The 72,089-nt window shown below is 37.8% G+C and overlaps 3 protein-coding genes and 1 non-coding gene across 12 annotated transcripts in view; all 4 read left to right on the top strand.

Moving 5' to 3' along the window:
* ZBTB26 (zinc finger and BTB domain containing 26) overlaps positions 1–3,739 on the top strand; it is a 13,489-nt gene extending 9,750 nt beyond the window's left edge. For all 3 annotated transcript variants that reach the window (XM_040482253.1, XM_040482254.1, XM_040482255.1), the window contains exon 2: positions 1–3,739. This exon is cut by the window's left edge and continues 607 nt beyond it. In XM_040482253.1, coding sequence (XP_040338187.1) covers positions 1–729 — 729 coding nt within the window. In that variant the 3' untranslated portion in view covers positions 730–3,739.
* Positions 1–8,141, top strand: part of ZBTB6 (zinc finger and BTB domain containing 6) — a 17,902-nt gene extending 9,761 nt beyond the window's left edge. For 2 of the 4 annotated variants that reach the window (XM_040482257.1, XM_040482258.1), the window contains exons 2-3: positions 4,664–4,837; positions 5,987–8,141. In XM_040482257.1, the coding sequence (XP_040338191.1) occupies positions 5,996–7,267 (1,272 nt within the window). In that variant the 5' untranslated portion in view covers positions 4,664–4,837; positions 5,987–5,995 and the 3' untranslated portion in view covers positions 7,268–8,141. Of the gene's footprint in view, positions 1–4,663; positions 4,838–4,926; positions 5,364–5,986 lie in introns of those variants that run through there. The other 2 variants (XM_040482256.1, XM_040482259.1) reach the window with 2 other exon arrangements.
* Positions 8,142–12,127: 3,986 nt separating this feature from the next.
* Positions 12,128–64,704, top strand: RC3H2 (ring finger and CCCH-type domains 2). Of its 4 annotated transcripts, none has more exons than XM_040482236.1 (21): positions 12,128–12,335; positions 18,969–19,266; positions 23,042–23,159; positions 25,974–26,207; positions 30,711–30,886; positions 34,068–34,268; positions 34,976–35,108; positions 35,219–35,337; positions 37,151–37,263; positions 47,113–47,421; positions 51,909–52,123; positions 52,765–53,198; positions 53,771–53,941; positions 55,989–56,105; positions 56,470–56,683; positions 56,925–57,009; positions 57,271–57,352; positions 57,452–57,586; positions 57,836–57,943; positions 58,036–58,184; positions 59,402–64,704. In XM_040482236.1, exons 2-21 carry the CDS (start codon positions 19,036–19,038, stop codon positions 59,595–59,597), a joined length of 3,540 nt encoding a protein of 1,179 aa, XP_040338170.1. In that variant the 5' UTR covers positions 12,128–12,335; positions 18,969–19,035; the 3' UTR covers positions 59,598–64,704. The 4 variants fall into 4 exon arrangements, with proteins under 4 accessions (XP_040338170.1, XP_040338169.1, XP_040338172.1 ...); XM_040482235.1 differs by having other exon boundaries at positions 12,129–12,335; positions 55,989–56,135; XM_040482238.1 differs by having other exon boundaries at positions 12,129–12,335; positions 55,989–56,135; positions 58,036–58,165; positions 59,402–59,556.
* On the top strand, positions 34,779–34,889 carry LOC121035226 (small nucleolar RNA SNORD90). The gene has a single exon (XR_005792811.1). It is a non-coding gene; the product is annotated as a small nucleolar RNA SNORD90 (small nucleolar RNA).
* Positions 64,705–72,089: the final 7,385 nt, after the last annotated feature.

Genomic DNA, 72,089 nt, shown 5'->3' with positions numbered 1-72,089 from the left:
CAGAACCAGTTTATTTCTTCTGAACCCACTGCTTTACATTCATCAGAGCCCCAGCATTCCCTGATAAATTCAACTGTGGAAAACAGAGTAAGTGAAATAGAACAAAACCATCTCCACAATTATGCCCTCTCTTACGCAGGCAGTGATAATATCATCATGGCCTCAAAAGATGTCTTTGGGCCTAATATTCGAGGTGTAGACAAAGGCCTACAGTGGCATCACCAGTGCCCAAAGTGTACCAGGGTGTTTCGTCACCTGGAGAACTACGCCAACCATTTAAAAATGCACAAACTCTTTATGTGTCTACTCTGCGGCAAGACTTTTACTCAGAAAGGCAACCTTCATCGACACATGCGTGTGCATGCCGGCATTAAACCTTTCCAGTGTAAGATCTGTGGGAAAACCTTTTCTCAGAAGTGTTCCTTACAGGATCATCTTAACCTTCACAGTGGAGATAAGCCCCATAAGTGTAACTATTGTGACATGGTTTTTGCACATAAGCCAGTTTTGAGGAAACATCTTAAACAGCTGCATGGCAAAAACAGTTTTGATAATGCCAATGAAAGAAATGTGCAAGACCTCACAGTGGATTTTGATTCTTTTGCATGTACAACAGTCTCAGACTCTAAAGGGTGTCAGCCACAGCCTGATGCAACACAGGTCCTGGATGCAGGTAAACTGGCCCAAGCTGTCTTGAACTTAAGAAACGATAGTACTTGTGTGAATTGAGTAGGGGCTTTATGCTCACAACTTAGAACTGACTGAAAACGTGGCAATAGTCTTGAATCTTTTTAGGAGTGATTTTGCTAGTTTGACTTCTCCAAAGCCTCTGTGCAGGTTGTAGGGGTGAGTCAAAGCACTAACAGACCAGGCAACTTACCACTTGGAGTGGTCTTGCCTTCCTTTTGCCCTCTCCCATTTCGTGTTTTGAATTATTTATCCTGTGATGTCTGTTTTACTTTTCCAAGGAGTATTCCGTTTGTCTACCTAACATTGACCTTTGTTTTAGACCGACACTATTTTAGGCTTTTCACTGGGCACATCCTGAGGGTACCAGTGAGTTAATAACATCACCTATGGTCCACTAATAGATGCTGTGCTAAGAGAAGTGAATAGTATTTTTCTTTGGCAGAAAACAGGCTGAGATATAAGAGGATATTGCTCTTGGCCTGAATATGTGATAAAACTTCTGGCTGCCTATTGTTAATTGCCTATTGATAATGAATCTGCCTCCTACCATTTGTACTTGTCTTGGAGCTGGCTATGAAGTATTTTGGGTTGTTCTGTACTCTTTTCAACAGTATTATAGCCCAACTTCATGTCACTGTGTTGTTCACATAGATCAGAGTACAATGTTTTCGGCAACACCTACAGACAAATAGTTAGCATGAGAAGCATAATTAACAAAGGATAGAAGTACAATTTACAATAGCACTTACATGGGAGGTCTTCCCGAAAAGAAGCCAAATGCTTATAATTAATGTGTATCGTACTTGTTGATGCTTTGCAAATCAGGATTGCCCCAGGCACACTGAAAATGTGCTAAAGTATAATGGTCTCTCTCAAAAGAGGCTATTTGGGAGTCAGTCTCTGGATTGTTTTAGAGGTTAGCCTTCCGAAAGGTGAGTTTGGCCTTCAGAGTTTTGTCTGTTGTACTGTAATAATCTCTGTATCCTCATTTCTTCATGTACACTAGTTTCTAAGATGGATGAAAAAAGTGGATCACAGAAGGAGCAATTGGGTTTTTGCATTCAGATAGTCCTAAAAAGGTACATAGTCCCACCTTGCCATGTTTGATAGATCACTAATGCAGAATTGATCTTCCAATATGGAAAGACACAATTGTTTTTCCTAAAGCACAGGTTATAGTTCAGAAAGAAAATTTTGAGTCTTAGTAGTTTTTGACTCATGAATTAGATTTAGGTAATAGGAGTCTTAGGGTCCCTTAGAGAATCTTTAAGCGATCATATACTCCACCTCTTTTATTTAAGCTGGGGTATCCAAAGCCCAAAGAGGTGACCTGGCCAAGGTTGGCCAAAGTAGAGAAGTGACTAAAAATATGAGCTAATCTCTCCTTATTTCTCACTATCTCTTAGCTTAAAAAGATTTAGTACATGATCAAGGGTATTATTATCAGCAAAAAGCTCCTAGTTTGTGCTTCACTTTTTGGAATCCCTGTTGGCTTTTTGAGACAGCCCAGGTTTTACAAAACAAAACATCACAGGAAGGATGTATTTTTGTTCATTATTTTTTTGGTTAGGATGAATATTACATTCTGCTCAAGCAAGTGATTGATTTGCTAGATGGTGGTCAGGGAGAAAAAAGACAAGAATAATGTGAGAAGGAAACAAATGTGAATCTGATTTTGTCTGGAAGCAGTGTTTATTTAGTTTCCATTGGGCTTTTGTTTTTACTTTTGAGCTATGAGAATGCATGTACAGATAAACCAAAACTTGAGTTTAACTTGAATAGTCACAGGGAATTCTTCGAGCTGTTATAATTTGATGCATTTACGTGTGAATCTGATTTGAGGTATAATTTCTACCTTTTGTTAAAATCCTTAAAATGAGAATAAAATTGAGTGATAAGACTAATAGGTATCTTATGCCCAAAGTCACTCATTTTATGGTTTAATGATGCTACCTAGCATTCTGATTTTTATATGATCCAGCCAAAGAGTACCAGTTCTATGCAACAGTGAGACATTAATGTTAACCAGTGTTTCTCTGAACATCATTTCATCATAGGGAAATAGGAAGTTGGAGTGCTTCCTTCACTTACATTCATGTCCTGTTTTTGTTACTGGTTTGAAGACTAAAAGACATGAGTTCAATATGATTGGTCTCTTTGGTTGGAGACTATTTCTGGGTTCATTGAGTCATTTGAGAAACGTTTATTGGGTACCTTTGTTGCCAGGCACTATGCTAGATACTGAGGATATTGAAGGTAAGATTGCTAAGGTCCCTGCCCTCACAGAGCTTATGGTCTCGTGGTCTCATATGGTCTCATGTGGTCTTAGAGAAGGTGATTTTATACTGGGAATAATAAAGAAAATGCCTTGCGTTCTTTGATCACTTAAAATCAGCATCTTGATGGGGTTTTTTAATCAGTAAAACTGGTTCTCACCTTTTGCAACTGCAAACCACTGAAGTGATTTACAGTCTCCTCCATTTCTTGGCTGGAGAGGTGTTTTGTTTCTGTGAGACATTTTCTTAATTTTGGTGGGACTAGACTTTTCTCCTTCTTTATACATGTTTCTTAGATTGTATTTCAAAGTGGTCAAGTTACTGATATCAAATACATTTTATAAGGGAAGATGACTTTCAAAACTAGTCATATTCTTATAGAGAAGAAAGGTTTTCTAAAACCTTAGTCATTCTGCATTTGTATTTTATGGATCCCCAAGATAACTAAAAAGGACTGTCTTTACCATAACTTGGTTTTTAAAAAATTACCGTGTCACCATTATTTATTTATTTAATTTTAAAGACAAACTCCAAACTGAAGTGGCTCTGAAGTAAATCAGATGATCAGATGTGGTTTTGTTTTAGTTTATTAGAAGATCTATAAATGGTGACCAGAGTCACCACTTCTAAAAGATTGTCCTAAACAAACAAACCAGAATATTTTATTTCAGCTGGTGAATAGCTGTTCTAAGTCTGTTGTATGTTAGACATACTATGAACTACCTCTTCACTTATTATGGGGAAGTTTCCTTAATAAAAGTGTGACAATTAAATCTGTGGTGTCAGTGGTTTCTTTTTTCTCACCCTCCTGCTTTCCTTTTCAATTGCCTGAATTTGAAAAAGAAATACTTTCTTCACTCCTATTGTTTATTAATCAAGCACGCTGAGCTTGGCCTCCGAAGCAAATCTGGTTAACCAGAAATTGTTAGTTGGGTCAGTTACTTCCAGGAGAACCTGTTGACTGAAGGGTAGAGCTGCTGCTTTTCAGAATTGGTTCAGACATAACTTCATTTGGCAAATACCTGATGCCTACTCAGTGCCAGATTTAGGGAATGCGGAGATCATAAATCACTGTCCTAAATACCTCCGATCAGATGGGTCACAGATTTCATTACAGGTATGATAATTGCAATAATGAAGGTGGCCAAAGGGTTTTACAGGCTCCCAACGGGGAGCCAACTAATTCAAGGGCAGTTCAGGATGGCTTCAGGGATGACGTGATTTATGAACAAGATTTTGAAGGATGATAGGGAGGAGAATGGATAGGGCACGTGAGAGGAAGCAGCCCCAAGAGTTAAGATACAAGGCCTGGGTTCGACCAGAACTGGTGGGTGGGGAACGGGGACACGCGAAGGATTGGTAAAGTGAGATCCAGAGGTGGGAGTCAGATCCTGATGGTCATTAGCTAGGCAATCTCGAATGTTGATCCCCATGGCAGTCTCCTCTCCTCTCCTCTGCCACCTTTGAAATTGTAGAAGGCCGAGTGAGGAAAACCCGGCCCGGCCCGTAACAGCCCATGAGGGCCTCCCAGCGGTTCCGGCGCAGGGTATTCCGAATAGGTGCGCTGCACCCCAGTTCACAAACCGTCTGCGATACGGACGTTGGGGAGAACTCACGAAGGGGAACGGCTCGTGTGCCGAAACTGGGGCAGGAGAGATGGGATTTGCCGGAATTCGGGTGCCTCTCTGTCATTCCAGGAGCGGGGGGAGTGAGGAAGGGAGACTGTCTCAGGATGTCCTTCCGGGACGCCAGCCCACCCCCAGTGAGGAGCGGAGCTAGTTGACACCGGATGTGTTTCCTCCCAGGCTAAGTCCACCTTCCGGCCTAGGCCGCCGCTGCTGCGGAAAGCTGCTTTCTGGCTCTCTGAGTCGGTGAGTTAGCGCGATCGGGACGGGCAGGTGGGGAAGCCTGAAGAGGGCGAGGTGGAGGAGGAAGGCCCCTAAGCGCGGGCGTGGGAAGGTTGGACTGGTGCTACAACCCTTTGGGCGACAGGGCCTACGGTCTTGGCGGGCTTAGCTCGGGAAGAACCCGTGTGTGGCGAGCTGCAGGATCTTCCAGGCCAACTGGGGTCCGGGTCGGTTCAACAGATGTTCCCTCAGCAGCGCCTGTTCTGTGCCGGCCCCTGCGTTCGCTGCGGGAACTCAGGTGAACCAGGCACCTTTTCGTGGTGTTTTCGGAGGAACTGACTGTTGGGGAGACCGAAGGAGGAGTCAACAGCGGTCTTAAGTGATTTGGGGGCTTAAAGGAGCCACATCACTAGCTGAAAAGAGGACCTGGAAGCGCAAACATAACATGTGCAAAAGTGTATTCGGGTCTTCTTGTCTGGGCAGTGGTGAAAATCTCAATATGGAAGGAGCTCAGATGAAAAATCGAGAAAAGATAACGCCTTAAAAGATGGTTAGGACCAAATCGTGAATGATCTTCTATCTGCTAAAAAGAGTAGGCTGTTCTGGAGGTAGAGGAGAACAACGGAGAATTTAAAGTAGAAGAGAGTAAAAAAAAAAAAATTAAAAGATGTTAGTTCTGGTGGCACTGAGGAGGCTGGGAATATGGGAGAGTGTGGTATCAAGGAGACCTGTTGAAAGACCTTGCAGTGGTTCCCCGGGGGAACAGAATGAGGACCTGCAGTACTGATGGGGAATAGGAAGCTTGGAGATTACATTAAGGTTTCTAATGTGGGAGACTATGTTAAGTCCTCTTACTCGTAGGTATTAACAGTGTCCTGGACCACAATATAGATAAAATTTAGCCAAGACGAAAAACAGAAACTGTTAAGTACAACTCCGTATAGTAAGTACTGTAACAAAAATATGAAAAGTGTGTTAAGAGATCATAGAGAAATGCGTTCTAATTTTCTGGGTTGTGAGACGGTGGCATAGGGTTTCGCTCTTCGTACTCAGATTAGAATTTGAGTCTTCTTTTACCCAATTCAGGTTTGGGATTTGTGTTTGTTTTTACCATCACAGTGTAGGAAAGCATTTCCTATCTTTACATCAATGTTTGTGTTTTATTTTGCTTAGATTGTGACCATGGCTGCTGAATCCGATGTCCTGCATTTCCAGTTTGAACAGCAAGGAGATGTAGTCTTGCAGAAAATGAATCTCTTGAGACAGCAGAATTTATTTTGTGATGTGTCAATTTATATTAATGACACCGAGTTCCAGGGGCACAAGGTGATTTTAGCTGCTTGCTCCACTTTCATGAGAGATCAGTTTTTACTTACGCAGTCAAAACATGTCAGAATCACCATCTTGCAGAGTGCAGAAGTTGGCAGAAAACTGTTGCTGTCTTGCTATACAGGAGCACTTGAAGTTAAAAGGAAAGAGCTTTTGAAATATTTGACTGCTGCTAGTTACCTGCAGATGGTTCACATTGTGGAAAAGTGCACAGAAGCTTTGTCAAAGTATCTGGAAATTGATCTTTCTATGAAAAATAACAATCAGCATACCGACCTGTGTCAGTCCTCTGATCCAGATGTTAAAAATGAAGAAGAAAATTCAGATAAAGACTGTGAGATAATTGAAATTTCAGAAGACAGTCCCATAAACGTAGATTTTCATGTAAAAGAAGAAGAAAGCAATGTTTTACAGTCTACAGCAGAGTTGACATCAGAGAGGAAGGAAATGAAGTCACCAGAGCTGTCTTCAGTAGATATTGGTTTTAAAGATAACGAAATTTGTATCCTCCATGTGGAATCTATCAGTACTGCCGGTGTAGAAAATGAGCAGTTTTCACAGCCTTGTACCTCTTCAAAAGCAACCATGTATTTCTCTGAAACACAGCATTCACTGATCAATTCTACAGTTGAGAGCAGAGTGGCAGAAGTTCCTGGGAATCAAGATCAGAGCTTATTCTGTGAGAATACTGAAGGAAGTCATGGTACAGTGAATGAGATTCAGAACCTGGAGGATGCTTATTCACTGAGGCACCAGTGCCCCAGGTGTCCCCGAGGATTTCTTCACGTTGAAAACTATCTGCGCCACCTTAAGATGCATAAACTGTTCTTGTGCTTACAGTGCGGGAAAACATTTACACAGAAGAAAAATCTCAACCGGCACATTCGAGGGCACATGGGCATACGGCCCTTTCAGTGCACTGTGTGCTTGAAGACCTTTACTGCCAAAAGCACACTTCAGGACCACTTGAACATACACAGTGGAGATCGCCCATACAAATGCCACTGTTGTGACATGGATTTCAAACACAAATCTGCCCTCAAAAAGCACTTAACCTCTGTCCATGGCAGAAGTAGTAGTGAAAAACTACCCAGGCATGATCTCAAAAGGCAAAATCTACTATAATTAGAACCACACCTTGCTATGTAAGCCTTGTATCGTTCTGTTAGGCAAGTTTTTCTATAGAAATGCAGCAGTATAGTTATACTGCATTCCCTTCCTCCCCCCATCTTTGGGTCTTAATTTTGGTCTGCCTACACGTGTTATTCTTTCTAAACTTCTACGAACAGTTCCAAAGTGTGGGAGACATGATAAAGCTAATGGGATGCTGTCTTATCTCATGTATTATATGTAAGTCCCAGTGGTATAACTAGAGAAATAATGTTCCTGTCTTAAATATTCTTGATTCCAGTGACAGAGGATCCAGCAGTATTTCTAGGTTCTGATTTTGAGTCTCTAGATAAATGATATAAGTGTAAAATCCCAACCATATAATAATTTTTAGGAATTAGGATAACAGGAAGAGAAAATAACTTAAAAAAACCCGCTATGATCCATTATTAGTTCTTTGTAGAGCTAGTGAAATATATATATATATATATACACACATATACATATATGTGTGTGTGTATCTATATATATATTTACAAACTACTGTTGGATTCTTAACTAAGTACCAAGGTACTTGTTTTAAACTGTAAGGGAACACACTTCAAATTCACTTGGAAGTAGCGGAATTTCCTTGTATGTGGGCTAATCTTAAAATGATGTTTCCATGACTTGTTAGTATACATAATTTAGAAGTGACTAATTGGGCCCAGGTTTCTCAATTTTATTTAACAGAGTTGTATTTAGTAATTTTATGACCAGTGAAATTATACCATTGGCATGAAACTCTGAAAAATTTCTTTTAGAAATTCCAATTTTGGGGCACCTCGGTGGCTTAGTCAGTTAAACATCTGACTTCAACCCAGGCCATGATCTCATAGTTTGTGAGTTCAAGCCCCACTTTGGGCTCTGTGCTGACAGCTTGGGGCCTGGCCCCTGCTTCAGATTCTGTGTCTCCCTCTCTCTGTTCCTCCCCCAGCTGTGCTCAGTCTCTCTCTAAAAAATAAACATTAAGGAAAAAAATCCCAACTTACCAAAGATATTCTTTCTTCTTTCTTTCCTTTTTAAAATTTATTTTATTTTCTAGTTAACATGTAGTAAAACTGACCTTTGTTTTTGGTCTACATGTCCATGAATTTTAATTCATGTAAATTTGTGCAACCACCACTGCAATCAGGATACAGAACATTCCATCATCCCTAAAAACTCCCTTATGATGCCCCTTTGTAGTCAACTCCTCCACCTGTCTCTAAATCCTGGCAATAGTTCTCCATTGTGTAATTTTGCTTTTTGTGGATTGTCAGAATGGAATCTTCTGGTGTTCCCTTGTGAGACGATTTTTTCACCAAACAGAATGACTTTGAGAGTCATCCACTTTGTATTTTAATAATTTATTCCTTTTTTACTTTATTTTTTTTTTGAAAACTTATTTTTCATGTTTATTTATTTTGAGAGAGAGAACACGAGCAGGGGAGGGGCAGAGAGAGAGAGAGAGAGAGAGAGAGAGAGAGAGAATATCCCAAGAAGGCTCCTCACTGTCAGTGCAGAGCCTGACACGGGGCTCAATCCCACAAACTGCGAGATCGTGACCTGAGCCGAAATCAAGAGCCGGGCAGTCAACCAACTGAGCCACCCAGGCGCCCTTCCCTTTTTCACTTTAAGTTGGCCATATATATTATGTTGTTGTCACTAGATGAATAGTTTAAATATGACTAGCTATTAGTGTTCTCTTAATTATTAATAACTTCATGTATATTAATGCATTTTTCATTTACCACAAGTTGACAAAAATCCTAACCATCCCTAGAGTTTCTGTATTTCCAGAAATGAGCCAAAAGCAAAACCATGACTGTATGATTATTTTAGTGAAAGTAATACTTTTTATTGTGTTATGAGCCATTGCTCTCTACTCTCCCTGTGTACAAATAACACGAGACTTTTAATTGTCATAACAAAGATTAAAATCTATTGCAGGGAAAATCATACTCTCTAAAATGCAGGAACTACTTTTAGTAAAGAAGCCTGACTGGATACATCTTACTTTCAAAATGTTCTGTTCCTCCTGTACTCACCTCAACTTTATGTAGAATTTCTGCTATCTCTAGGTTCTGTTGAAGCCCTTCCACATTTGAAAATGTAATATACTTTGTACCATTTATAAGAATTTTGTGATTGATCACATGTTGATTGTTACAAATGTTAAATATCCTTTTTTGTGATATTTTTGGGAAAAATATATTCTCCATAGAATTTAACTCTGGGAGAGACTTTAAAGAGTCCAGCTCTCATCTTTGATAAGAAAACCAACTTCATATCCCTTCCCCCATGTCCTTCTTAGTGACATTGGACAGGTCACTTCTCTATCAGTTTTTCTTAAACTTATATATAAAACAATAAATTTCAACTTGGTAATTTCTAAAATCATTTCCAGGTCTAAAGTTCTCATGATTTTATATTTAAATCTTCCTGAGTTCCTAAGAACAGAGAAGAGGGGAAAGCAAGAGAGGAGAGTTTTGTGTCTTTATGAATGTTGCTATTTTAGTACTACTTTGGAGACAGAATTTTTCTAAACTAAGTAGTGTTTTTCTTCCACTGGAGAACATGATAGTACAACATTTAATTTTCTTTCCCATTTGACCTATAATTGACCATTTGTAGGTATGAAAACATTTTTCTTTCAGAAATAGTTTGTGATTGAAGTACTTTTCTTATGTTGCTTCCTAGGATGAAATTTTGTGGGGGAGGGATGGAGATGGGAGGGAAGGGTAAAAGAATAGTAATAAACTGTTTTTTTAGGAATTGGTATCTACTATCTTTGCTGTTTGAAAAAAAAAATTATGGTTGAACTATGTTTAAGTTTTATGTGTGCCTTGTAAGATTCTTGTGACATTTTTGGTAAGCACTTTGAGATATTTGCTTGGGGGGAAGGGTTGTTTTGTGAAAGTGATGGTTGTTATTTATTTTTATTTATTCCTGTCCAGTAGCACACAGTGATCTCAGAACATTCCTAGAGAGTGTCTGTTTGCATGATGTATATAAACAATTCCAGGAAAATAGAATCTTTTGAAAAATGCAGGTATGGCAAAGTAAAGTGTTGAATTTATTCATTTAAAACATTCACTTTTAGTTGTTTGTGTTTCTGATATGATGGGGAAAGATAAAACATGTTTGAGTTCCGCCTCTTCATTTACTGCATTAATGTATAAAGGATCTTGGAAAGGTAGGTTGTTACTTTGGTATAAGAGAAAATCCTTGCTGTTTTTCCTTGGATGTAACTATTCTATATGTTTACATAAGAAAAAATAAACTGGAGATAGGAATGGAGAACTTTGTGTTTTGTCTACATCTGTGAATTTTATGGAATGAAACTATTTCTTCTGCCTGTTCATTCGCTCAACAAATATTTATGGAATCCTTACAGTAGTACTAGAAGTTAGATATACAGACAAAAATCCCTGGTCTCATGAAGCTTGTATTTTAGTGGAGGGAGAAAGACAGTAAACAAGTAAAATCAATGTATATCAGATTTTGAAAACAGACTTGGAGGAAATAAAGCAGGGATAGGGAGTGCCAGGGAACAGAAATTGGGATTGTAATATTAAATATAATAGGTCACCCGTGAAAATATTAGCAAAGTGTCATATACACTGGCCAGTAAAATGAAAAGCATACATATATATGCTTCCATTACTATCTAGTTAAATGGAAAATAGTGGAACAAATGAACCATTATTGAGAACCTTACTCTTGGATTAGCATTTATGTCATAGGAGAGAATGAAAGGATACAAATGCATGGGAGAAAAGTCTTTGGCCAACAAATATTTTTTGAAAAACACTTTTGTTTCCCTGACATTATGGCAGTATAATAGTAATAACCATATATATATACACATACATATTAAGTTTATTACAGCTTGTAAACTACATGTCCATATGTCTAAATTTGTACTGGATTTACTTTCATGCATGCCTTTGTTGGACATATGTTTTCACATTGGAAAATGACTTCAGTTTAATCACAGTTTGTGGCCAATTTTTTAATCTGTGTTTTTCAGTTTCTCAGTAACAGAGTACATAGTATCAGTTTTTTAGGATTATTTTGATGAATAAACTATAAAAAAGAAAATAAATGGTAAAAATGAAATATTTATTACCTAACACAGGACCTGGCACATGGTAAGCAGTCCATAAAGTCGAATTCCCTTATTTCTAATACTAGTCTGTTCCTTCATCTAGAAAAACAATAGGAATTTAACCTTCACAGCTTGCTGTGAAAAATACTTAAACAAATATTTATTGAGACATTAATGCCAGAATTTGTGCTTGAATTTTGATCTCTGCCAGCTTGCGAAGAACTCTCTGTAATAGATATCTGTTAGTGCCTGGCAAGCAAATGCTGGTTTTTTTGTTGTTTTGGTTTTTTTCAATAGGGAGATTGTCAAATATGTGGAAGGATTGGGGGAATGAGTCAGTGTATAATTATGGTCGAGTGCATATAATATAGATGTATCAGATTATGCTCAATGGAGACCACTTTTTTCATGAGGGGAGTCAGACACTGCCTCACAGCAGTGTTAAAGGCTAGCTCAAGGCGCTGATGAAGGTGCAGGGAGTTTCCCATCAACCCTTTCGGCTCGCCTAGGCCTCCTAACAGCACCTCCCACAGTGCTCCGGGCTCCCTAGTCACGTGACGGGGGTGGTTCGTCTCGGCCAGAGGGAAGCTGATGCGCAGTCCAGGTGGCGGGGGGTACTACTCCTCCCTTCCACCTCCCTAACGCCCTGTCCTGCGTGATCTCGCGTGAAAGGGGGAGTATCTTCTCGCGAGATCTAGGTCGGGATCCCTCCAGGACCGCCTCCTTGGAGAGGAGGAGGAGGAGGAGGCGGAGGCGGAGGGAGGAGGAGGAGGCCCCGTCGCGGCCTCCGCCGCCGCCAACGGGGCTGTCCCTGTAGCTCCCGATGGAGTTTGAGGTCGTGAAACCGCCGCCGAGCTCTGCCCCGGCGAGACGAGGCGCCTCCGTCGCCAAGCCGCGCCGTCGCGGGGCTCCCGGGAGCGGCCCTTAGCGACCCCGCCCGGGCCCCCACAGGTAGGGCGGGGGCGGGCACGATGCGGCTCGGGCCCTAGCTTGGGTCCCTCAGTCCCCGGCGGTCGGGCGGGAGACCGGTCGCAGCCCGGGGCCTGTGTGCTGTCGTCGTCGGTGCCCCGAGGGTTGGGAACTGAGGGCCGCACCTGACACTCGGACCGGGCCCGGAGTCCGGGGCCTGCGGAGGCCCCTTTCCCTGGTAGGGCTTTTTCAATACCGAGCGCCCGGCGCAAATGGCCACCTCCCTTCGACACCGGCCGAGGGGAACCCACTGACCCCTAAGGAACCCACCCAAGCGAAGGCCAGGGTTCTCTCTCCCTTTTCTACACCACTTAGCAAGAGGGGTTTTGGAGGAGGACCTCGAAACCAAGTCCTCTCCTAGCTTTTCGGCTTTCTGTCTTGGGGCTTCCTGAGATCTCAGCGCAGGGATGGTGGAGGCGATCTGAGTGGTAAATAGGGACCACGGCCAAACAATGCCCTGAGAGAGCTTAACCTCCTGGGAGGGAGATAGCCGGACCAGAGTGGTCCACAGTGGCTGTGACGGTCCTATGGCATGAAATATGGCCAGAGAATTTTGCTATGGCTTTCTTCTTTCCCTGTTTCATTTTTCCTTCTTGGGGAAGCCTCTTAAGGAGACTCTTCCACCATCTTAGAAGAATGGTAGAAAGCATCTTTGTTTCTCAGAAGCAGCTCTACTTTTCTCTGCTCTTAGCTTTCAGGAAGGGAGAAGATGAGAGTAGCTGTCATTTCCATCCTTCTCATCACAGAGGAGTGTAAGATACTGGCATGTAGAACCTTGACACCAAAATAGTCTCAAGTAATCACTGACATGAAGTAGATCTAATCTTGTGATTCCCAGCCCGTTTTATTTTTTAAATAACCCCCTGGTTCCGTTCTTTTAGTTCCTACTCTCCCCTTACCTGGGTCCCTTCTTTTTAATTCCTACTCTCCCCCAAACCGCTGTGATTAGAATGATTTTTTATTCCAAATAAAGTGTTTAAGTAGTCTCTTTTCCATTTCTGCATTAGTCAAACTATTAAGTTCCAATAGGAACTTTTGATTAACCTGATTGCTGATGTTGCTACGCTGCACTGATATAATATCACCCAAAAGCAAAGAAACGAATGTTTTAGTTAGTCTGTGCAGCTTTTTTCTCGTTAAATTTGCAAATTTAGTTAAGGCTTCTTCAAACGTTAAGAAAAGTTCATGGATTCTGCCATTATTATCTTTTTTTTTTAATCTATCTAAAAAGCTACACCACTTTTCTAGCATCTCTTTCTTGTGTTGTTTACTTCCACATTTGATTTTTTAAGAAATAGAGGCCATAAATCCTGTCAAAGACCATTTTTAAATGTTGCTATTTTTGTTAATTTGGAGATTGATGTTTCCCAAATTTTAGAGTTTGGAAAATTGCTAGGACAAAATATGTTAAATGTATATTCCAAACATGTTAGAAAAAGCAGATGTTAAAATTCAAATTGCCTCCTATTCTTTGAAGATTTAATTACAGTCCTGTTCATTAGTGGATCCTTTGAGTTCCTCCTGATCTGTTATTACTGTTGTGTTGACCCGACATATAAGACTTATGTCCTTTGTTCATATGTTTTCATTATTTCACTTTCTGCTTTTGCAGTTTGCTGTATCTTCCAGTTTGAAAAAGCTAACAAAAATTCTTTTGGGGGGGAAGCATTTTTTTTTAACACAAAATTTTATATTCAGAAATAGAACTTCAACAACATTGTATGCAGTGTCTAAGAATGATAAACTTATAGCAAGACTTTATTATAGTAAGCACTTATTGTTTTGGTTGGACTGAGTTGAAGTTTCACTTTCTAGTTATGGAAAAAGGAAGCATGTGGTAAAATAAAGCTAGCTGAAAATTAAGAGTAATGTTTTGCATCCTGCCTCATAAACGTTGTAAGGCACATCATTATGTTCCTTGGGTTTTCTAGTTTTATGAAAAGTTCTTAGGTGTAGTTGTGACTTTCACCTCAAATTCTGAATAAAAGTTAGTTTTGAGTATTATTTTATAATTTTAAGTACTCTAGAGTTGCATCGTCCAGTACAAGCCAATAGCCACATGTGACAGTTGAGCACTTGCAAGGTGGCTAGTGTGAATTGAGATGTGGTGTAAATGTAAAATAAACTATGCACCACATTTCAAAGACTTAGTAAAAAAAAAAAAAAAAGAATTTAAACTATCTTAGTAATTTTTTACATTAATTACATGTTGAAATGATATTTTGGATAAATTGGGATAAATTATATTATTAAAATTGATTTCATGTGTTTTTTCCTTTTTTAATATGACAACTAGTAAACTTTAAATTACTTGCAGCTCACGTTGTGTTTCTGTTAGCACTGTTTAAAGCATCACTGCTCTTCTGAGAAATAAATTATCTGAATCAAAGTAGACACATGAAAACCAAAAATTTCCTGACAGAATATCATCTTGCAATCAGAATAATCAAAAATGCTAATAAGGACTTTGGTAATCTGAAGGGTAAAGTTATCCAGTGGCCATTATTTGATAGGCAGAAGTGAGTAAGTTCTGTCTCAAAAATAAATATTGTTTGTCTTGTCATTGCTAATGCAAAACTTTATTGGTTATATTAATTAAAATAGAAAATTATCCCATTAGTGTTCTATTAGAAGACACAGAAAGTTAAATCTCATACTGATTAACAGAGTTCAACCTCATAGTGGATTTAAGAGGAAAAAAAACCCAACTTGAGTCCTATAGCTTTCTTAATTTATACTAAAGTCATTTATATTAGTAGTCTTTAAAATTGTACCTCAGTTCCTTTTTCTCTAGTGCTTTTAGTATGTTTGAATGCTGAGTTTTAGAGCGTGCACATTATTTCCATTGGCTTTGTTTGCTTGTTTTATAGGTTAAGGTCTCAATTGTACCTAAAATGCTTTAAATGTAATTTTTGAAGTCCAAAACTAATTATTTGTAAGGTTTCTGAATTGAGAAGTACTCTTCGGTACTTTTCATTTCAGTAGCTTAAACTCCTCATATGAGTAAACTGAAATGAAAACAATGAATGTCTTAATTAACAGACTTGAGCCCTAATGTTCATGTGTTTATGAAGAGAATTGTAAAATACTAGATACTTTTTATTATTCAATACTGAAAGAAGCATAAACTTTATTCTGGCATTTTAAAATCTGGAGACATAGTCCAGAACTGGCTGCATAATATCATGGTAGACTAATAACAAAAAATGAAAGTACTTAGCTGGTATGCAGTTTGCTCTTAATAGAGCAATGTGCAATTTGTATCATATGAGAGATGTCTATTAATTACTTTTCCTATTTTACAAGTTAGTATTTATAACAAGGAACTTAGAGCTCGAAAAATTACTTAAGGAAAAATCTGTTTAAGGTCTACCTCTAATGTAGTGTTTCTTCTATGATTTATCATCTTTCTTCAAATTTACTAACTAGTAACTGAAATTAGTTAATACAAGTAATTTAATTAGAATGTTTTTCTTAAATAGTCTCTATGTATCTAGAGTTGTGGGCTTTTCATTTTTTAGTTGTGGGCTTTTTAATCCATTTTATCTCAGTTTGAGATGTTTTGGGAGTATCTTCAGGTTGGATACTTTACTTGACTATTAACTAAATGTTATTAGCAATTTAGACATACATAGAATTAAGTAAATTACTATAGAATTATTAGTAAAAATTTAGAAGTTTTACGCATTGGTATGTATTCTTAGCTTGCCATGGCTCATGTAGATACTGTTTAAAATAAATGATAAAGAGGGGCACCTGGATGGCTCAGTTGGTTGAGCGTCCAGTTTCAACTCAGGTCAAGATCTTGTGGTTTGAGCCCCGCATTGGGCTCTGCACTGACAGCTCAGAGCCTGGAGCCTGCTTCACATTCTGTCTGTCTCTGCCCCCCCGCCCCCACCCCCTTCTTGTGCTCTCTCTTTCTCTCTGAAAAATAAATAAACATAAAAAATTAAAATAAATTTTAAAGACAATGGGCTATTATCATTTTTGGTTATAAAAAATGCTTTCCAGGTAAATGTTTGCAAAGTGCCTTTTTTAAATAAATGAAAGTTCTGTCATCACCAATTAAACATTTTAGTGGACTATATAAGCTGCTTCTGTGTTTTAGATAAAATTTTGTCTCTATCTTAATTGAGGAATCTAGAATTTATTGATAACAGTACTTAAGAAAAACATTTAAAAAAAAAAGCCTTTCCTTATGTCTTACATAAGAAAAATTTAGTAATTCTTTTCCCGTCAGAAAGTTAGAATCTGACACATAGCAGGAGAATTTGATGGGATTATTGACTAATTTTGGCAGAAATTTTCTTTTTTTTAAAGATATTCAATTTTTACTAGAAATTAAACTTCTCAGTATTAATTTTACTGTGGCATCTGGTGTTCATAGACATAGAAGCGCATATAGGATGTTACGACATAAAACTATCAAGTATATTCTTGAGTAGTTTGAAATACTGAAAACAGGTGAAAGAAAATATGAAAGATAGTGTTATGTTTAGTTCAAACTTAAGTGCCCCCTACCCCCAATTTACTAACGTAAAGCATTTCAGGATGATCTTGGAAAACTAAATAAGGAAAGAGTATTTGCTGCTAGTTTCCTATTACGCAGTGGCTATGATACCACAAAATTAGCATTTCCAAACAGGTGGCTGTTATGAAAAAATAGATGTAGGATCTTGTTTTGATAAATATTTTATCGGTTCAGGTTATTAACTAAATTAAGGCTCTCAGTAGTAGATTTAAGATAAGATGCATTCTTCCTCAGAAGCCTTTTCCTTATATAATTCTGCAGCCTAGAAAACTGAACATTTAATAGTTTCAGGAAATGATATGTTCACCTGTTTAGTGCTCATCTCTAAAGTTGAAAGCAAACTGGTTTTAAGATTGATGGCATTAATAGGTGTGGCAATGGAAGGGTGAAAGTTACAAAATAAATATAACTTGCAAGATTTGACTAGTTTAAAAATAAAGATACTAGATACTTTGCATTAGAGCTGTTTGAGGAGAAATTTGTACAGGGTGCTTTTTATATAACAAGCCCTGTGATTCATTTACCAAGATATTTTTTAAAACCTTAGTTTATGTGAATATAAAAGCACAATAAAGGCTAACAGAATTCTTCATTTGGATGTGGAGATATTGGAGAACCAGTTACATACTTTTCTGTCTTGATCTGACTGTAGGCTTACACATCTAATTTCTGTGGAACTAAGATATCTGGGTTGGTAAACATTCTTATGAAATAAAGTATTAGATATTTAATTGCCCTAAATACCTGGATTTCTTGTTCACCAGAGTGCCTTTGTCAGACTTATGTAACTTTTGAATTGGAAGATATGAAAAATTTGTGAAACACAGAATGTTTGTTAGGTACCTAAAGATTTTAAATTAGAGTACAGTATAGTTTTGGCACCAGATATTTTATCTTATTAAAAATTATGGGATAAGCATTTTAATCTTAGGAAAAAGAAAAATTTAATCTTTTTTTTACATGTGCCTTTTAATCGTATGTAAAAATAAAAAATTATATTTTGCTTTTTTTATGCTTAGAATTATTAGATGAGAATATTTATTTTTCTATATTTGGTCATTGGACCTGACAGTTTTGGGTTGTATATATGTATCTTACTAAATGGTGTGTTTTGTCAAAAGTATTGTGGGGAGCCACATTCTAGATTTGTAAGACATTCCCCCCCCCCCCCCAACTTTGGCACTGTATTTTAATGTCAGAATCTTTGTTTTTTTCTTTTTTTTTTTTTTCCCCCATTTTTGGACAGATTGCTCTATCATCATATCTCACATACTTTGATTTTCATTACTTCTGTTAGCCTGTTAGTCAAATCTTGACCACAGAGATTTCCTCTTTTGTGAAGCTGCCAAGTTGAACATATCCTTGACTGACTTGGTTATTCAGGTGGCTGTTTTTTCACACTTGACTCACTACAGTATTCTTTGGATCAGTAGTTTTCAAAGTCCAATATCTTAAGCCATTTCTTAATATGTTTTGGAGCAGTAGCTGTCCAAAACACTCAAGCAACCCAAAGTAATTTGTGTTTGTAAAAATGAAACGTGGAAAGTTAATGTACTAATTTGATGTGATCATTAAGAAAAATACATGAAAGCTTTGATACTTAACTGTTATATGAGCAACCAATATAAATATGTTTAGTTGAAAAGGACACTATCAGGGGCGCCTGGGTGGCGCAGTCGGTTAAGCGTCCGACTTCAGCCAGGTCACGATCTCGAGGTCCGGGAGTTCGAGCCCCGCGTCAGGCTCTGGGTTGATGGCTCAGAGCTTGGAGCCTGTTTCCGATTCTGTGTCTCCCTCTCTCTCTGCCCCTCCCCCGTTCATGCTCTGTCTCTCTCTGTCCCAAAAATAAATAAATGTTGAAAAAAAAATTAAAAAAAAAAAAAGAAAAGGACACTATCCAGATATTGTTTCTGGACCAAATTTCAGAAATTTAACAAATTCAGCAAATAGACTTAAAGACATCCAAAGCATATAATTATTCAGAATGTTTTAGGTTTTGAAGTTGTGATGGTTGACTAAAGCAGTTAACTCTTTCAAGGTGAATGATGAATATGTGGTTAATTCTTACTTTTGTCCATTTCCAGCTCACAAAACACTACACAGCAAAATAATGATCTGCTAGACTGCTAACCCGAGCATCCAGCTTCCACAATGCCTGTGCAGGCAGCTCAATGGACAGAATTTCTGTCCTGTCCAATCTGCTATAATGAATTTGATGAGAATGTGCACAAACCCATCAGTTTAGGTTGTTCACACACTGTCTGCAAGACCTGCTTGAATAAACTTCACCGAAAAGCTTGTCCTTTTGACCAGACTGCCATCAACACAGACATTGATGTGCTTCCTGTCAACTTCGCACTTCTCCAGTTAGTTGGAGCCCAGGTAAGCTTTCAAGATTTTACTCATTTGGGGGGCACCTGGGTGGCTATGTTGGTTGAGTGCCCGACTCTTGATTTTTAGCTCTAGTCATGATCTCACAGTTTGTGAGTTCTATCCCCGCGTTGGGCTCTGTGGTGACAGAGCAAAGCCTGCTTGGGATTCTCTCTCTCCTCTGTCTCTTTGTGCCCCTCCCCTGCTCACTCTCTCTCGCACTCTCTCTTTCTCTCTAAATAAATAAATAAATAAGATTTTACTAATTTGGTATATGCAATAATTATAGAACTTTGTCCATTAAGGGGTACAACGTGTGTCTAGTGATACTTGAGACATAAAAAATATTCATCGTACCTGACACCATGATTGTATTCTGCAAAAGATTTTTTTTTAGATAATGTCATAAATCCTTAGGCAAAACCATAAATTTTATTATAATTCTATATTTCATTGTGTTCAATGCTGTGGTCAAAATTTATGTTTATAAGTGATTTTGGTTGTGGGGCCCCTGGGTGGCTCAGTCAGTTGAGCGTCTGACTTCAGCTCAGGTTGTGATCTCGCAGTTTGTGAGTTTGAGCCCCACATTGGGCTCACTGCTACCAACCTGTCAACATGAGCCTGCTTCATATCCTCTGCCCCTCCACCACTTGCGCTCTCTCAAAAATAAATATTTTTCAAAAATAAGTGATTTTGGTGGATAACATTATTTTTAAGTTTATTTATTTGAGAGATGACAGAACACAAGCAAGGGGAGGGACAGAGAGAGAGGGAGAATCTGAAGCAGGCTCCTCATGGTAAGTGCAGTGCCTCACATGAGGCTTGAACTCACAAAACTGTGAGATTGTTCCCTGAGCCAAAATCAAGAGCTGGACGCTTAACAGACTGAACCACCCAGGCGCCCCAAGGAAGATTTTTAAATAATCACATATAAGCTTTTATTTATTATTGCATACAAAAAGAAATGTAATCAAAACTTTGGCCAAATATCAACCCACTAGGATCCTCAAATGGAGGTTTTGGGATTTTCTTTTTAACTTCACTTGACTTTTAGAATAATATTACAAACAAGAAAATAAGGTCTATTTGGGGATATATATATGTATAGAGAGAGAGAGAGAAAACCAATTTCCAGAGTATCTGTAACAAATTCTGTATAGTTTTTTCGGTTCATGTGTTATAAAATAAATATTTCTTTTTATAATCATTTTAGTGAATCAGACCAAGACCCTAGATTTTTAATAATTTCCATTAAATGAGGGCCTGTTTTATGTTAGGTGTGATAGTAAATATTACTAATATTTTAGTAAAAATTTTAGTAAATATTACTAAATCATTACTAATTCTTACCTTAGCTGTTTAGTTATTATCCCCATTTTACAGGTGAGGAAGAAGATGAAATTCTGTACATCATGCACTGTATATAAAAGCAAGAAAGTAAGGACTTTTCTGATTAATCACTTCTTAGAAAATTCAGTGAATTAAAAATACTCCATTCTTGGGACGCCTGGGTGGCCTAGTCGGTTGAACATCTGACTCTTGATTTCCGCTCAGGTCATGATCCCAGGATTGTGGGATCAAGCCTGCTTCTGGCTGTGCATTGAGTGTGGAGTCTGCTTAGAATTCTCTCCCTCTGACCCTCTCCAGCTTGCTCTCTCTCCCCCTTTCTCCCTCCCTCCTTCCCTCCCTCTCTCCCTCCCTCTCTCTCTCTCTCTCACTCTCACTCCTGCTCCCTCCCTCCCCCCTTCCTTCCTTCCCCCCCACCCCCTCCCCAAGCTTGTGCATGCCTTCTGTCTCTCAAAAATAAACAATAAATTTTTAACAATACTCCATTCTTTTAGTATCTTGATATTTGAAGTGTTTGTTTTAAAGCATATATTTTTTTTAATGTTTATTTTTGAGAGAGAGAGAGAGAGAGAGAGAGAGAGAGACAGACTCTGAAGCAGGCTCTAGGGTCTGAGCTGTTAGCACAGAGCCCAACATGAGACTCACAAACCACGAGATCATGACCTGAGCCAAAGTCAGACGTTCAACCGACTGAGCCACCCAGGTGGCCCTGAAGCATGTTTCTCTTAAATGTCCGTATTCCAGTTAGACACTCTGAAATCTAGATGCATCTGTAATTAATAATATATCATAATTGTCAGCATTTTTTTCCACAGTGCCTTTTGCAAACAGTGGCGTCTTAGATCCAATACAATATTGGAGACTTTTTGTGATAATACTGGCTACCATTTTATGTCTGCTATGTTGGTCAGTTACTATGTTTTACCATTTATAAATGTTCTCTCAATTGGTCCTTAATGGTCTGCAGGCCTACACAATGTGATTTCTATTACTGTTAAAGCCCCACCTGTTACTACTGGCTTCAGTCTTTCTGCTTAAGCCATACTGCTTCATAGCCAGTTGTTAAATATGCCAAACATGTTCCCACCTGAGGGCTTTTGTAGTGACTGTTATCTTTGTCTAGAATGTTTATTATCTTTCTCAAGTGTTTATTCAAATGTCATGATTCCTAAGGAAGCCTATCCTACCACCCCTTTTAAAATTTCAATTCCTCTCCAGCACTCCCAATCCCTCTTATCTTTGCTGTGTAATTCTTACTTATCACTTTCTATCATTATTACCCACTTATTTGTTAATGTTTTTGAATTTATTGGCTCCATCCTCTCTTCACTAGAATGTAAGGTACAAGGGCAAGAAATTTTGTCTGTTTTGCTCACCGATACATGCCTAGTGCCTGCAAGTATGTTTGGATATTAAGCACTCCATAAATACAAATGATTGTTAGATTAAACTGAATTTCCATAGTGGCACTATAAAACAGGGATTTTTCATCTCCATTTTTCAAATAGGGAAACCATAACTTGGAGCATTTAAATGATTTACTCAGGGTCACTCATAGAAGTGGCAGAGCTGCAGTTTACGTCCCAAGTTTTGACATTTTGTTAAGTATACTGTGTTTTGCGGGGTGTCTGGCTGGCTCAGTTGGTAGAACATGCAGCTGTTGATCTTGGGGTTGTGAGTTCAAGCCCCAAGTTGGTGGTGGAGTTTACATAGAAAAGAAAAGAATACTGTGTCTTGTGGTGCTTGTTGTACCAAGAGGGGACAGACCATAAGCAATAAATAAAATAAGAAAATTATATAGTGAGAAGGTGCTAAGTGGTTTTTTTCCTTCCTACTTTTTATTTTGAAAAACTTTTTTAAAAACTTCCAAAAAATAGTATACAGAGAACCCATATAATTTTCTGCAGCTTCCCCTAATGTTAACATCTGTCAAAATTCTACCATAGTTATCAACCCTAAGATATATACATTGATAGGGGCGCCTGGGTGGCTCAGTTGGTTAGGCATCCGACTTCGGCTGAGGTCATGATCTCGCAGTCCCTGAGTTCGAGCCCCACATCAGGCTCTGTGCTGACAGCTCAGAGCCTGGAGCCTGCTTCAGATTCTGTGTCTCCTCTCTCTGCCTGTCCCCTGCACATGCTCTATCTCTCTCTGTCTCTCAAAAATAAGTAAATGTTAAAAAAAAAATTTTAAAACATACATTGATATGATATTAACTACTTCTTTTTCCATTTATTAATACACTTAGCCCCTGCTGTTAAGTATAATATCCTTGGTTCTTAGCAGTTTGGCTATGTGTTTGTCTTCAATTTTACTTAAACTATTTTGATGTATTATCTCTGTGTTATAATTTTATACGCACCAAGATTATTATCAGATATATAAATAAAAGTTCCATGAGCTGGATAAATGTATTTCTTCCGTTCTTCTTTGTTTTTAGGTACCAGATCATCAGTCAATAAAGTTAAGTAATCTAGGTGAGAACAAACACTATGAGGTTGCAAAGAAATGTGTTGAGGATTTGGCACTCTACTTAAAACCACTAAGTGGAGGTAAAGGTAAGTTCCCCTTTACACAAAAAAAGTGTTTTACTGGTGAGCAGGACTTGGTAATATTTTTACCTTGAAAGACTTGATGTTGATACCCTATTAAATAATTCTGAGTTTTAAAAAAATGAGTTTGGAGAATCCTTGGGAAAACTTTCTGGTGGAGAGCATTGTATTATTTTCTGAAAATAGCTAGTATTGTTTTTAATTTAAGAATTCATCAGACACACTACATACTGAGATTTATACAGTATTTGTATTCATTAATAGTTTTGTAACAGAATATTAATTTTAGTAAGTCCTACTAAGACAATTTCATGTATTAATTCAATTTTGTTTGGCACTTATGGTGGTTAGGGTCCCTGCCTTCACAGATCCCTCAGTCTGTTGGGGGAGATAGACATGTAAGTGCAATAAGTTATTTTAAGTGTGATGACAAATACAATTCTGTCTTATTCATCACTGCATACCCTTGACCAGCACATCATAGTTGAATTAATGAAGCATTTATTTTATACCTGCTCTGTGCTTTGTACTGTTCAATATTTTGAACATAGTCACTTCCTTGAGAAACTTAGCCTATCTACCTTGTTCATTCATTCATTCATTTATTGGACAGATATCTAACGAACCTGTACTAAGTGCCAGGCACTATTTTGGTACTTGGCATACATTAACGAAATGCTTGCCCTCATAGCATTTACATTTTAGAAAATGGAGAAAGCGTAATAAACAATAAGCGAATAAAAAGATTATATGTTATAATTCATAATTGTTATGGAAATGAAATAATACAGCTAGAGGGATCAGAAATGTCAGAGTGAGGGGACAAGGGCACGTTGCAATTTTACATAAAGTGGTTAATGTAGGCCTCATTAAAAAGGTAGCTTTGAAACTTGAGATGAAAGAGTTGAGGTAGTTAGCCATGTAGGTTCCTGGGAAAAGACTGTTCCACCCAAGGGCAATAGCAAAGTCCTCTAGTCATGCCTAGCGTCTTCAAAGAACAATAATAGGAGAGTGTGCCTGGAGCAGTGTGAGTGAGGGGAAGAATAGTATGAGACAGATGAAAAGAAATGGTGAGGCCAGATAATGTACAGACCTGCAAGCCATTTTAAAGACTTGAGCTTTTATTCTTAGTAAAATTGGGTAGTCTCTGTAGGGCTTTAAGCAGAGGAGTGACACAATCTAACCAATGTTTAAAGGATTTGTCTAGCTGCTCTGTTGAGAATTCAGTGTAGAAGCCAAGGTTAGGAGCAGAGTATTGGTTAACAAGCTAATAGAACAAGGTTAGTAGCAGTGGAGGTAGTGAGTGGATGGCCTGAATATATTTTGAAGATTGAGTCAAGAGGATATCCTAAGTTATTGGACATAGGGTATGAGAGAAAGAACAGAATCAAAGATGACTCTTGGGTTTTGGGGTCTGAGCACCTGGAAAGAGAGGTTGCCATCAACTTAGACAAGGAAAACTGTAGGTAGATCAGGTTTAGATGAGAAGATCAGGAATTAAATTTTAGTCGTGTTATGTTTGAGGTGTCAAATCTTCATTTGGATGCTATTGAATAACCAGTGGATGTATGTTAAGGAGGGGTATAAAAGTTGTACCTTTGGGAGTTATTAACATATGGATAGTATTTAAAGAAATTAATAAGATTGCCTAAGATCTTCTAAGTAGTGAATGCAGATAGAAAAGAAAACAAAAACTGGATCCTGAGGCCTTTTAACATTAAGAAGTCAGGAAGAAAAGATAAATCAAAAAAGAAAAGACTGGGGAAACAAAAAAAGGAAGGAAGAAAAGCAAGAGAATGGAGTGTTCTGGAAGCCAAGTAAAGAATATGTTTAAAGGAATTAGGAGTGGTCATCTGTGTTGAGGGCTGGTGAAATGTCAAGTAAGGTAAGGACGGAATGTTGATCATTGATTTAGCAAAGTGGAGGTAATTGCTGTCATGAGAAGAGCAGTTTTGATGAAGTGACAGTGGCAACAACTTAATTGAAGTAGGCTTTAAAGATTGTGAAGCAAGGAATTTGGAAATCATGAATACAGACAACTCTAGAGAATTTGCTACAAAAGAGAAGAAAGAAATGGACAGAGCTGGTAGGCAAAGAGGAATGAATAAAAAGATTTATGGGGCATCTGGGTGGCTCAGTTGATTATGCGTCCAACTCTTAATCTCTGCTCAGGTCATGATCTCAGAATTGTGAGTTTGAACCCAGTGTTGGGCTCCGTGCTGGGTGTGGAACCTACTTTAAAAAAAAAAAAATAAGATTTATTTATCTTTAGCATGCTTGTTTTTATGGAATGCTGATGGAAACTATCAAATAGAAATGGGAGAAGTAATGATGTGGGAAAGAGGGAAGAATTGCTGGGGCATATCCTTGAGTCAGGAAAAGGGATTATGATCTAAGAGCTTGCCATTAAGTTACAGTCTAAATATCGTGTATGTGATAAAATTAGAGCTGTTATTAATCATTACTTTTAGATTATGCTCTGTATTTAAGAGTCTCTTATGGTTTGTCTCCCTCTCTGTTTTTATATTATTAAACTTTTCATTAATTAACTGGTTGGAGAACAGACGAAATAAATCCAAAGTACTCTCTTGAGGGGCACCATACAACCCAGAGAACAGGATACCCAAATAAAACTTTAACTAAAAATTAGGCTCCTGTTACCACAAAATAGTAATAAACAGAGATAGAACACTCATGTTAAAACCAAGTATCTTACAGAGGATTCATTACAAATTATGGCTTCATAGTTAAATACAGATAATGAAAATTGACTTGTCTTTTTAAATGAAAAAACTTTACTTTGTTTTCTTTCTCTTAAAGGTGTAGCTAGTTTGAACCAGAGTGCACTGAGCCGTCCAATGCAAAGGAAACTGGTGACTCTCGTAAACTGTCAGCTGGTGGAGGAAGAAGGTCGTGTAAGAGCCATGCGAGCAGCCCGTTCGCTTGGAGAAAGAACTGTAACAGAACTAATATTACAGCACCAGAATCCCCAGCAACTGTCTGCCAACCTATGGGCTGCTGTCAGGGCTCGAGGATGCCAGTTTCTAGGGCCAGGTAGGATAGATCACTATCTTGTCTGTCTTACTGGCTGTCAAGGTTAGAGGATTCCAATTTCTAGAGAATTGGTTGAGAGTCCCCTCAACCTAACTTCACTTATACATACAAATCTTGACATAATTAAAGATAAACCAGTTTTTGTAATCATAATCTATGTATTAGTGCTATAGTATTTTAGAATACATTTCTCATTTAATCTTTCGTAGCCTTCAAAAGAAATGACACAGATTCAATTTAACAAATTAAAAACTGAGTTAGAGAGGCCTAAGATTTTATAAGTAGTAAGTAAAAGAAAAATAAAGTTATTTATATATATGTATATACACACACATACACATATGCATACATACACACAATCATTTTTTTTAATGTTTATTTTTTTTGAGAGAGAAAGAGCACGCAAGTGGGGGAGGGACAGAGAATGAGAAGAGAGAGAATCGCAAACTGGCTCCATGCTTCTCCCTAAGCCCGATGAGAGGCTCAATCTCAGGAACCATGAGATCATGACCTGAGCCAAAATCAAGAGTCAGATACTTAGCCGACTGAGCCATCTAGGAGCCCCATGAAAGAAACTTTTTAAATAAGTGGTATTGAGGTAACTGAATAGACATCTGGAAAAGGATTAAATTGGATATATTTCTTATATACCACATCTACTTAAATTCCAAGTAGGTCATAAATACTTGTTATTAACAAATGCATCATATAACAAATAAAAAATATGAATGAATTTCTTTATAACTTAGTATAAGAAACATATTTTTTTACTCCAAAGCCAGAGGCAGTAACAGAAAAGACTGATACTTGGCTGTATATTTTTTAAATTACACCACAGAAACATTAGCAAAGTAAAATAAATGAGAAACTTAGGAAAATGTATTTTATCACATATAAAAGACTAATATAACTTATATATAAGGTACTGCTGAAAACTCAGAAGATACCAGCCACCCAAATGAAATTGGCAAAAGATATGAACAGAAAATACATGAGAAAAAGAAATGTAAATGGCCCTCAAACATATAAAATATACTCACTATTTCTCATATCAAGAGAAATATACACTAAAATTATATTGACCATTTCTCATGTATCAGATTGTATCTCATGTATCAAACTTTCGACAGTAAATTTTGTTATCAGGGCTGTGGGAAAACAGGTATATACTTTCATCTGGTAGTGGTAGGAATACTAAGTGGTACACATTTTAAAGAGGTATTCGACAGTATCTAGCAAAATCACCTATGTGCTTACCCTTTGGCCTAACAGTTCCATTTTTCAAATCTATCCCAAAGAAACAGCAAAATATACAGAATGCATACTTATAAAGCACTATCTGTAACAACAAACATCTACCCACTGAAAAGGCTTAGAAGCAATGAATAGCCATAGCAACCAGATTATGACTCTTAATAAATACCATTGCCCACTAAAAAGAAGCAGGGGTCTTTGGATAAATGCCATTTCCAGTTCTAGGATAGAAAAGTACAAGTTGAGTGTGGGAATTCTTGAGCTACAAAGCAAAAAAGCTATTAAAGATCATGGGCATCTTGTCAAAAGGTCATAGTATATTTGAAGGGGCTCCCACTGGACATGAGTGGCACAGTTGGAACATCAAAATGAATAATGACTACAATAGACTGAAACATAAAATATAAAAATCCATGATTTTGTAAAGATAGTACAGGAAAAATTAGTTATCTTTGTCACTTGCTAAATAATGCCAACACATTACTCTAGAAATTAGAAAAGGATAAAATAAGTCAAACGTTTTTTCTGCCTCTCCCTCACAAACTGTTCTCAACGACAGTTTCTTAGCGTGTTGAGTATAGATTTCTCTTTTGGCAGAATTCCAGCTAATAAATTAATAAAAAATCATCAGAATTAGAAAAATCACACATTTACAACCTCAAGTGAATTAATGGGTCTAGGCAAGAATTATTAGTAGGTGTTAAACCAATAGATGAAAGATTGCTGGGGAAATTTACAATAGATGGATGAGCTTGAACCCACTGATCAACCTTACCATTACTAAAAGTGAGACAACTAGGTCTTAAGTATCTTCTGGTGTAATGTCTGGAATAACAAGTATGCTTGGCAGAAAAAGAAACAAAACCTCAAAGAACAAAAACTCATTCTGAATCTAATCAAGCCTGTAGTTTACAGGAAATAAGGAAGATAAATGAATATATTTAGAAACACTACAAAATTAGCTAAATCAAGAATATGGGGAATTGTTTAGAAAAATGATTGTTTCTTCAAAAAATAACTGAATTTTCTCTTGAATTGAAGGGTGGAGGGTGGTGGGGAACAAGTGTATATTTATTTTTAAAGCCTAAAGGCATATTAACCAAAAGCAGTGTATGGACCTTATTTGGATACTTACTCAAAGAGACCAAGTATAAGAAGAAATTTTGAAGTCCTTACATGTTAGAAATATATAATGGATTATTTAAGGGTGAAATGCCATGTCTGGGATTTACTTCAAAACACTCCAGCCAAAACAAACTAGAAAAGTGGGTAAGAACTGGCAACAGCTATATTATGGGTTCATGTTGTTTCTACTGTTGTGTATGTTTAAAATTTTCCATAATACAAAGTTCAATTGAAAAATAATTTTTAAAATCAACATTTGTATGTAATTTAAGAAGGCTGCCTTTGGATATTTCCTCATATTTATTTACCTTACCCAAGAAGCATTAGACTAGGTTATCAAGTATCCTTTGTTCTACAACGCAACAACAAAAAGACAACACGATGTAAAAAAAGTGGATCAAGGGCTTGAATAGACATTTCTCCAAAGAAGATATGCAGATGGCCTTTAAAAAACACATGAGGGGACACCTGGATGGCTGTCGATTAAGCGTCTGACTTTGGCTCAGGTCATGCTTTTGTGGTTTTTGAGTTTGAGCCCCACATTGGTGTCTGTGCAGACAGCTCAGAACCTGGAGCCTTCTTCAGATTCTGTGTCTCCCTCTCTCTTTGCCCGTCCCCCACTCATTCTCTGTCTCTCTCACTCTAAATCAATAAACACACAAAATTTTTTTTTTAATGGTTAATTTTCTATTACATAAACTTTGCCTCAAATTTTTAAAAAAAGGTACAGTTTTGCTGCTAACTAGTTGTGAACCTTGACACCAGTGCCTCACTTGGAAAAGGAGGGGTTTCAATTTTAATCCAGATTCTAGATGATCTCTCAGCTCTGAAGTCCCACTGTTTTAGTTGAGAACCAATGCATTTTTAATTTTTAATTTTGAAATGATTTCAGATTTACCTTAAAGTTGCAAGAATAGTGCAGAGAATTCCTGTATACTCCTTATCCATATTCATTAATTTTTATTACTTTGTTACATTTATTATATTACTTGCTCTTTTACTCTTTTCTGAGCCATTTGAGAAAAGCTTATATATTTCAGTGCCCCTTTATCCCTTAATATTTCAATGTATTTCCTAAAAATAAGGATACCATCTTAAACAGTAACAGTACCTTCATCAAATTTAGAGAATTTAAGTTACATACCATACTACAATGTAGTTCACATTCCAGTTTTTTCAGTTATTCCAAAAATGTCTTTAATGGAATTTATTTTCTTTCAGAATGTTATCACTTACTGTATTTGTCATCTCTTTTTAGTCTTTAATCTGGAACCATTCTTTAGCCTTTCTTTGTCTGATGTTAGTATTCTTTCTTTTTTTTATGTTTATTTTTGAGAAAGGGAAAGAGCGTACATACATGGGGGAGGGGCAGAGAGAGAAGGAGACACGGAATCCCAAGCAGTCTCTATGCTCTGTGCTGTCAGCACAGAGCTTGACATGGGGCTCAAACCCCTGAGCCATGAGATCATGCCCTGAGCCCGTCAGATGCTTAACCAACTGGGCCACCCGGGTGCCCCTGATGTCGGTATTCTTGAAGAATACAGGCAGTTATTTTATTAAAAATTCCTTAATTTGAGTTTGTCTGATGTTCCCTCATGATTAGATTCAGATTATACTATGTTCATCCCTGGCTGGAAAACAACTCAATGCCTTCTTTAGATATTGCATCCAGAGGTTAATATCACTTTAAAATTATATACAAAATTGTTTTGACAGGCAAAGTTAACAGTCTCATGCATTAAATAAAAATTACCGTTTATCATGAGACTCCTATATTTCCTTTACCTTTTGTTTAATGTCAGAGTATTTCCGTGTATTTTGTAAATGAGGATTTTTTCTTTGCGCTGTAACATTATCATTATCTAGTTGATTATTAAATACCAACAGAAAATACATTTTAATTCTGTTGACTTGTGTTCCAAATGGTTGGTCAGTAGAAATTATATTTTGTTTGATTACTTATTAAGTAAACTGTATTTTTGTATGTGGGATGTCTTCTTTTTGTACTAATGAAATACAGACTGTGGATAATGGAGACTGCCATGAACTAATACCCTGATAAGTCTGACAGACATGATATGCGAGTTTTCTCACTTAGCATGAATTCATGTTCCTTACTTCTAGCTATGCAAGAAGAGGCCTTGAAGCTGGTGTTGCTCGCATTAGAAGATGGTTCTGCTCTCTCAAGGAAAGTACTGGTACTTTTTGTTGTTCAAAGACTAGAACCAAGATTTCCTCAGGCATCTAAAACAAGTATTGGTCATGTTGTGCAACTACTGTATCGAGCTTCATGTTTTAAAGTAAGTAGCAAGCAACCGTCTAGACGTTACATGCCTTTGTGTGAGACAGAGGCTTTCTAGAGTGGTCTAGAGGCTCCAGAAATGCAGAATGCTAACAAAAGTTAAAAGGAAACTTTGTTTTCCTTCTGCACCGTTTGTGTCTGTGATACTACCTTTTGGGAATAAAAATATGTGAAGTTGTCAGTAACACAAAACAGAGCATAGGGAAATAGTGTGGTAAACTTGATTCTTGCGATAGTGAAAGTAGACTAAAGAAGCCTTAGTCAAATGAATTTACCATCTTAAAAGGGAAAACTACATAGCAGTGCATAAAAGTTGGTAAATGTTTCAACTTCCCATTATTTTATTCCCTGTTGTGGTTAGATTATGACCTTTAATCTGAAGATGGCCTATAATGTTGCCTTCAAGACAAGAGAGTGAAAAGTTGAGTTACTTGCCCCACTCTGCATTTAGGTGGTGTGATTTTTGTGTGTTTTGTTTTGTTTTGGTTGAGAAGACAGAAGAACCCCCGAGATATTTAGAAATGTAGTTCATTGTCTTACAAACTTTAGGTGGTTACAGGTACCAAGAGAAGTGGAAAGTAGGCTGAATCGTTAAAAGTTTCTGTGTGTTACAAGAGAATAGGTTGCTGGCTGGCTCTTGAGAAAAGCCCAAAGACTTGGAACTGGAAAGGCCTAATGGCTTCTATAAAAGTAAAACATCAAAATTTGAAGCCAAAGCTGATTTAGGCTATTTTGCTGGTTTTAATAGCCCAAGAGTGAAAACAGTAGAGATAGAAAAAAATTTTTTGGAAGACTGCTTAGTTTGAAATAGCAAGTAATTGCTGATAAAAATATGTTCAAATGAACTCACTTAGCTCCACTAATGAGGCTTGGACACTGTCTGCCTGATAGTTATAGTGCTTGATTTTGTGCCCTTAGAGTAACAATAGAAATGAATCTCTGGTTCCTCAAACATTATGCTTTTGGCTAAGCAACCAAATTACAGAGATCATTTGTCATCCTGAAGTGACTGACTAGGTTCTCACACTCTATTCCTGATTTAATGTGTTTTATTTTGTTTTTTCCTCATAGGTATTATGCGGATTTGTGGTATATGACAGTCCTACATCTACAGTTGCTGCTAATATCTGACATTTGAATAACACTACTGTAGAAAGTGATTTCAATTTTATTCCTTATCTCACCTCACTGCCCTGTAGTTTAGCATGTTAAAGCAGTGTGTGAATTAATTAAAGGGTGTCTTGCTGACTTAACTGCCAAAAGACCTCTCTTGGGTGTCATTTACTCTAGTAAAGTCACCATTGTCAAAGGTCTTTCCTGATTTTATAGGCTTAGAGATGTGAATTTTGTGGATGCATACAGTAGATTCTTTCCTCAGAAACAGAACCACCCTAACCAAGGTCAAATACAATAGATGATGAGTTTTATTAATTTGTAATAAGAAGTGCAACTCTTACGTGACTTAAGTGATCATGTTGTAGATATTGTCCTACAGAAGAGTATCAAACCTTTGCTTCCTTAGCATGGAATCAGAACAAGGGGAGTTAATGATTCTAATGTTTGATGCAGTGGTTTCCACCTGAAGATACCCATCAGAATTATCTATGGAGTTTTTAAAAGTATACCATCCCCAGATACTCTGATGTGGTATATTTGATGTGGGATTTGAACATTCATAGATACTTTTTAATTATGTGGTCTTCCAAGTCAGGAATTGTGATTACCTGAAATTGTGGTTTTTAATGCTTCCCAGGTGATTTTGGTGCATGTTAGTAAGAACTTTAATAGGACCAGGCTCTATTAGCCACCCGTGTCCCTCTTTACTATTCAAATGGTTAGAAGCTTTTGCTGCCTAAGAGGCACCCTGTAGCCTACATGGGATTTGGAAGAGTACTAGCATCCTCTGGTTCTTGGGTTTCTTTTTTCTATTTTTTAGGTTGGTAATTCTTTTGTTTCCTTAGTGTTTCTTTAAGTAGGGTTGGGTAGAATATAGATTTTTGTGACTTCTAAGTTATATACTCTATTATACCTAGATTGTGTTGATTAGAATTTTGGGTGTCTCAGACTAATCTATAATGTATTTATATATTCCCACAGAGAATTGTGAACTGATGCTATTAACTCTCAGATGGTAACTTAATTTTCCCATCTTCATGTTCTTGGGGTCATATTATTGCTGCCTCATGTGCTAGCATAGCAATAGAAATAACCAGTAAGGTGGTCTGGGGATATTTTCATTTTACCAGTGATAAAATCATGATTTTGAACAGTTTGTTTTGTTCAATCTGAGTTTCACAATCTGTACCAGTTCTGGGTCTTCTGAATCCTAGCCAAGTTTCAAATTTCATTGTGCAAGTTTTAGATAAATGTGTATCATTTATTATAGAAATTGTCTAGTCATATACCTGCATGTTTGGATAATTAGTTTCAGTAGGACTATGAAACTCTGTAAACTTTTGAACTAATGGTTTTTAAATCACTTAAGTCAGGTATAAATTAAAGCTGTATAAATACCCTAATGATCATTTTTGTGGTGATAGAAGATTTCTAATATATGTGTACCCGTTGGCTGGACTGACTTGTCACTTGTCTGCTTAAAAGCCTTCCATGGCTTCCCATTCCCTTCAGGATAATATACAAATTTCTGACTATATTTTATAAGACCCTCTGTGATTCTTCTCCAGCCTGTATCTTAGCCCTTAATTCTCTGTGCTCTTTCATTTTTCTGTTTCACCACTTGCTATCATTCTAGGATTCTGTTTCTCAAGTGGAAGCTTCTATTCATTCTTCAAGACTCATTTCATGCAGCCTTCAAGTCGGGGAAACCTTTTCTGTTGCCCCTTCCTTCTCCCACCAGATTGAATTGCCTTTCCTTTGTGTTGCCATAGAGCATTATAATAGCGCTTATATTATAATTTTCTGTTTACAAGTGTCTTCTCTATCTGCTGCTCATCTCATTGAAGGAAGGCAAAACTATGTACTAGATTATGCAAGTTCTACTTTGTTCCAAAAAGAATTTGTGATAAGGACATTATCTTCTTTGAACTTTCTTTTATGTTGTGTATGATATATAGTAGGTACCCCCCAACTCAAGCCCTCCCCCAAAAAGAATTGATTGGAGAAGAGGGGAGAGCAGACCAATTCTGATAGGTTTCTTTTTCCTCCTTGTTATTTTTTAGGTTACCAAAAGGGATGAAGACTCTTCCTTGATGCAGCTAAAGGAGGAATTTCGGAGTTATGAAGCATTACGCAGAGAACATGATGCTCAAATTGTTCACATTGCTATGGAAGCAGGACTCCGCATTTCACCTGAGCAGTGGTCCTCACTTCTGTATGGTGACTTGGCACATAAATCACACATGCAGTCTATCATTGATAAGGTTTGTGAAATTAGCGATGCTTGTTTTAGATCATTGCTGTTCCATTGAAGAGCATTGCAATCTTCTGAAGGGAGTGAAGAGACAACTAGTTAAGAGATTTGTATGTTTTTAAATATTAGGCTTTTTTTTTTTAAGTCTGTTTATTTTGAGAGAGAGAGAGAGAGAGCGCATGTGCGCAAACACGTGTGGGGAGGGGCAGGGAGAGAATCCCAAGCAGGCTCCACACTGTCAGCGTGTAGCCCAGCTCCAGGCTTGAACTCACGAACCGTGAGACGATGATCTGAGTCAAAATGAAGAGTTGGATGCTTAACCAACTGAGCTACCCAGGCACCTCAAACATGAGCTCTTTAAATTATTTTATCTTTATTTCTTTTTACAGTGTTTTTAACTTTCAGAATAAACCAAGGAAGGCTATAGGGAACCACATACAGGATATTAACATAAAAGAAGCTGACTTACATAGTTTGTTATTTGCCCGTATTCTGACCCCAGAGAGCTAATACAGCTTATAAATAAGTTTTCTAAGTGTCTAATGATGAAGTTCATAGGGCAGATTCTGAGGTGAAAATTTCATTCATCACTGATACTCCTACTATGGAGTCTGAAGACACTTGAAAACCTGTTTAGTATGTTGGCTAAAAGAAGCATTCAGATATAAATGTGTCATAAGAACCAGAGTAAAAGCCATTCTGTTTTCTGTTTGTTAGCTGCAGTCTCCAGAATCATTTGCAAAGAGTGTCCAGGAATTGACAATTGTTTTGCAACGAACAGGTGACCCAGCTAACTTAAATAGACTGAGGCCTCATTTAGAGCTTCTTGCAAACATAGACCCTAATCCAGGTATGTGGAAAAATACCCAATTGCTTATACTTTTACTACCTTTGAGGTAAAGAACACAAAAGAATTACTGCTGACAAAATCTCCCTCATTCCCTTGGTGGCTTTTTGTAGATGCTGTTTCACCAACTTGGGAGCAGCTAGAAAATGCAATGGTAGCTGTTAAAACAGTGGTTCATGGCCTTGTGGACTTCATACAAAATTATAGTAGAAAAGGCCATGAGACACCTCAGGTAAGCATCTTCATTGCACTTCTGATTGCTTTTATCTCTAATAGAGGTTCATCCTGAACAACTTGAACAAGGTTAATAGACTTCTTATGTGACTCCTATCTCTGTTCTTTTGGGAGAAACTCAAATTTTAGTATATCTGATAGGTAGTTAATAGCATAGCACCCAAATGTTTTTGACCAAGTATAGATTATTGATTTCTTCCAGGCATTTTGTTTCTTTTCTAATGTAGGGAAATTGTCACTTTTTTCTCCATTGCTCTCATATGAATGAGTTTCTATTTGTAAATATGTGGAATTTGAATTTTTAAAATATTTGCAGTGTACATGAGAAGGAGTTTATGTTTAAGGTAGAATCTCTTTTATTCTAATGATGTCCATTTATTACGTTACTGTGAGTAATTTCCTATGTTATTTACATACGTTATTTCTAATCCTCACAGCAAGATAATTGCTGTTCCCAAGCTGAAATTTAAAGAGATTAAATAACATACCTAAGGTCATGGTGGCAGTAAGTGACAGAGCTGAGATCAGATCTACTCCAAAGTAATCTTTCCACTCTTCTAGCCTTATTCTACTAGAAAACATTATAATATTCAAATGTTAACTGGAAGAGAAATGTTTTCTCTTTTTATTTATTTATTAAAAAAATTTTTTTAATGTTTATTTATTTTTGAGAGACAGAGACAGCATGAGCAAGGGAGGGGCAGAGAGAGAGGGAGACGCAGAATCCGAAGCAGGCTCCAGGCTCTGAGCTGTCAGCACAGAGCCTGATGTGGGGCTTGAATCCACGAACCATGATATCTTGACCAGAGCCAAAGTCAGACGCTTAACTGACTGAGCCACCCACGCACTCCTGTCTTTTTTTTTTTTTAACTTTATTTGTTTTTGAGAGAGCAAGAGAGAGTGTTTGTTTGTGTAGGGGAGGGACCGAAAGAGAGAGAATCCCAAGTAGTCTCTGCTCTGTCAGCACAGAGCCCAATGTGGGGCTCCATCCTACGAACTGTGAGATCATAACCTGAGCTGAAATCAAGAGTCGGGACACTTAACCAACTAAGCCACCTAGGCACCCCAATAAATGTTTTATCTTATTAAGGTCACAGAAATAACAACGGTATCTTAAATTTTGATGCAACTATAGCAGATATGATGGAGTTTTTGTACTTTTCCGCATTGTTTTTGTGAACTTAAGCAGCTTCAAGAGTAAGAAGAGTGTTGTACTCTCAAGCTGACAAATAAATTGGTTTCATAAATGTTCACTCTTAGGGGAAATTGTATTCTATCTTTCTTGGGAAAGTTTAAGTGGACAAAGCTTATGGCTTTTTTAATTTTTTTTTTTAAGATTTATTTATTTATTTTGAAGGTGGGGGAGGGGCAGAGAGAGAGGGAGAAAGAATCCCAAGCAAGCTCTGTGTGGCTCAAACTCACGACCTGTGAGGTCATAACCCAAGCAAAGTCAAGAGTCAACGCTTAACTGACTGAGCCACCCAGGTGCCCTGCTTTTTAAATTATTTTGTATCATAATTTTAAAACAGCAATCAATCTATGAGAAAATCTTTTATTTTTGTGGTCATTGTGTTGTCTGACAAATAAATAGACATAACATCTGAACCAGTTTCAGATAATCCTCGGAAGGAATGTCTGAAATACCAATTTAAAGTTACGCTGTGTAATATGTAACAGGAAATGGTGGAATGGCAGTTGTTTCAGCACAAGAATTACTTTTCTGATGTGATAAAGAATTAAAGGCAGTAATCATAAAATTCTGAAGTCCCAAGAGTCCTCACTTTTTCACACACTGATTTTCTGTTTTGTAGCCTCAGCCAAACAGCAAATACAAGACTAGCATGTGCCGAGATCTGCGTCAGCAAGGAGGGTGTCCCCGAGGAACAAATTGTACTTTTGCCCATTCTCAGGAAGAGCTTGAAAAGTAAGTTATGAGAATTCTTTTTCATATAGGTTTAATTTTGGGTCTTTATGAAAGTGTTCTATGTAGTCTCAAAGTTTCTGGTGAGTTTCAAAAATGTGATTAAGTTCACATTGTAGACTTCTTTATATTGCAAGATAATCTTTTCTTTTGAAACTATAGCATCTTGCTTCTGGAAGCAAGATTAGCATAAATGACTTAGAACCTTATTTAAGGGTCATATTTTTAATAACCATTATATAGCTGGAATCCATGTTTTTGCTAAGCACCTGTGCAGAAGTACCCTATGTGCAATCTTATTTGCTCAGTTTCAATTGACGATAACAGCAAAATCCCAGGTAAAACCGTACTGCAGATACATTTTCTTTTTTTTTTTTTAATTTTTTTTTTCAACGTTTTTATTTATTTTTGGGACAGAGAGAGACAGAGCATGAACGGGGGAGGGGCAGAGAGAGAGGGAGACACAGAATCGGAAACTACATTTTCTTTTTATGACTTTTGGTCTTCTTAATGTTCTTTTTTCTGCATCTTTTCTCCTCTGGGTAATCCTTCTTTCTGTGTCCATTTACTCCACACGTAGAAGTAAATCAATATAAGCTATATTACATATTGTCCAAGTTTTTGTTGTTTTTTAACCAAACATTCATCATTGAGATCTTGCCAAAAAATTGATTCCCGCCTTTCTATTGAATAACTGGCCTGTGTATCAACTCTTAATGGACATCTCCCTTTTGTTTTTAGACACTTTATTTTTTTTTATTTTTTATTTTTTTAAGTAGGCTTCACACCCAGCGAGGAGCCCAACATGAGGCTTGAACTCATGACCGTGAGATCAAGACCTGAGCTGAGATCAAGAGCCAGACGTTAAACAGACTGAGCCACTCAGGCACCCTGTTTTTACACTTTAAACTTAAGTTGAACTAATTTTCTCCTCCCATACATCCTCTCCCACTTTCCATTCTGCTCTCCCCCAGTGTGCCCTGTCCAGCCAGTTACATATACCATGTTAAAGGAATCGTCTTTGTTACCTTTCCCTCACCTGCTTGTCTGAGTCACCAAGGTAGTTCAGTATGTTTGTTTCTGAACTCTTCTTTCCAGCCTTACAGTCCAAGCTATCATCCCTTTTCTCAATCCACCATTGCCTCCTAGTCTTACAGTTATTGTTGCCACCCCACTCCCATTATTCCCCACAAAACGGAGAATTTTATGCATAAGGCTCATTGCAGATAATGAGAACAGGTAGTTTCTCAATTACTCTGTGGATAAAGTTATAAAATCTAGATTGTGGATCCTGGATCATCTGTGTGCCTACCTTTCTCATCTCATCGCACAGTGCTCCTGAATTGTATTCTATGCTCAGGCCACACTTCTCTTCTGTCAGTGCCTGGAATGCACCATGCTCTTCTACATAATGCTCTTCCTTCTGGCCTTGCCTTTGGAGCTTCTCTTTTGCCTACCTTACTCTTCACTTATTCAGGGGGATCCTCCCCTGACAAAGGTTCCTCTTTGTCATACCAATCAAAATTATGATTAACTTACGATAAATTTTAGTGGATGGCAGACTTTTATGTAAAGGTCCAGATAGTAAATATTTTCAGTTTGGTGGATCACATGGTGATCTGTGTCACAGTCACTCAATTCTGCCATTGTAGCAAAAAAGCGACCATTGTGCATAAAATTGGCATGGGTATATACTTTATTTACAACAAACAGGCAACTTTGGCCTCTGGCCTCTATTGACTGCCTTACTGTGGAGTACCCTCCATGGATTATATTTATCTTGTTTATTACTTATTACTATTTCCTCAGTTGCTAGCACTGGACCCTGTACATAACGAGCTCCACAGCAGCAGCAATCTGATAGAAGATATGTGTGTGTGCATTAGAAAGAAGAGTAGAAACATGTGTCTCCTCTCTGTTTTTACTCCCTACGGAAGAGCCTGGAGAGGTTGCAGGGGTCCTAAGACAAAAAGACGCTGTTTGCACCCAGTCTAAGCAGCTTTCTATACAGAGTTTTACATCAGGATGATTTTTGAGGCTCTAGGAAATCTATTGAGCTTGCCCATACCTGAAATAGAGCTTCTTAGCTAAAGTAGAAGTTTTTAGGGGACTTTCTTGGGAGTTGTTAGACTTAAAAAAGTCAGAGGAGGGGCGCCTGGGTGGCTCAGTCACTTAAGCATCCAGCTCTTGATTTCAGCTCAGGTCATGATCTCACAGTTTGTGATTCGAGCTCCCCGTTGCTTGGGACGCTCTCTTTCCATCTTTCTCTTCTCCTTCCCACTCGCATGTGCTCTCTCTGTCTCTCAAAAATAAATATTTAAGGAAAAGAAATAAAGAAAAGTTTATTTAAAAAAAAAGTCAGAAACTGTGATTTCATTGCCTTGCCACCCATAACTGGTGTCCCATCTGAAAATCCATTTTACCTCCTGTACCTTCAAGCTGGCTTTCTACTCTCCATCTCTTGTGCCTACTTTACAATTTTATTATCTCTTGACTGAAATTATATTAGTAGTAAAAAAAAAATAATAGCCAAATTAATTGGTCACATTTTTGTGTAATGCTGTTTTTAGTGTTTCAAGTGTGTTTACCTAGTTTATCAATTTTAGTTCTCTACTGGCCTTTTACCTGGCATCTCCTTATGTTCAACCTATTTCATTGCTACCAAGATTTTCTCTTGCAAATAATTGTCTGATCGTGTCCACGTCTGCTTTAAATTCTTAATTGGTTCCTCAGTATAGCAAAGGATCTAGTCCTAATCTAGCTTTGTAGCCTTACTCCACCTTTTGCAGTCTTTATTTTTTTAAGCTACATCTAGTTAATCACTGTTTACTACTGCACAAATTCTTGCATTCTTCTTTCCCTTGCACGTGTTTTTCCCTTTATCATATGCTTATCTCTTTTCTGTTTGGAGAGCTCCTAGTCATACTCAGAGGTCCTCTTCCTTCTGAGGACTTCTCTGACTTCCAAGCCAGTGTTAGTTGCTTCCTTCACTGTGCTGTTGTAGTGCTCTATACATAGTCACTGTATAATGTCAGTTCTCTTGTCATATTGCAGTTATTTATTTACACGTGTGTATTTTAACTGGACTTCATTTATCTTATGAGTAATTCATCTTGATATTTTTTGCACATAGCAAGTGTCTGATATGTAAATTCAGTATATTTATGTTGAAAGGACAAATAATCTACAATTCATATTTCTAGCTGGCTTCACATTCTCTGTTGCTGTTTGAAAAAAGAAGAGAAAAAAACAGGATGATACAAAGGATTAAGAAAGTGAGATGTCACTATCCTATTGGTTAAAAAATACATGTTGCTGTGTATCTCTGAGCTTTTTGAGGGTGGAACCTTTGTCTTAGTTCACATAATACACCAGGAGCTCTGCAAACATTTGTTTTACTTAAATTAATTTTACTCCAGCCTGCTTTCTCTACTGTGCATTTCTCTAACCAAACTAAATGTAAATGCCCAGCAGTCTCTCCTAAAGTAAATATTTAGGTGACTGTATTTGAGAATGTAGAGTATTAGAATCCTATTTCTAAGAATTGGCTGCATTCTGGAGAATAACAGAAGCCTAGAATCAATCAGCTCAGCAAACATAAAAATGATTGCTAAGTGCTGGGTACTTTTTTGAGGTGCTTCTAGTGAGGAAAGAGGCACAGTAAACACGTAAACACAATTTCAGTTAGTGATACGATGCTATAAAGTCTGAGGTGGAAACAAGCTTGGCAGGCTTGGGAACTAGAAGCAAGACCAGTGTGTCTGGAAGATGGAGAATGATAGGGATGACAAAAGATAAGGCTAGAGAGGCAGGCCACATCACACTGGCTTTGATGACCATGGCGAGGAATTTGGAAGACATAACAGGGTTTTATTCAAATGCAACGATGAGATTTTTTAATCTTACATATTTATTTAAGTAAGCTGTATGCCCAGCATGGGGCTGGAACTCACAACCCTGAGATTAAGAGTCTCATGCTCCACCGACTGAGCCAGTCAGGCATCCCACAACAATGAGATTTTAACTTTGTCTTAGAAATGTCACCCTAGAGTCTGCATGGCTCGAGACCAATGAAATACTATAGTGGTTCAGGTACAAGATTGGTAGCTTGGTCCTACAACTATAGTAATGGAAATGATGAAAAGTGGTCAGATTTGGGATATATATTTGACGAACTGATAGGTTGAATGTGGACTATAAAGAAAAGAATCAAGAATGACTCCAGGGTTTGGGATCTGTATAATCAAGTAGTGTTTTAACTTAGATGGGAAATGCTTTTGGAGGTAGAAAATCAGTGGTTAGTTCTTCTCTTGGCCATATGAAGTCAGAGGCTTACTCCCTGTTCACGCAACAAATATTTATTGAACACACAGTGTGCACCAGGCACTGTATTATATGCTGAAGATAGAGAGGTCAGTCAGAAAGGCAAAAATCCTTGCTCTCATGGGGCTTACTTTGTTGTAGAGAAGATTGACATACAGCAAATAAATACAGAATATAATATCTGGTACTGATTGGTGCTATGAAGAAAAATAACACAAGGTATGGAGAAAGAATGGTTGGGAAAGGGGAGATACTTTAGATGAGGTTGTCTGGGAAGGGATATCAGAGGATATGGCATGTAAGCAGACACCTGAATGAAGTGATGGTGCACTAGAATAAAAAAGATCATTATAGGAGTGAAGTCTTTGGAAAGGCAGATATGCTTGGGACCTGGGGCACAAGTGGAGAGATTGGACCTTGTTAGAACCCCAGTGGCAAGATTGACCTGAGTTAAGAGCAGGAGCTCTTCATCTCTTTTTAGGAGGAGGATGTAGTTACAGGTCAGGAAGCTTCCTGGAATTGGTGGTGAAAGAAGTAAGTCTCCTCTGGCTTCATCTGTTTTGTCTGTCAAGTGGGAGGCAATGTCATCAGCAGTGGAGGTGGAAAGGATGTTAGAGATGGGAAAGGGAATTTAGTAGAGAAGTGTGTTAGTGTTTTGCTTGGCCATTTTAAATAATTGATCAGAATTTTGAAGAGAGTCTAGAGAGCATGATAGCATGGTTTTTCTCCACCAATGTTCAGCTGCCTGGAAGCAGGCACAGAGTAAGAGAATATGTGAAGAACTGGATTAGGGTTTTACCAGGAGTTCAACACAGGGAGTGGGCCAAGGGAGTTGAAGTATTTATAAGGGAGGGACAGATGGTGGATAGTGGATTCTAAGCTGAGTAAGGCAGGGAGTGAGGACTTGACGGAGCTCAAAAGGTGATTTTAAAAGAATAAGGAAGTAATTGGCATTTTCAAATGTGAGGTCTGGATTTGAAGTCCAAGTCTTTAGCTGCCTAGATGCTAGGAGCCCAGTATGTACTGCTACTTGCCACATATTTTACCTCCTTTAGTTAAGGTTTTACTTCTTACAACTCCTTATCTTTTAAGGTACTTGCAATTAAAATTTTATTTTTTGCCTGCCAGAGTAATCTTAAAGGTAGCTGAGATTTGTCCTTTGAGGATGGAAAGCAAAGAGCAGCTGGCTATTTTGTATAAGAACCTTTGAGGTGAAAAATGAAGAGCAGGTTTCAGAGAGCATGTTGAGGAAAACACAGGCCCCTCCATGCCAGCAAAATATAGGTCTACTTATACCCGTCCTTCTTAAAGAAGTAATCAGTGGCCAGATCAATGAAACCAGAAGCTGGTTCTTTGAAAGAATTGACAAAAATGATAAAGACGTAGCCAGTTTGATCAGAAAGAAAAAGGAAAGGACCCAAATAAATCAAGGATAAAAGACGAGATCACAACCAGCACAGCAGAAATAAAAACAATACTAAGACAATATTATGAGCAATTATTTGCCAATAAAATGGGCAATCTGGAAGAAATGGACAAATTCCTAGAAACATATAAACTACCAAAACTGAAACAGGAAGAAATAGAAAATTTGAACAGACCCATAACCAGTAAAGAAATCGACTTAGTAATCAAAAGTCTTCCAAAAAACAGCAGTCCAGGGCCAGATGGCTTTCCAGGGGAATTCTACCAAACATTTAAGGAAGAGTTAACACCTATTCTCTTGAAGCTGTTCCAAAAAAATAGAAATGGAAGGAAAACTCCCAAACTCTTTTTATGAAGCCAGCATTACCTTGGTTCTGAAACCAAAGTCCCCACTAAAAAGAAAAGTATAGACGAATTTCCCTGATGAACATGGATACAGAAGTCCTCAACAAGATACTAGCCAACTGGATCCAAGAATACATGAAAAAAATTACCCTGATCAAGTGGGATTTATACCTGGGATGCAGGACTGGTTCAACATCCACAAAGCAATCAGTGTGATTCATCACATCAATAAAAGAAAGGACAAGAACCACATGATCCTCTCAATAGATGCAGAGAAAGCATTTGACAAAATACAGCATCCTTTCGTGATAAAAGACCTCAAGAAAGTAGGGGTAGAAGGATCATACCTCGAGATCATAAAAGCCATATATATGAAAGACCCAACACTAATACCATCCTCAATGGGGAAAAACTGACAGTTTTACCCCAAAGGTCAGGAACAAGACAAGGATGTCCACTCTCACCACTGTTATTCAACATAATATTGGAAATCTTAGCCTCAGCAGTCAGACGATACAAAGAAATAAAAGGCATCCAAATCAGCCAGGAGGAGGTCAAACTTCCACTCTTCACAGATGACATGATATTCTATACAGAAAACCCAAAAGATTCCACCTAGACACTGCTAGAATTGATTCATGAATTCAGCAAAGTCGCAGGATATAAAATCAATGCACAGAAATCGGTTGCATTCCTATACACCAACAATGAGGCGACAGAGAAATCAAGGAATTGATCCCATTTACAATTGTACCAATTGTATCTAGGAATAAATCTAACCAAAGAGGTGAAAAATCTATATACTGAAAACTATAGAAAGCTTATGAAAGAAATTGGAGAAAACACACACAAAAAATGGAAAAATATTCCATGCTTTTGGATAGGAAGAACAAATATTGTTAAAATGTCAATACTACCCAAACCAATCTACGTCGTCAGTGCAGTACCTATCAAAATAACACCAGCATTCTTCACAGAGCTAGAACAAACAATCCTAAAATTTGTATGGAACCAGAAAAGACCCCAAATCGCCAAAGCAATCTTGAAAAAGAAAATCAAAGCAGGAGGCATCACAATCCCAGACTTCAAGCTGTGTTACAAAGCTGTAATCATTAAGACAGTATGGTACTCACACAAAAACAGACACTCAGATCAGTGGAACAGAATAGAGAACCCAGAAATGGACCCACAAACATATGGCCAACTAATCTTTGACAAAGCAGAACAGAATATCCAATGGAATAAAGACAGTCTCTTCAGCAAGTGGTGCTGGGAAACCTGGATGGCGACATGCAGAAGAATGAACCTGGACCACTTTCTTACACCATACACAAAAATAAACTCAAAATGGATGAAAGACCTAAACATAAGACAGGAAGCCTTCAAAATCCTCGAGGAGAAAGCAGGCAAAAACCTCTGATCTTGGCCGCAGCAGCTTCTTACAACACGTCTCTGGGAGTAAGGGAAACAAAAGCAAAAATGAATTATTGGGACCTTATCAAAATGAAAAGCTTCTGCACAGCAAACGAAACAATCAGCAAAACTAAAAGTCATCCAATGGAATGGGAGAAGATATTTGCAAATGACATACCAGATAAAGGGTTAGTAACCAGAATCTATAAAGAACTTATCAAACTTAACATCCGAAAAACAATCCAGTGAAGAAATGGGCAAAAGACATGAATAGACACTCCTCCAAAGAAGATATCCAGATGGCCAACCGACACATGAAGAAATGCTCAACATCACTCATCATCAGGGAAATACAAATAAAGCCACAGTGGGATACCACCTCACACCTGTCAGAATGGCTAACAATAACTCAGGCAACAACAGATGTTGGCGAGGATGCGGAGAAAGAGGATCTCTTTTGCGCTGCTGGTGGGAATGCAAACTGGTGCAGCCACTCTGGAAAACAGTATGGAGGTTCCTCAAAAAATTAAAAATAGAACTATCCTACAAGCCAGCAATTGCACTACTAGGTATTTATCCAAGAGATACAGGTGTGCTGTTTCAGAGGGGCATATGCACTCCAATGTTTATAGCAGTGCTATTGACAATAGCCAAAGTATGGAAAGAGCCCAAATGTCCACTGATGGATGAATGGATAAAGAAGATGTGGTGTGTGTGTGTGTGTGTGTGTGTGTGTGTGTGTGTGTGTAATGGGAGTATCACTCGGCAATCAAAAAGAAAGAAATCTTGCCATTTGCAACTATGTGGATGGAACTAGAGGGTATTATGCTAAGCGAAATTAGAGAAAGAAATATCATATGACTTCACTCATGTAAGGACTTTAAGATATAGAACAGATGAACATATGGGAAGGGAAGCAAAAATAATATAAAAACAAGGAGGGGGACAAGACATAAGAGACTCTTAAATACAGAGAACAGAGGGTTACTGGAGGGGTTGTGGGAGGGGGGATGGGCTAAGTGGGTAGGGGCATTAAGGAATCTACTCCTGAAATCGTTGTTGCACTATATGCTAACTAACTTGGATGTATTTAAAATTAAATAAATTAAGCAAATAAATAAATAAATAAATGAAAAAGAAAGTAGTCAGTCGCTCTCCAGAATCTCTTAAGATGACTTATATAAACTGACCATAACCTGTTGTCTTTTTTTAACTTTGTGTTCAGTCACTTCATCCTCAGCCAGTCTGATCTGGGGACACTTCTCTTTTATTGAGCTCCACCTGCCTCTGTCAGTGTGTGTGTGTGTGTGTGTGTGTGTGTGTGTGTGTGTGTGTGTGAGAGAGAGAGAGAGAGAGAGAGAGAGAGAGAGAGAGAGAGAGGGAGGGAGGAGACGTGCACGAGAGAGAGAGAGGGAGAGCAGGAGAGGGGAGATGGAGACTAGTGGGATTGAATAATGAGGTTGTTAATAGATACTGAGGGACTGAAAGGGAGACTATTGTGAAGGCATTGCTCGTCACTAACACTATTTATATTTAATTACCTTTTGTTTGATTATAACATTAATATCAGATTAATTTAGGCATATGTAATTATGGCTCCAAATGTGTGTAAACTTTTTGTTCATGTAACAGTTGTTCACCACTTTAAAGTTTTGGAACCTTGACTAGGACTACATTATAATGAAGTTTTTGTTGTACAAGTGGAAACAGATTTTCTTAAATGGAGTCCCAAGATCAAATTGCTTTATGTATTGAAAGTGTTATACCTGACCACCATAAATAAAACTATGAATTCAATATCAGAAAATTCTGTTCTTAATCCAGATGCTTTTTACATTAGGCATAAACTAATCTGGTGTAGTGTTTAAGAACGAGTTTTGGTTTTATAATTTTTTTAATTTATATAATGCTCTAACATTTGGTAACAACAGAATTTTGTCAACTCTTGCATACCTTTCTTCTTCATTCTACATTCCTAAATAGATTTGGTATGGTTCCTCTCATTTTTACATAGTGTACTTTTTATTGCAATTATACAAAATTTTCAAAAGGATCTCTTCCCATTCACTCATCAGGCTTCTTTGATACATGTGTATTTTGCTTGCTACATTAATTACATGTCTACGTGTGTGTGTGTGTGTGTGTGTGTGTGTGTGTGTGTGTGTTTTCATGTGACATCTAACAGCAGAGTTTGGTGTAGACTGTATTTGATATTTAGCTGATGAAACTTTTTTTCAAAGCTATTTCCTCCTATTTAAATGTTTTCCCGTTGTCTTCCCCCCCCCCCCCTTCCAGGGTAAATTTAGTGCAATATTCACCAATATATGTTGATTGTTTTTGAAACAGGTATCGATTAAGGAACAAAAAGATCAATGCAACTGTAAGAACATTTCCTCTTCTAAATAAAGTTGGTGTAAACAACACTGTCACAACCACAGCCGGAAATGTCATTTCTGTCATAGGAAGTACTGAAACAACGGGGAAAATTGTTCCAAGTACAAATGGAATTTCAAATGCAGAAAACAGTGTTTCCCAGCTAATCCCACGTAGTACTGACAGTACTTTAAGAGCTCTGGAGACTGTGAAGAAAGTGGGGAAGGTTGGCACTAATGGTCAGAACGCAACTGGGCCTTCTGCAGAGTCTGTAACTGAAAAGTAAGTATTAGGTAAAAATGGTTACTGTGAGTTACTCAGCCTTTTGAGAAATGACTGAGTATTTTAATTTATCCTAAGGGAAAGGAACTAATCAGAATTTTTAATGCATAATCTTCACCTAGTGGAAAAAGCACTTGAATCCCCCAAAATTTGAGTTCTAGTCCTGGCTCTGCAGTTGAAAAGCTCTGTGACCTTAGAAAGTCAATTCAGCTCTGGGTTTTGTTTTCCTTGACTGTAAACTGAAGAGTTTGGACCAGAATTGGGTTTTTTCCACACTAGATCTTTGAACTTTAGGATCGTATACAGAGGGGTACCAGAAAGGGGCTAAATAGAAACCTCAGCAAGATGAGATTCTAAGCCTCCAGCCTCTGCTTCACTCAGAACAGTCTATTCTATATTCTTTAATGATGTGTAGTAGCTAAGAGGGGGCTCTTGGGAGGCAAACTCCCTGGGTTCAAATTCTGGCTCACTGTTTTCTAGCTGTTTGAACTTAGGCCAGTTAATCTGTCTCCCTCAATTTACTCATCCACAAAATTCATACAGTAGTAGTAACTACTACACAGGTTGGTTGCACAGATTAAGTGAATCACTATTGCAGTGTGCATTGAACAGTACCTCAATATCTTGTTGTTATTATTACCAATATTTTCAGGTTTCAGCATAAGGAAGGGTTTTGGTTCTTTAAGAAAAAAGTTTTAAAACTTTCTGACCATCTGAGTTACTTACACCTCAGAAATCTCATGCTTTGGTATTGTTTTAGGGTCTCAGTTAAATCATGTTCCGATTTTGTTGCCCCTGAATAGTCGGTCAGCATTTATTATATGCCTTCTAGGAACAAAGTATTATGCTAGTGATTTCATATAATAAACAGTGGGTAGGTAAGCAATTATATTCTTTATTTCTGCAGTTAGCATATGATAGGAGGATTTGTTTATTGGAGGATCCTTACAGTTTTCTCTGGGAGAGATGTTTAGAAATGACATGTCAGAGAACATTGTCTAGTTAGCAAATGATATTTGAACATTCATTCTGAGCTATGTTCTTGTCACACTTGAAAATACAGGACTGTATAAGATCTCTTTTCCTTTAAGAAACTTACGAGAGTATAGTTGTGGAGACAGCATTTACACAAATGAAGCAAAATTGGAATTGGATGAAAGAACAGGAATATTTTATATTGCTGGGAAAAATATGGTGGATTTCAGAAAAAGAAACAGCATAATATGGGTCAAATTTGTTGGTAATTATTTGGAATATTGAAGAGACCAGCCTTTTAGAACAGGAAGTTTATGTTAGGGACTGGTTAAAATAAGATTAGATAGGTAGGTTGCACCAGATTATGGAGACCTTGTGTTACATATATGTTTAGAAAATGAGCTTTTGAAGGTTTTTGGCAAGGTAACCTAGAACTGTTTTATATCCATACGAGGGGAATGTATTCAGCCGTAAAAAAAAAAAAAAGGAGTAAATACTAATACATACTACAGTCAATGTGGATGAACCTCGAAACTGTTAAGTGAAAGAATCTAGATACAAAAGGCCATATATTACAGAGTTCTGTTTATGGTAGTGTCCAGAATAGGCAAATCCAGAGAGACAGAAAGTAGATGAGTAGTTGCCAGGGGCTGTGGAGTGAATGCTAATGAATAGAGATTTCTCTCAGGGCTGATGAAGGTGTTTCAGAATGAGGTAGTGGTGATGGTTGTTGCACAACCTTGTGAATATACCAAAACTCACTGAATTATACACCTTAAAAAGTAAATCCTATCCCAATTTTTTTTTTTAATTATAGACTAAGGGAACAACTTGAAAAAATAAATAAATCATTAATTCATTCAAAAATTAGGAATCTTCTATGTGCCCAACACCAGCCAGCTGGTAGAAGTAATGAAAATGAACTAAATAATACTACTCCCTGCCTCTGAGGGTCTTACAGTGTGGTTTGGAGGCAGACGTAAACAGATATTATATAATACGTTCTGATAGGTACTATAATGGAGTTGTGTTCCAAGTGTTATTGGAACACAAAAAGTAATAATATTCTATAGGGAGTTGTTATGAAAGACTCCCTAGAGGTAAAATGAGCCCAGGAAGACCTGAGGTAGTTCCAAAAGTATGGATAGTTGGGAAGGAAAGATCTTATCAGGACAGGAAGCAGCCCTGGCAAAATCAGGTAGGCAGGAGAGGGGTGCTGCAAAGGAGAGCCTGGAATCCTGAGAGCCATGGTAGGCTACAGCTGTAGTAATCTAGCTGTCTGTCTGGAATGTGGCTGAAGGTTAGCTTTTTCCTTAGTCTCATTTTTGTGGATAGCTTGCATGATCACGTGAGGCTGTGAATCTTGTCATGGATTTTGATGTCTTTTCGCTGACAAGTCTAAAAATTTGCCATTTCTTTTTATGTTTATTTTTGAGAGAGAGAGAAAAAGTGTGAGTGGGGAAGGGATGGGTGGGGGGAGACAGTATCTGAAGGGGGCTCTGCTGACAGCAGACAGCCTGATGTGGGGGCTCAAACTCACGAACCACAAGATCATGACCTGAGCCAAAGTTGGACGTTAAACCGACTGAGCCACCCAGGTGCCCCCTAAAGTTTGCCATTTTAAAGTACTTATCCCAATTTGACAGTATATAACCTTTTGATATGGAAGGACCAGATGATCTATGTAAAGCATGTAGCATAGAGCCTGGAATGTGCTCAGTAATTGCTTGATAAGAGTTATATTACTGTTACAAGGAAATCCTAATTATTTTCCTTGTTGCCTTTATTTAAGTTCAAAGAATAAATATAGCCCTAAAATATCTTTAAACTGTAAGTCAGTAAATTTGTATCTGCTATTATTACCCACAGTTCCTTAGTTATTTCCATTTTACACATAAAAGTAAACATCTGCTAGACTAATCTGCTGTGCTAGACTTAAAAGCAGCCCATACTTGTTTGTATTCTAGCTTTAAAAGGGCTTCTCTAGTTTGAGAAAAACCCTTTAATCTACTTGGGATGCAACATATTGAGTTCCTGCATCATTAACAAGTTCTTTTTCTGGAGTCACCACATATCTAAGCTCTGCCAAAGTTTGACTTCTCAGTAGGGCATAAGAAAGACGTGGTGAGATCCTCTGGAGCTGATTGCCTGGTGACTCAACAAAGAAAATCCCTGGTTAAAAAAGATAAAAAGTTTGGTTATTTTGCATCAATTGAATGAGTAACCATATATTGGCGTTTCACTCATCCACTCTGACTATTATGTGGCAGGAACTATTTCATTTTTTCAACAGATATTTTTACTGAATGACTACTGTATGCCAGGAATTCTTCTAGATGTAACAGTTAACTTTTCTAGATGTAACTTTGGATAGACAGCAGTTAACAAAATGGACAAAAATGGCCTTTTCTCAAGGAGTTTACATTTTAATCCATCTGTCTCTTAATAGAACAGTCCTTCTTTTACATGTCTGTCATCTTTGTCCCAGAGAATTCTGGTAGACTACAGTGGGCTCTTGAACAATACAGGGATAGGGGACACTTTTGACTTCCTCAAAATGTAACTACTCATAGCCTACTTTGACCAGAGGCCTTACTGATAACATATTATCAATTAACACATATTCTGTAGGTTGTATGTACTGTATATCGTATTCTTGCTGTCAAGTTAGCTAGAGAAAAGAAAAGGTCATCAATAAAATACAAGGAGGGACGCCCTGGCTGGTTTAGTCCGCAGAGCATGGGACTCTTGATCTAGGGGATGTGAATTTGAGCCTCACGTTGGGGGTTGAGTTTACTTAAAACAACAACAAAAAGATATTTTAAAAAAGAAAATATATTTACAGTACTATTCATTGAAAAAAGTCTGCATATAAATGGACCCATGCACTTCAAACCTGTGTTGTTCAAGGGTTAACTGTAGTTATTGAACAATAAATTTAAGGGTGAACCTGTTGAATAGGACTTTTTAAAAATTTTTTTAAATGTTTATTTTTGAGAGAGAGAAAGAGAGGGACAGAGCATGAGTGAGGAGGAACAGAGAGAGAGAGAGAGAGAGAGAGAGAGAGAATCCAAAGCAGGCTCCAGGCTCTGAGCTGTCAGCACAGAGCCTGATGCAGGGCTCGAACCCACGAGCTGTGAGATCATGACCTGAGCCAAAGTCGGACGCTTAACCAACTGAGCCACCCATGCGCCCTGAATAGAAATTTTTTTTTTTTTTTTAATTTCCACTAGGAAAAATCTTTGTTTATACAATGAGTAAAAAGGGATTGATGGATCACATTAGTGCCTGGGCTTTGTTTGCATTCTTTTTACCCTTGCCAGAATATGAGATCTGTTACTACAATCCTGTGAATCAGCAGTGTAGGGTGGCAATGAAATTATTTGTCACTATGGAAATACCTAAATTTTCTCTATTAGTGGTTTCACTATATAATTTTATGAAAAATTCCTACTGAGGAAGACAGCAGTTACAGTAATTTATTCTTTGTTTTTGATAAATTATCTCTCCAGTAAAATTGGCTCTCCACCCAAGACTCCTGTAAGTAATGTAGCGGCTACCTCAGCTGGGCCTTCTAATGTTGGAACAGAGCTGAATTCTGTGCCTCCAAAATCCAGCGCATTTATAACTAGAGTACCAGTATATCCTCAGCATTCTGAAAACATTCAGTATTTTCAAGATCCAAGGACTCCGATACCCTTCGAAGTCCCACAGTACCCCCAGACAGGTAAGTAATTTTAGGCAATTATAAGAAAAAAAAGAAACTAATATATATTGTCCTTAGATACATAAGTGAATCACTTATATCTAGAATATCTATATTAAGAAATTAATCTTTTGGACTATATAACCCTTAAGTTTTCTTCCTGCCCTAAGAATTAATGATTCTGCATGCCAATAGTTTTAAGATTCTCCTTCCTTTACGTCAAATATAGAGTCCATGGATGAGCTTCAGGGAGTTCTGTGAATCCCTTGAAATAGTTTGTGGAATGTTTGGTTTATATATACTTAATGTATAATTTTGGAAAGACAATACACAACTTATATAGATTTTGAAAGGGGTTTTTACCTCTGCTCCCCCAAAGCTATGAATCAATAATGTAACTGATTACTTAATCCAAAACCTGTGGCAGTAGATGCCCTAGAAGGAAACTTACCAGCCATCTCTTAATAGCCTGTCTTGTGTTTTTGAGGAGCAGTTTAACATAGGAGTTCATATAGTAGTGTAGTGTCTGTCTAAGGCAGGAGTAACTAAGGTTCAAAGTTTATTTTCTTTTCCCACATTAAAAGCTGGTTTAGAGTTAAATCATTGTACAATGTTGGATTTTACTAAGATTACATTAAATATTCCTTTTTCTAATTTTTAAGGATACTACCCACCACCTCCAACGGTACCAGCTGGTGTGGCTCCCTGTGTTCCTCGCTTTGTGAGATCCAATAATGTTCCAGAATCCTCCCTCCCACCTGCTTCTATGCCATATGCCGATCATTACAGTACATTTTCCCCTCGAGATCGAATGAATTCTTCTCCTTACCAACCTCCTCCTCCGCAGCCGTATGGACCAGTTCCGCCAGTACCTTCTGGAATGTATGCTCCTGTGTACGACAGCAGGCGCATCTGGCGCCCACCTATGTACCAACGAGATGACATTATTAGAAGTAATTCTTTACCTCCAATGGATGTGATGCACTCGTCTGTTTATCAGACGTCTTTGCGGGAAAGATATAACTCATTAGATGGGTACTATTCAGTGGCTTGCCAGCCACCAAGTGAGCCAAGGACAAGTGTGCCTTTACCAAGGGTAAGTGACAGTGGAAATAGGACTGCTACTGTAGTGTAGTGGGTAAAGAGCCCACTGTCAGACTTGGTGTCCTATCACCCAGGTATGGGTTTCTAGCTCCTCCAGTTAGAAATTGTGTGACTTACAGAAGTTACTATATGTTCTGTACGTCAGGTTTTTCATGTTTGGTGGCAGTAATGGTACCTACCTCATAAGGCTGTTGTGAGGATTAAATCAGAAAAACAAAGCCCTTGGAACTGGACCTGATACATATTAATGCTCAATAAATGTTATGCTTGGATAGGAAACTGATGGGAAGGTATAGAGAAATCTCCAAAATACAAGGACAGGGCCTATTTTCAATATCCCCACATAGATACAAATGACTTCTCTAAACCAGAAAACTGAGTGCTCACTTGACTAAACATTAATCCTTTCATTTAAATGTGTGGAGAATAGGCTAAGGTGACTTCCCTGCTGTATTTTTTTGTCCCAACAATATAATAAACTGTTTACGTTATTTCCACAGGAAATAGACAAGTTTATTTACTGCTCCCTAGATGATTAAGATTGTTTCTTTTATCCCCCCTTAGGAACCTTGTGGTCATTTGAAGACCAGTTGCGAGGAGCAGATAAGAAGAAAGCCAGAGCAGTGGGCACAGTACCACACTCAGAAAGCACCTCTTGTCTCTTCAACTCTTCCTGTGGCAACACAGTCACCAACACCACCTTCTCCTCTATTCAGTGTAGACTTTCGCACTGATGTAAGAAAGGTCTTCATCACTTGATGTTGCAAGGATAGGTCAAACACCCGACTTCAGAGCACTCTTTCCAACCAGGGTTAGCTGTGTTGGGTATTTTGCAGCGGTTTAGTGTGAAGTTGAGTCACGTAGTTCAGTGAACATTGAGTTTGTGAGAAGCACTACAGTTAGGCATTGTGAGACTCTGAAGACCATTAAGTTTTTAATGGTCTTAAGACCTGTTCCACCAAGAATTGAAAGTCTCTCCAGCAGTATAGTTGTCATTATATTTCTGTTTTTTAGTAATAAGATTTATATCTACCATTTATTGAGCACCTACTTGTGCCAGGCACTGTACTAAGCATTTGCATAATGCTATTTTATTTAATTCTCACAAAAATCTTAGGGGGCAGGTATTAAATCTATGTTTTTCAGAAATCCTACTCAGAGAAATTAAGTAATTTGCCCAAAGTAATAAATTCAGCTTGTAAGTAGCTGGGATTTGAATCCTGATCTAGCAGAAGCATTTCTTCCTTACTTCACAGGAGTTGCAGAAATGCCTGTGGTTTTATTCATGCAGTTTTGCATCACTGTTAATTCTTGTTGTTACAAAACAAATTTTTGTATCAGGATCATTTCAGTGTACCTTGTTGTTTTCAGTACTTTTATATATACGACAAACCATTATTTTTTTAATTCCTCTAATTTGATTTATTTCCCATTCTTTTGGGCTCTAATATCTAAAACTTTTAAAAATTTTATTGTGAAGAGTGCCTGGATGGCTCAGTTAAGTGTCCAACTCTTGATTTCGCTCAGGTCATGGTCTCATGGTCGTGAGATTGAGCCCCGTGTCAGGCTCCGTGCTGGGCATGGAGCCTGCTTAGGATTCTCTCTCACTCTCTCTCTCTCCCCCCTCCCCTGCTTGCATGCTCACTGTCAAAAAAAAGTAAATAAATAAAATTTATTATGAAAAACTTCAAGCATATACAAAAGTAGAATAGTATAATAAACCCCACGTACCCATCACCCCCTGTTACCTACTCTTCAGTCTCTCATTTGTACCCCCTCTTCCCACTGGATTATTTTGAAGTAATTCAGATAACATTTTTTCATCCATAAATATTTCAATAAACCACTGAATTCTTAAACTAGATCCAAATTTCTCATCGAACTGAGACTTCTTCAAAGCAACTAAACATCTTGACAACAGAGTGATAGAGTTGCCACTTGCTTGATAGAAAAATGTATTTGCATTTTTTTATACTATGCTTTAAGAAATAATTATTCCTCTGGGGAGCCTGGCTGGCTCAATTGGTAGAACATGTGATTCTTGATCTCAGGGTCATGAGTTCAAGCCCCACATTGGTGTAGTGTTTACTTAAAAAAAAAAAAAAAAAAAAAAAAATTTCCCTGAGACTCAGATCTGCTATTTGCTAGTAATATGACTTGTAATATGTAATTTAACTATTTTGGCATCAGCTTTCTATATCTAGTAAACTAGATTTAATGATTATGACAACTTTAGTATTCTGATCCTGGAATAATTTGGACAGTCCTTTTAAAATTTGTCCACTTTTTCTTCTAGTTCCAGACAGCCTTCTTTGAGTTCTTTTTTTAAATTTGATCCTGCATGGTTTATCAGTTATATTCCCATATTTACATGATGGTATTTTCTCAGAATCGTAAACTATTCTAGGACACGGACCATAGTGTGTGTGTGTTTTGCCTTTTTCCATTTTTTTGGAGTGCTTCATACCGTGTTAGAGACATGCTGCAAATATTTGTTGATTTGGTGTTTGATAGTCAGGGGTTCCTTATGAGTACCAAAAGAGCAAAATAAAAAGAGAAGTCATTCTATTTTCTATAGTAAATAATGTAAATACAAATAGTATAATTATTACTTGTTACATATGACAGTATTTTTATATTAATTATTGAAAGTTTTTATATTATTTGTTCATTATGAAGTCCTATATATTCTATAATAGTTACTTTGTATTAGTTACAAGTTTATAAGTTTAACAGTTTTGTACTAATTGACTATGCCTTTTTTTTTTTTTTTTTAAATCAGTTCTCTGAGAGTGTGAGTGGTACAAAGTTTGAAGAAGATCATCTTTCTCATTATTCTCCTTGGTCTTGTGGCACCATAGGCTCCTGTATAAATGCCATCGATTCAGAGCCCAGAGATGTAATTGCTAATTCAAATGCTGTATTAATGGTATGATTTGGGGGAGTGGGGGGGATATCATGCATGTTGACTCAAGTTTTAGAATGATTGAATGCTTTCATCTTCATATTGTTTGTTGCTATATAACTCATCTGTAAGCAGCTGAGTTATATTTAGGTAAGTCTGAAATAAATTGCATTTAATGCTTAAATTATTTGAGCTAGTTTGGTGGTTTAAAACGGATGTTGGATTATCACTAAGATGTACTGCTAGTGTTAAATTTACCAGAAAATTTGATTACATGTCTTTTGAAAGCATGTACCTGTATTATTAGCTGAAGTAATTGACAACATTCCTTTTAATTGATTTCCTTTGGTTTATGCAGGACCTGGACAGTGGAGATGTTAAGAGAAGAGTGCATTTATTTGAAACTCAGAGAAGGACAAAAGAAGAAGACCCAATAATTCCATTTAGTGATGGACCTATCATCTCAAAATGGGGTGCAATTTCCAGATCTTCACGTACAGGTTACCATACCACGGATCCTGTCCAGGCCACTGCTTCCCAAGGAAGTGCCACTAAGCCTATCAGTGTATCAGGTAATCCCCTTAACTAGTATCTCACTTGCTGTATTCTAACACTGTGCTTTTTAATCCTCACTTTGTGAGGTACAGCACATTTCCCTCTATTTAACAGTCACAGGAGCTCAGAATTAAATGGTTTAGCCAGAAGAACATGGCTGGTTGGATAAAATATGGATCTTTTTTAAAAATTGTATGTTCACATTTACATATTGATATTTCACTTTTCTGATCATTGTTTCTTTCTACCTTTCTGTAGATTATGTTCCTTATGTCAATGCTGTTGATTCAAGGTGGAGTTCATATGGTAACGAGGCCACGTCATCAGCACACTATATTGAACGGTAATGTTACTCTTACTTCTTTTGGATTCTCTATTTTCAGACTTGTGTGTATCCTCAGAGTATAGATCCTACCCCCGATTATTCATGAAGCGTACTTTAATGATTTTAGCTGAATAACAGATTTCTGAGAAAACATTTAAATGATGACTGAAACTTTCAGGGTTGATTAATTACAGAAAACGTATTTGGTATATGGCCATTACTGCTTTAGTTGCTTCAACTCTTTGAATTTTATAATTGTAAACATATTTCTCTTTAAAGGGACAGATTCATTGTTACTGATTTATCTGGTCATCGAAAGCATTCCAGTACTGGAGACCTTTTGAGTATTGAACTTCAGCAGGTAGTCTCTGTGTCCCTCAGCTTTAAATTCTTAAAATAAAATGGCAGTTGAAAGCTATGGTTGAAAGCTAACTTTACCTTTGTTTTTTTTCCCCTATAGGCCAAGAGTAACTCATTGCTTCTTCAGAGGGAGGCCAATGCACTGGCCATGCAGCAGAAGTGGAATTCCCTGGATGAAGGCCGCCACCTTACCTTAAATCTTCTAAGCAAGGAAATTGAACTGAGAAATGGAGAGGTAAAAAAACTGAACCTCTCAGCTTCATGCTTAATGTATTTGCTGTTTGGTGCTGCTGTGTGTTAGTTTATGCCATTACCTAGTGTATGTTAGCATTCCTTTTTCTGGTGGATGATTGTTTTTCAAACTCAGAATAGAAATAAAATTGCAGTACCAGCTTGTATTTCAATCATTGAGATTCTTACTTTAATCTAAAAGGGGGGCCCCAGCTTCCCCAGGTATAAAATCAGCATTTTTTCTTTATTACAGAGTGATTATACAGAAGATGCAAGCGATACTAAGCCTGATAGGGATATTGAGTTAGAGCTTTCGGCACTTGATACTGATGAACCTGATGGACAAGGTGAACAAATTGAAGTAAGTACCACAATTAGATATTTAGGAAGCTTTATTCAATTGGAAACTATAAAATGCTTTCATACTGAAGGATTAACATTTTATTTTCTTAGGAGATCCTGGACATACAGCTGGGTATCAGTTCTCAAAATGATCAGTTGCTGAATGGAACAGCAGTGGAAAATGGGCATCCAGTCCAACAGCACCAAAAGGAGCCACTGGAGCAGAAGAGACAGAGTTTAGGTGAAGACCATGTGATTCTGTGAGTGTTAGACAGATAACTCATAACCAGTGGACATAGGTTGTGAATATTTAAATAAAATAAATGCAGTGTTACCTGCAATTTTGGCTCTCTCCTGTGAGGCGAAGACCTTATGTAATAGGGCAGTGATTGGGTCAGTCTGAATTTTTAGGAGAGAAGAGGTAAACTTGAACAAAATAGTCCATTTTTAAGTAGCCTGAGACCTGCTTTTTTTGTGGATAAAAGTTTGTCCTCGTGCTCCAGCATCAGGTTAATACTTCCTCAGTCTGGTAGGCACACTTCTAGACTATACAATTGAGAATTAAAATCTAGATGAAGGGTTTCCCTTTTAAAAAAATCATGTTAAGGTATTCTTAGATTTAGGGGCACCTGGATAGCTCAGTTGGTTAAGCGTCCGACTTCAGCTCCGGTCATAATCTCGCGGTTCGTGAGTTTGAGCTCCACATCGGGCTCTGTGCTGACAGTTCAGAGCCTGGAGCCTGCTTTGGATTCTGTGTTTCCCTCTGTCTCTCTGCCCCTCCCCTGCTCACACTCTGTCTCTCTCTCAATAATAAATAAACATTAAAAAAACATTTTTTTTAATTAAAGATATTCTTAGATTTAATATTGCCATTTTATATAATTACCGCCAAAATTATGGGTTAGTCTTGAAGTTAATAGTTTGTTGGCCTTAAATTAGCCAGCATTTTAATTTTTTTTAATGTTTATTTATTTTTGAGAGAGAGAGAGAGAGAGACCAAGCATGAGCAGGGGAGGGGCAGAGAGAGAGGAGACACAGAATCTGAAGCAGGCTCCAGGCTCTGAGCTGTCAGCACAGAGCCTGATGTGGAGCTCGAACTTACGGACTGTGAGATCATGACCTGAGCTGAAGTCTGTTAACCAACTGAGCCACCCAGGTGCCCCTTAATGTTTTTTTAAGTTTACTCATTTATTTTTTGAGAGAGAGAGCATGAGCAGAGGAGGGGCAGAGAGAGAATATCCCAAGTAGGCCCAGTGCTGAGCCACCCAGGTGCCCGTCTAGTATTTTAATTTTTTAAATAAGATTTTTGGAAAAAGGGACTTTTTTAGTGACTGCTGATATTTTTTAGTGATAAATACATGCCTTTACTAGGGGCTTTTGAAGTTTGTTACAACTAATATTAAGCATGTATAGTTATTCTTTAAAGGGTTATTCACTTAAAGCTAATTTGTTTTCAATGTCCTTTATTTTCTCTCAGGGAGGAGCAAAAAACAATTCTGCCGGTAACTTCTTGCTTTAACCAGCCACTCCCAGTGTCCATTAGCAATGCAAGTTGCCTCCCCATCACCACATCTGTCAGTGTTGGCAACCTCATTCTGAAAACTCACGTTATGTCTGAAGATAAAAACGACTTTTTAAAACCTGTTGCAAATGGGAAGATGGTTAACAGCTGAAAGGAGGTTCATCTTTCAAATTTGTGACCATACCATGGAAGCATTTACACTAGCTTTTTATATATATAATATATATTATATAATGTATATTTTTTTTAAAAAAAGATATTACCGGGGGCATCCATTTCCTGTGGACTCTTTGATACTTCAAGCCCTCTTGCATTAGCATTATGAAAAAAAAAAGAAAATTTACTTTACTAGGGTAACACGTTCACTTTCCAGAGGTGATTGGAATTTGGACATTTAACTTAAGCTTCAAGCAGCTTTTTATGAGTTTGTAGCAATCCGGTGCAGTAACTGAGCCATTTCCTATTTTAAATGGCTTCTATAGAAAATTAACAACTCAGTTATTAAACTAGCAGGATCCTACAATGATACATCTAGTGAAAGTAGACTTAATTAACTTATTTATTTCTATTTTATGTTTTGCTGAGAGAAATTTCCATCTCATTCCAGCTGCTTTATTTATCTTTTTCATGGGACTTTGCATGGATTTTTTTTCTTTTTTCTTTCTTTCCTTCTTTTTTTTTCTTTTTTTTTTCTTTTTTTACTTTGAAGAGTGGAGTTAGATGTTCTTACCATAGAATTTTACAGGGTTATATACTAGCTTTCTTTACTGCATTATATGTAGGAGTGTGGTGCAGTGCTTTTATCTGTAGCATTGAAATTTTTTTTAATTTTCCATTTTTCAAGACTAGTTTCTGCTTTGTTAATATTTATACACAGGCTACTTGTTGAAGTAAGTAATTAAATATATAACCAAGTGCCTAAGTCTTTCAGCTGATGTACTAGATATTAAATTCTCCTAAGTTATGCAGAATCGTTTTTACAATTTTGATAAATTATGCACTAATGTAATGGCAGTTTTTTAAAACGCAGATTTAAGCCTGTACATTATTGAATCTGATGACTTGGCAAAAGAATCAGGTGCTTTCAGCTTTCTTGAGAAAACCCTGTATGTAGCGTTTGCACTGACTAACAAGATGGTATTGCTGGGTTTTTTTTATTTAAACTCATTAATTTGGATGTTCATTGCAATATCTTGGTTAAGTATTGTTTATTGTTACTTCACGTTGCGTTTAATTTTCCTTGTTTTCTGACCGTTAGGTTGATAAGACTATGAACCATGTAATAATAGAACATTGGCTAACCTTTATTCGTACTTAAAAACATGAGTAATTTCTGCCCTGCTAAATGTGACTGAAAGTGTTTGGACCTGGCATCTGGAAGCATGCAGTATGTTCAACCAGCCATGCCCCAGATTTGGGGGAGGTATTTTTGAAACCTAAACTTCAGTCGACATTTGGAAACAAAAACTGGGCATTCCTTTCTGGTGATCTCACCTATAGTTTGTCTTTGTTTTTCCCCAGTTTCTTTAAGATTAGTTTGACTTTTATTATTTTTTTTAATTAACTTCTGTGAAGTTGTTTACTCTGAAAATTGTACTGGAATATTTTAAGCCAAGCTGATCTTTCACCAGGTGTACTGTATGTAAGGGCTTTTCCTGCTAGCAAGATGCTTAAACAGGATCATGTTATTGGTCGTCTGAGCTATTTAGTTGTTTTACAAAACCACAGCATTGTATCAGATAAGATTTTGATAAAAAGTTTTGTGCACATTTCCAGGGGCGGGAGGGTTGACATTTCCCTGAAATTTCTTGATCAGAATGAGTAAATACTGGTGTTTGATACCTGTCTTAATGAACATGCTCATAAGGTGACTGATAAGTTGTAAATATACCTGAGAAACAAAGGGGTAGTTTTGATATTCTGGTGTCAGTATGGAAGATCTTACACATTTATTTAATATTCAAATGTATGAGGATGTTTGTTTGTAGCATAACAGCACAGTAGCCTTGACTTCGTTTCCTTTGGTTAGTACTGTACCCTTTTGCCATGGCCAGTGCTCCCTATCCCTATAAAGACATTTTATTTATTTCACTCTGTAACCTGAAATGAATAGGAACAAGAGTTTTAAACCATGTTACATTAACTTATTTCTGACATTATAAATTAGCCTAGGATATTACAGGAACATGATTGTTATATAATTTATATCAGAACCCTTCTATAAATATGCGCTTATTACATTTAAAATGCTTCCAGTGTACTTTATTTGCTGTTTGTATTTCCAAAAAGGATATGCAAACCAGTATGTCTATTTCATGGATATTTAAATAGTGAGATCTTCCATGTTGAAGGTAATGTATTTTTTTTTAAGATTTTAAAATTGCTATTTTGTTACAAAATAGAGACCTATTAACAGTTTGAGAGCTCCTTATGTGCCCTCAGGGAAAGAACCCTCTGTGCAACAGAACTACGCAAAACATCTTCAGCACGTTCTGAGGGTGAATATATACTACATAAATTGATCTTGTGTATTTAACCTTATCTTTTTAATTTTAAAATTGAAATTTTGAAACTTGGTTGTGCTCTGCTGGAGGGGTTTGGGATAAACTGCTTAGGTGTTTGCCTACTTGTCCAGTGAAATTACATTTGCATCAGTGTATGTATATACCTGCCAACCTTATTGGTATGTCTCAGAACATTTATATTAAAATAATGCTTGTCTTGCAGCAGGTGATCCCATAAAACAATAACTCCCTGTTCCTAAAAACTTACTCTCGTTCTCACTAACAACATAGGAATTGTTTCTTTGTTGGGATTATTCTGTATTGCATCCTTTATATAGTGGCCATCTTCTGTTTCTCATGGTGGGTTTAACGTGAGGGAAAGATGTTGGTTCTCTGCCACTTTAGAAGAAAGAGCAGTCTTTCTGATCCTTTTTCAAAAAGTTACTCCCTGATGTCAAGAGGAAAAAAATTATAAATCAGACCTAGGATGTGACTTTTTAAAATTGGGTGCCTTCCCTGTCATTTGACCCTTTTACCAACATGTGATGTACATGCGTTTGAAATCAGTATATAAGGCAATAGGAGAAGAAATGTGTGATGTTGGTAATTTAACTACGTGTGGTGCCTAGGTTCAATTATGAAAAAACAGTCTGAGGTCTGGAAAGTGGGAAAATGGTGGGTTGTGTGTTTGGTTTACTTCTTACATTTTTGTTTTTCCATTTCTGAGTCCCATTCCGAAGTCCATGTGCCTCATTCAGATTCTGTGAATCTAAATTCAGTAGTTCTCTTTTGTAGTATCGTTTCATTTTATAAATTCTGAGAAGATTATGTATGTATTTCGTCTAGTTGGTGCCTGACCAGAGCAGATTCCCTTGCCTGTCCTGCCATGACTTCCTTTCAGTACCATCTGATAAGCAAGTGTCATGCATGAAGGTCGTGCATATAATTTTCAAGAGAAGGTAGTGATTCGTTGGGTCGATGGCACTGATTTTTTCCTAGTAGTTACTTACTCTCACAAGAGAATTATAAAAGAAACCTCGCCTCCTGTACGAGAACTGAAATTTTCCATTTGTATGGATCTAGTCCCGTTCACTCAAATTTCAAGTTGATTCCAAGTGTATAAAGCACATCCCAATTTTATATGCTGCCTTGAGAAAATAAGAAGATGCACAGCTATTTCTAGGAATTTAAAATGGGATCATTTAAACATTTGAAAACGTTTTAAAAACCATCTAGCTTGCTCTTGCATTTTAGATGTTAACGCCTGTGTTGTCTTGTTAGCAGGGGTGCAATTGTAATGATTAGATTCAGATTCAGCATGTGATTTCAACTTTGAATCTGAATGTTTCTTCCCTAGCTTCTTTGTGTCATTTCCTGAGCAGACTGTCACCAGTGTTGGTAACTAGGCTTAAAGGGAAAAGTTGCATTGCAACTATGTGTTAGTTTCCTGGAAGAACTTTTCTTGTGTTTTAGTGAGTGAAGAGTGTTGATGGGATCACTTACTGTAACTCCTTCATGAGAACCCCTTCTGCAAGCAGAAGCAGAACACAAATGAACGTGCTCAAGGAGTATCCCATTTTCTGGATAAATTGAATACATTTGCTAGTTGTTCCTTTTACTAGCAGTTTCTTTGTATCCCTTTGCTGGCAAGGGAATACAAGGAGTCAAGGCCACTGATCAGAACACCCCACATTTGAGTGGAGTCTTATTTCTACTCCAAGAGCAGTTATTCCCCCAAATCCAAAATTGGCAATTTTTCTTTTTTTAAATAAAATTTTAAAAATATCCTCAAACCAGTGGAACATAGACACTGGCTGCACTTAGTACTGCCAACAGCCAAGGTCATTTGCATATATTCCATCAATCTGTCGAGAATTAGGCCTCACTTTATAACCCAAGGCATGGAAGTGCATGCATTCTCTTAGCTGGGCAAACAATTATACTGTAGTTGTGATACAACACATGTGGCTTTTATTTGTACTGCACATATCCACTGTACAGCCACTTGGGAGTATCGTGGTTAGCTTGCAGCAACTGCTGTCTGCATTTATACTGTTTATTGCATATTCTTTTCCCTGGAAGTGAAAGAGAAATGTTTTTCTTGTTGCATTGATTACATTTTATAAATTTGCTTAGCTGGAAAGTTTGGGAAAAGAGGCCTGTTTGTCAATTGTACAACCGATTGTGAAGCTCTAGTGTGAATATTTTTACGTCTGTATTAGACATTTTCTTTGCAAATCTATTGTTCGATTGAAATGTAAATGAAATTAAAGATGGTGTACACCCATCATGTAAAAAGCAGGCACCATCTCTAAGATGGATTTAATGCTCATTTTTAAGGCATATACTCAGCTTCTATTTAAAACTATAATTTAAAATAATTCTGTACAATGAAATGGGGAATATATATGGGAATAAATTCTATTCCATTTATTTCAATTTGAATTTCCAAATTGTAATGTTTCCCTTTGTGCTATAGGAATAGGATTAAATGGGGGAAGGCTAGGATTTCTAAAGGCCTGTATATGGGGGGAGGGCAGAGATGGAACAATGAGGGTTGTGATGATAGTGAATAGCAAAGAGTGAATTCTGTGTGTTTTTGCTGTAGCACTGAAGTGAAGAGATATTAGCTTTGGCTGTTCACAGAATAGAGCATCATGATTTTCAGTGTTTGAGAGAAAATTGATGGAAAAAGTTTGCAGTACTTGACATGTATTTGCATGCACAAAATAAAATTATTTGTCCACCTTAAAAGTTGTTTTAGTGTCAATATTAAGTTCATGGTGCATTTTAGTTATATTGATATCCTTGGTATACATTTTGGCTTAATTAAGCTACCAGGATACTCCTTGAGATTTAAATAATCACCTGCCTCAGAGAGCCTGGCTGGCTTAGTTGGTAGAGTATGCGACTCTTGATTTTGGGGTTGTGAGTTTGAGCCCCACGTTGAGGGGTACATTGTACTTAAAAATATTTTTTTTAATGTTTTTAATTTAATTTAATTTTTTTTTTTTGAGAGAGAGAGAGAGAGAGAGTGACGTGAGTAGGGGAGGGGCAGGGAGAGAGGAAGACACAGAATCCAAAGCAGGCTCCTGTGCTGACAGCTCAGAGCCTGACACAGGCCTCGAAATCACAAACCACGAGATCATGACCTGAGCCGAAGTTGGATGCTTAACCGACTGAGCCACCCAGGTGCACTCCTAAAAATCTTTTAAAAATAAATAAATAATTGCCTGCCTCACGCATACGTTCCTGGGAAGGATCTGAAGAATGAATAGACCAGGAAGGTTGAAATATTTTGTAACCTAGTCACTTCAGTCATTAAAATATAGATAAAGTACTTTCTGTATGGGAAATGAGGGCATAGATAATACTAGCAGTTCACAGTCTAGGTGAGGAAGGAAATAGGACAAATACATAAATATAATAAGCCCTAGTCCGTGCTGGTCATTAAGTTCAATAAAACACGAACCCTTCCTCTGGAAGCTCACAGTGTAGAAAATGGGGAAGACAGATCTGAATAACCAGCTCAGTGAGCTATGTTCTAATGTAGGGTGTATGGAAACTCCAAAAGGTAAATTATGGGGCAGATGGTAGTGGCGGTAAGCCAGAGGAGATGGTTCTTTGAGAAATGATCCCAGGTTAGATTTTGTAGGCTGAATAACAGGTCACCAGGCAGAGACGGGAATAAACACCCAAGCACCTACCCTACCTTCACGACAACCCACTCTGTACCTGAACAGTTCTTCTCTGTAGATATTATCCCTATTTTCTATCTGAGATGTTAAGTAACTTGCCCAAGACTCACAGCTAGAAAGTAGTGGAGTCAGACTCAAGTCTGTTCTACCTCCCAAAGGCAGTGAGTGAGGGTGACGATTGGAACCTGTTTTAGCTGTTAAGTGTTAAAATGCAAGGAGTTTTTAAGGAATAGTTTACGTAACTCTTAGAGCACTTAATATGTTCCAGACACAGTTCTAAGTGCTACAGGTATATTAAAATCTAGGACCATTATTGTCACCATTTTACAGGTGAGAAAACTAAGGGAGAGAATTTGCCTGAATTCACATGACTAGATGAGGTAGGTAGGGATCTCTATGAAGGACACAATACCATAATAAAAAGACAGGGAGTCTTGGAAGTTAGATGATCTGAACAATTTGGGGTTTTAGAAAGATCACTTTGGTAGCAGTGTGAGGTGAGGCTGGAGAAAGACCAGCAGAGAAGCCAGGTCAGCAATCTAGGTAAGAAGTGTTTAGAGGTGGCCAAGCAGGGATGGAGGGAGAGAGGGGTGAATCTGGAAAGCAGGAGACCGCCATTGACGATTTGTTGTAGAGAGAAGATATTAGACATCTACACACTATAGTGGATTAGATTTGGCTTAGAGTCCCAGATCTTGTTGCTGAGAACAGACCCTTATTTGTGAGACATGGAATCTTGTATAAGCTCTGGAGTGACAGTTTAGATCAGGAAGAAGAGGAAGAAGCCCTGGAGTGACAGTTTAGATCAGGAAGAAGAGGAAGAAGCCCTGGAGTGACAGTTTAGATCAGGAAGAAGAGGAAGAAACATGGATAGTTGATCCAAGCAAAAGAGAGGAAACTTAAGGAAATGAAATTCCAGGAAGATTTTATTTCCTTTAAGATACAATTGAAAATTCCACAGTGCAGTGGTTCCAAACTTACCTACACATTGCAATCACCTAGGGATCTTTTAAAAATCCCAAAGCCCAGAACACACATAAGACCGATTAAATCACAGTCTCTGGGGTGGGAGCAAGGCATTAGTACTTTTAAAGCTCCCCGAATGCTTCCAATGTGCAGAGAAGTTTGGGCACCACTGCTCTAATGAATGAAAATAGATTTGGGACCTGTCTTAGCCAAGGTATTAAATAACATCCATTGTCAAATGTTCAGCCCCATATGGTTCTCGGAGACATTCAACAAATATTTTTTTATGAGAATCTACTATGTACCAGGCATTAAGGATACAGGAGTGAACTAGTCCCTAACTTCGTGAAACTTATAGTTGGAGAGATAGACAAGAAGTAAAAGGTGAATTTAGATAATGAGTAAAACCAGAATGAATATAATGTAACCCACTGATGAGATTTTGTAAGGTGGGAGTGGTAATTCTCAGCACCGTGGGCAGTTTTAGATAGGTCAGTCTGCCAGACATCCCTGTCTGGATCCCTAAGAAACTTCTCAGACTTAACATGTCACAGACTGAGTTTCTGGTATTCCCCCCACTCCCCAAACTACACCTCCAGTCTTCCCCATTTCAGATACTTCCCCCTCAATCACTATCCGTCCTTCTTAGTCCAGTAGCAAATCCTGTCCGCTCTACCTCCAAAATGTATTCAGAATTTGACCACTTCTCACCACCCAGGTCTGAGCCACTACTATCTTTCACCTGAATTAGCCTGAATAGCTTCCTGTTCTCCCTGCTTCTGCCCTCACCTTCCTTCAGCAGCTAGAATGATCCCTTTAAACTGTTAAGTCTGATTATTTCATTCTTGTGCTCAAAACCCTTCAAATGCATCATCATCAGATTGAAAGCCCAAGCCTTTTCTCTGGTTCTTTGCTCCTATGCTTATTACTATGCTCCAAACTCACTGCCCACCAAACCAGGCATGCTTCCATCATAGGGCCTTTATGCTTGCTAATCTCTAAGGATTAAGTCTTCTGCCCCCACCCTCACCAGATGTCTTCATGACTAGATACTCCCTTTCTTAAGGTCTTTACTAAAAAGTGAACCTTCATGAAAACTGGATGGAGAGTTGGGGTGGGAGTGGGGTGCCTATCTAAAATAGATATTGTAACCCAAGAGACTGGATGAGTTCAACTGTTTTTCTTTTTTTTAAACTTTGTATTCTGAAATAGTTAACAGAGTCACAGGAAGTTGGAAAAATAATAGAGGACCCGTGTACCCTTCACACCGTTTCCTAACTGCTGGCATCTTTCATAACTATAGTATAATATCAAAACCAGGAAGTTGACATTTGTAACAATCTACATACCTTATTCAGATATCACCAGCTTCACATGTACTCATTTGCACATGTGTGTGCACGTGTGTGCACGTGTGTGTGTGTGTGTGTAGCTGTATTCAGTTTTATCACATGTAGATTTGTGGAATCACCACTACTCCCAAGATAACAACTGGAAAAAAAGAAAAAGGTAACAGTGTTCCGTCACCTCATTGATCCCTCCTGCTACCCCTTTACATCCACATCCATTCCCTTCCCTTATCCTCATTCATTCCTAACCCCTGGCAACCACTGATCTGTTCTCTATCTCTATAATTTTGTCATTTTGAGCATGTTATATAAATGAAATTATATAGGATGTAACCTTTTGAGATTGGCTTGTTTTCACTCAGCCTAATTCCCTTGAGATCCATCCAAATTGTCACATGTATTAGTAATTTGTTCCTTCTAATTGCCGAGTAGTAAATGTACCACGGTTTGTTTAAACATTCACCCACTGAAGAGCAGTTGGGTTGTTTCAAATTTTTTACTATTGCAAATAAAGCTGCTATGAACATTTGTATACATATTTTTGTGTGCACATAAGATTTTTGTTTCTCAAGTATTTTATGAGTAAATAAATTCGTATGCCTGGCCTACCTCTGAAAGAAATGGATAAACTGGACTTATACAGTCTTAACTTAAAAATGGACAAATTCCCTTCAACATACTATTTACCAAAACAGATACAAGATCAAAAGAAAAATTGGCATAACTCTTGTATTACTTAGCTATTGTCACATAACAAATTACCCAAAAACCTAGTGGCTTAGTATAACAACATCAATAATTTCATAGTTTCTCTGGGTCAGGAATCTGCATGTAACCTTCAATGGGTCCTGTGCTTCAGGTCTCACAGGTGGTGGCTGGTGCCTTAGTCATCTCCCTGCTCACCTGGGGAAGCATCTGCTTCCAAGCCCACTCCCTGGATTGTTCGCAGGATTCAGTTCCTCCCGAACTGTTGGAATGAGGGCCTCGGTTTTTTTATTTGTTGAAGGCTGCCCTCAGTTCCTTGCCATGTGAAACTCTCACAATCAGTATGGTGGTTAGGCTCATCTAAGCAGCAACCAAGAGGACCCGGAGACTGGGGGCAGGGGGTGGGAGGAGGCTGTAAGTGAGGTGTTGGATGGCGGGGTGGGGGGGATGAGTAGAGGGAGGAGTGGAGGGGTGGCTATAAAGAAGTCACAATCTTTTGTAACCTGATCTTGAAAGCAAGCAAGATCCCATCTCTTTTGTCATTATTACTTAGAAGCAAGTCACCTGGTCCAGACCACTGTCAGGGACTGATACACCTCCCCGCCCACCCCTGTTATTCATGCTCTGAGTAATCCCCTTTCCCTGAGTGTGGACTAGACCTAGTGACCTCTTTATCTCCAGTCGGGAGACACAAACCATACAGGGGAAGTTTCACACAAAGAATTATTAAGATCTAATAAATGACCATAAGATAAAAGGAAATGCCATATGGTACCCTGTGGCTTAGAGAAATTCCATATGGCTCCCTTCCCTACTTGGAAAGAGCCCCCCCTTACCAAGACTGTAGTTCAGACTTCGGTGCAGAAGTTGAAGTTCAGCCCGCTGGACAGCAGGGATGTTTGCTGGTCTGCCCAGGCTGGAACTGGTTGCTAGCCAGCAGAAAGCAAGTCTCTGGACTGCAAGTGAGCTACACAGGAATCTGTGGAGGTAGTTGGCATCACCGCAGACAGGAAGCCTTTGAGTGACCATGCAGGCAGGTCTTCCGGGCACCAATTTTCATGTTGACAAGGCCATGGGAAGATTATTGCTAGACCCACTGAGGTAGGTGTGTATATATATATGTGTGTATACACACACACACACACACACACACACACACACACACACCATATCCAATTGGGTTTATGTCAGGAATGTAAAGTTTGTTTAGCATATGAAAATCAACTTGGGTAATCTACCATATTAACAGAATAAAGGTTATATCTGTTATTATAAGATCTCAAAATTTGATGAAGCTCCATTTTGATTGGCTTATAGAGATTTAAAAGTATATGAAATAAGAGAAACTCAAATATTTCTAAAAAAAAAAAACAAAAAAAACAAACTTGTGCTCCTTACATTTTAAGTGTGTGAGCTATTTAAAGAAAAATAGTTACTAAAGCTATGAAAGCAAAGAGTTTTTCTGATTTTTCTCAGATGCCTTAATCAAAACTTTAAAAAGAAATTTAGGTGTGCCTGAGTGGCTCAGTCGGTTAAGTGTCTGACTCTTGGTTTCAGCTCAGGTTCATGATCTCATGGGTTCGTGAGTTTGAGCGCCACAATGGGCTCTGTGCTGTCATCATGGGGCCTGCTTGGGATTATCTCTCCCTCTTTCTCTGCTCCTTTCCTATTCACTTTCTCTCAAAATAAATAAATATTTAAAAAAAGAAAGAAATTTGCTCCTTAAAGTCAACCCAACATCTAAAGAAAATTTCAGTTAACAAAATTAAAGCCTGCATTAAAGATAACACTTTTAAAACTGTAGAGACATGTATCTAAATATTATATCGAGGCGCCTGGGTGGCTCAGTCGGTTGGGCGTCTGACTTCAGCTCAGGTCATGATCTCACGGTTTGTGGGTTTGAGCCCCGCGTCAGGCTCTGTGCTGTCAGCTCAGAGCCTGGAGCCTGCTTTCAGATTCTGTGTCTCCTTCTCTCTCTGCTTACTCTGCTCTGCTCTCCCCACGCGTGCTCTGTCTCCCTCTGTCTCTCAAAAATAAATAAATGTAAAAAATTAAATAAAAATAAGTATTATATAAATAATTATTATTGATTGTATATTTATTAATACCCAAATTTAATTTCGAAATAAGAAAGACGCTCAATTGCCACAAATTGGCCACACACACCCCAAAAAAGAAGGAAGGAAGGAAAAGGAGGGAGGGAGAGAAAAGGTGGGGGGTGGGGGAGAGAAAAAAAAGAGGAAATGAAAGAAAGAAAGGAAAGGAAAAGACTCGTTATTGCAAATAATCCTTATACTGTTTAATGTCACCCCGAACCATCTCTAGACCTTTAATACTTCTATAAGAAAAAAATCCAGTGACAGGGACAATTTTGTTCTAAACTTACAAAAATATTGGTGGGAAACTCAGTGGAAGACCAAATCCTGTTTTACCTCCATCGTAATCTGGAAAAACTGTAAGGGTAGAGCAAGCCTTGAAGCCCATGCCTCAAGGCATTTAAACACTTTTATATGAATTTTATTCAGTTACTTCAAATTTTCAAATATGTTTCACAAAGGTTTATAAATATTTTGGTTAGATCAAGATTTTCCCCTGATAAAAGGCAAATGCACCTGGGTGGCTCAGTAGGTTGAGCATCTGACTCTTGATTTCTGCTCAGGTCACGATCTCAGGGTCATGGGATCACGCCCTTGGCAGGGGCTCTGGGCTGAGTGTGGAGCCTGCTTAAGATTCTCTCTCTCTCCCTCTACCCTCCTCCCCTGCTTGCACGCTCTCTCTCTTTCTTAAAAAAAAAAATGCGAGTGCTTTAACAGTCACAAAACAGCTATGGATTTAGGTTTTCCTACTAAAATACTTTCAGTATGATCTACTGATAAATAAAATCTTACAAGTAAAATCCTTTAAGAACTATAAATTACACATGGTACTCCCATTAAACAGAAACGTCATAGTACACACCACCCCCAAATTCTGCTAAGTTCAGCAGTCCTGTTGAGTATTGTTAGACAACTGACTAATATATATAATCATATTCCTGACAGATTCAAACAATATTCCCAGTGAGGACACCACTAGATATATCCCTCCATTGTATACAACCAGGAGAGTGAATATATTAAAAGAGACATCAATGAAAATCAGACTTAAAACTCTACCAGAAAGGGGGTTCCTGGGTGGCTCAGTTGATTCAGCGTCTGACTTCAGCTCAGGTCATGATCTCGAGTTCATGGGTTCGAGCCCCGCATCAGGCTCTGTGCTGACAGCTCAGAACCTGGAACCTGCTTTGGATGCTGTGTCTCCCTCTCCTCTGCCCCTCCCCTGCTCACACTCTGTCTCTGTCTCTCAAAAAAATAAAATGTTAAGAAAAATTTTAAGAGAAAAAAATGCACCAGAAGGGACAATTTCAGGGAGTATTAACTAC

The sequence above is a fragment of the Herpailurus yagouaroundi genome, unplaced genomic scaffold (assembly GCF_014898765.1).
Source record: "Herpailurus yagouaroundi ecotype Mexico unplaced genomic scaffold, PumYag 160, whole genome shotgun sequence".
Lineage (NCBI taxonomy): Eukaryota > Metazoa > Chordata > Mammalia > Carnivora > Felidae > Herpailurus > Herpailurus yagouaroundi.
This window is presented reverse-complemented; position numbering and strand designations above follow the sequence as displayed.

What these genes read in the sequence shown, in the direction of transcription:
- RC3H2 (XM_040482235.1), top strand. Translation starts at nt 19,036, where the DNA reads ATGCCTGTGCAGGCAGCTCAATGGACAGAATTTCTGTCCTGTCCAATC. An exon ending in ATCGAGCTTCATGTTTTAAA is followed by an intron (nt 30,887 to 34,067) that starts GTAAGTAGCAAG and finishes GTTATTTTTTAG; the next exon opens with GTTACCAAAAGGGATGAAGA. An exon ending in TCAGCACACTATATTGAACG is followed by an intron (nt 57,010 to 57,270) that starts GTAATGTTACTC and finishes TTCTCTTTAAAG; the next exon opens with GGACAGATTCATTGTTACTG.